At 43.4% G+C, this 72,089-nt stretch overlaps 1 protein-coding gene across 4 annotated transcripts; it reads left to right on the top strand.

The window, feature by feature from the left end:
* Positions 1 to 15,125: 15,125 nt before the first annotated feature.
* LOC147903875 (calcium uptake protein, mitochondrial-like) lies at positions 15,126 to 69,727 on the top strand. Of its 4 annotated transcripts, none has more exons than XM_087401842.1 (8): positions 15,126 to 15,203; positions 26,696 to 26,763; positions 27,540 to 27,763; positions 54,208 to 54,291; positions 54,507 to 54,720; positions 56,302 to 56,478; positions 68,675 to 68,791; positions 68,903 to 69,727. In XM_087401842.1, the coding sequence occupies exons 1-8, from the start codon at positions 15,149 to 15,151 to the stop codon at positions 69,116 to 69,118; spliced, it is 1,155 nt and encodes a 384-aa protein (XP_087257968.1). In that variant the 5' UTR covers positions 15,126 to 15,148; the 3' UTR covers positions 69,119 to 69,727. The 4 variants fall into 4 exon arrangements, with proteins under 4 accessions (XP_087257968.1, XP_087257951.1, XP_087257959.1 ...); XM_087401825.1 differs by lacking the exon at positions 15,126 to 15,203 and adding an exon at positions 15,334 to 16,046; XM_087401833.1 differs by lacking the exons at positions 15,126 to 15,203; positions 54,208 to 54,291 and adding an exon at positions 15,334 to 16,046.
* Positions 69,728 to 72,089: the final 2,362 nt, after the last annotated feature.

Raw genomic sequence — 72,089 nt, 5'->3', positions numbered from 1 at the left:
TGAAGGGGAGTGTAGAACCGAATGTAGCAAAGACTTGTAAACACGAAGCAGTACAAAGAAAGCCCATGCAAAGGGACAATGAAAAGAACCGGTTGTAGAGCTTAGGGAAAACCTTAAAGGAAGATGAAGCCAAGGAGACGAGAGGACAAGGGGAGTACGGCCAAGAGTCGTGAACCGAGATGTCAAGGAATTTGGAGTAGAAGGTGTGAGTCAAGCGGGACTTAGGAGAAGATGGTTGAGATAAGGTGGCTCAAGTAAGGCTAGTAGATGGAAGCCGTGAGTGGAGGGATGCGCAGGGTGATGAATAGAAATAAGGGAACCTAGGGAGCGGTGTGTAACGGTGGTAGTTATAACAACCAAGGGGAGCGCTTAAATAGGTTACGGGGTGGGGTAAGACAAGGAGGAGGGTTAAGGGTGAGTAGTTAAGTTAGGGGGTAGTTTAAGGGGGTTAACTTAAGTTACGTACGAAGGGGTTGGTTTGGTTAGGGTTTACCTAAGTGAGTGTTTACAATTAATAGAAAAAAAGGGGGAATATAAAAGGGAAGATAAAATAGAGGGGTTGGTGGTCAAAGGAAAATTAGAGGGGTTATAATTGGGTATAATAGATATCAAAATTACTAAAGGTACATAAGAGGGACACAAATTAAAAATTGGGGGGATTGGGAAGAAATAAGAAAACTTAAGAGGGAAGAAACAATTTAAAAGCAAATTAAAGTAGAAACAAAGGGACTAGGGGTGATAAATTTTTCCAAATAGACGAGTATAACCTAATATAAATGAAGGGTGAAAACTTTACCAAATTGAAAAAGCTTCAGGTAAGCTATTAAGAGGTTAACAATCATAAGAGAAACTCATAAAAGTATAGTAAGTTTTAACACTAGGCTCATCAATGAACCAATAAGCTTTGGGAGGTTCCAAAACTAAGGGGTAAGTGTAGAAAAGATAATGTGTGTATGTGTGTATGAATGGATTCCCTTTATGGTGATTAACACAATCTATCCAACTTACAACAAAGGGGTGGTTTTGGGATAAGAGTTAGGGAGATGTGTGTGTGTGCATGTGAAAAATGTTTTTGAGAAAAATGTGTGTGTGTGTGTGTGTGTGTGTGTGTGAAGAAATAAATAAATAAAAATATATATATGTATAGGCAAGTCAACCTCAGGTTGATTTCAAAGACAAAGAACATGTGGTGATGAGCATAACAGATCAATTTTTGCATATAGAATGTTTCTTTTCCCTATGTGTGTTGGTTCTCTTGTGTCTTCCTACACGGTTCACAATCTTAGTAGCATGTGCATCTACATCCTTGTTCAAATCTATTGCTTCTTTGTGAGAGTCATTCATCTCATTCCTTAAGGCAACATCCTCAAACAATTTTACTTCTTGGCTATGTAATGTTCTCATCGTTTACTACTATAATTCTTATTCATATTCTTTTGCTAGGCTCACAAAGTGTCGCTACACTAAGGCGGTCATGTAGAGTGGTTTTGATGATCAAAAGAAGGTTTTAATCTTTTATTTGTGTTATGAGATCTCCCAAGTCCATGGATGAATTGTGTTATTGAGCTTGTATTCTACCATCACGGAACATCAACTCATGACCCTCAAATGATTCCAATGATAAATTCTTTACATAGTAAGACTCATGGATTTTCCAAACAATGCCCATAAGGCTCACTATTGACTCTCAAACTACTTTCCTTCTCCTTGGTTATAGACCTTAGATAATTTGGTTTTGATTATCTAGCTGATTTCATGGCCATATATCCAAGATTACATGGAGATGATTTAATCACCCGATGAATTGCAAGATATTGTATGAATCAGATGAAATGTAGTTTTATGGGGGGAGGGGGGAACAAGCACATTTTCCATTATCACTTGGATTAGTGTCAAAACAGAATCACCAAATTCAAAGGTTTGCTTGGAATATGATACTTAGCTACCATTTGGTCCAACAAAATAGTAGTGTATCTGATTAGTCGTCCTTATATGCCCCCAACCCCAAAGGCATGATGGAAATTTCCTATAATCTTTCCATGAGATGAATATAGGCGGTTTTGAATTATACTTTCTGAGTTGGCGATCGAAATCCCCGACTGAGTATTGTATGATGTTGACGATCGTCATGCCAATAGCATTAGCAACACTATGCGTCAGCTATTGCAGATCGAGACTGGGCCATGCAAGGCCTTGTTTTAGGTTTCACATATAATTGAATGACCATATAGAGCTTTGATGAAGCCTCGTTGTGGCCTTTTTTATCAAAGAATTTATAAGTAGATGTAGGTAGGGGTTCTTGGAAGGATCCTCATATTAGAGAGTCAATATATAACTTTGTGGAGGATGAATTAAGGTGCATAATTGAGCACAACATTAGTTTATGAAATCAGAATGACAAAACGGTTTGACACAAACCCGGTAGTGTGCTCTCTAATGGCAATTATTGACAAAAGAGATCACTCATGATGTAAAGAAGAGGAAATGCATGCCTTCAACTTTGTGCCATAACTAATTATAACAATGGGTTTTTCTAAGGACATAGGAGCATAATATTGGAATTGTTAGAACATGAAGTCAAGTTGAGTGTTCTAGTGTGTACTAGGAACTAGTATTTGTGTGAGAGTGCCACGTGTCATATTGGGAATTATCCCATATACACTAGGTACTTTAGTTTGTGTGTGCACTCTATAAGAGTGTTGTACTTCCTTGTGTCAAATCAGAGGAGTCTACATCTACATCAAGCTTTCCATCATGTGAGTACTTTGGGTATCTTTGCTTTGCTCTAGCATTTTCATTATGTCTTTCCATTCCATTCTTGCACCTTCATGTGTAGCATAACTTGGGGAATTCACCAAAGACAAAGGCCAAGAAGCCATTGCCATCTTCAATTCTACCACCCCACTTGTCAAAATCCCACCATCACCTCTTGTGGATCCTGTCCAACCCACCCAACAAGCCACCCAACCTCCCCTCCCTCAGACAACACTGCTTGATTATTCTTCCAATGCCTCTAACACCACCATCACACAGCACGGGACCTCCCCGTCCATCTCCTCTACTGCTCTGATCGACCTTCTTGACGAGGTCTTCAACATGCTGCTCAAAGTAGCCAATTTTGTCTAGGCAACCAAAGAGACAACACTAACAGGCACAGCAAAGTCGGAGCCCATACCCATTGCATATGATGATGCTCCGCCCACTCCTCCTTATTCCCACCAGAGAATGTACAATGGCACCCCGACTTGCAGTCATTTCAAGAGTTGTTCGGTAGTGCGCTTATGCACCATTGGAACTGCCAACTGAAGGGTGCCCACCTCCATCTCTACAAAATCTTAGAGGTGCACCCCCTCACACAATTCATCGCCTAGTCCTTCAATGACTGGCGATGCATTCATCCAAAGCGAACAAGAGGAGGATACAACCTTGCCCCCGATGCTCGAGTCCCAACAATCGATGTAGATGCTAGTCTACAGCCGCACGATGGTGCTTCCCTTCTTAAAGCTGGAGAAATTTTGGCGATACTACCACAATGCCCACATCGATTGTCGAATCCACCCCCGATATAGACCAATGGAACGGCAATGGACATGGGAAAAATTTAGAGAGCTCCATCAAAAGGATCTCAATAAGTTGTACAACTTCCCAAAGAACAACTTCCCTATTTAGAGAGCTCCATTAAAAGGATCTCAATAAGTTGTACAACTTCCCAAAGAAGAACTTCCCTAAAGAGATGACTTAGGAGGGATTTTGTTTCTACCACTAATCATTCAATGACACGTACAACTCAGTTCTCGATCCCGCCATTGTAGTAGCGGTCTGCTTCAACCACCTTCTCCTCTTACTCCTCCATGATCTCCCTACCCACAGTCGATCCATCAATGATTGCCTCCACAATCTGACACAACAAATTGTCTTTAATCCCAACATCGGCCCTATGCAATTTTAGGACCTCCGCCTCTATCTCTGTGTCTGCAATCTCCACGGACACCACATCCGCATGTATGAGGATATGCACGCCACCGACTTTTGGAAGTATTGCTCGTACCTCACTCTGCTTACTCCACAACAACTGGACCGCTATGTAGTCCTACAGATAGTGCACCACACACCTCCTCCAGCACAGCTGACCCAAGGGCAGATCAGCAAAACAGGAAGGGGGGCATGTTAGCATCCACAGAGTACAGTCGTCGAATGTAGGGTAATCAATGATTAGAGGTGATTAGGCTTAATGATTTACTTCAACGGTTATAGCCAGGGAAGGAGTATAGTACAAGCTCACGGAATTTGAGCCCCAAATACCCCAAGGCCAAAGCTTGCAATCAACATGCACATTCATGATTTACTTCAATGGTTACAACCAAGGAAGGAGTACAGTACAAGCTCAAGGATTTTGAGCCCCAAATACCCCAAGGCAAAAGAGTGCAGGCAACATGCACAGAGTGTATGTTCCAGCTACCGAGTTATAGGTTCCAGCTGCCACATTGTATGTTCCAACTACAAGCTACGGTTAAGTGTCTCGCGGGAGTTAAGCCTCGCCACTCCAGGTTTTGAGCCTCATGCATGGGGTTTGAACCACAAATGGCTTAAGGCTTGAGGGCGCTTAGGGAGTTTGAGTCCTAAATTTCCCTGGCCTTGGAGGCATGAGGCTAACACAAGTGCTATTTGGGGCTAGCTAGGAACACCTCCTAATGCCAGGCTTGTCCCAAGTGCTCTTATATGGTTAACACAAGCACTATTTCCGCTAATAGGGAGAGATGGAAAGAATAGCAATATGCCTTGGCACACTATGGGCCCAAGAGCCTTTGATTGTAGAGAAAGGGAGAGTGCTAAAAGGAAAGGGTTGGCCCTCCCTTCAAAAGGTGACAAGTATAAAAGGCCAAAGGGTTTGACTTTGGTCTTCATTGTTGTTTGCACAAGTTTGAATACAAGCTTACTCTTCTCTTCCAAGAGTGTTTTGGGTGTTCTCTTGTTTCCATTATAGTGCCCTTGTCTTTGTTACTCCATCCCCCTTCACTCTCCTCTTTCCTTCTCCTTCTCCTTCCCTTCTCCCTTCCCTTCTCCCCTCTCTTCTCCCCTCTTACCCTTCATTGCAACAATTCAAAGGCTGCTTGAGTGACACTTGCGGACAACTTGTGCCTTGCATTGCTCTCACAAGGAGTAGCTTGGAGTGGAGGCTCCATTCGCATCTCTTCAACATCCCCATGACACGTGAGTCACTGTCGAGACATACACATATGTGCCAAATATTTCCTATATTATCACTACATTACCTGCAGAGGTGTTGTACCTGTATGGCTAATCTTGGCCCTGCTGGTTGTTTCCAACTTTGACAATAAGCGAACCTCTCTCCAAATGGTGCTTCACCTATAGCATACAATCTGGTCCAACCCTATGTCCATTTGTTTCCATGCAATAATTATAGCCTTTGGAGTTCTGCCCCCATCCACTTCTGTTGTGGTTCTAGTTTCTTTACTGGTTGAAGGTTCTTTATTGATTCTAGTTTTTTTATGCATTGGAACTCGAATCAGACCCTATATGAGATTCCCCATCTATATCCTCTATACTGGAACCGGAATCATTGTTGAAATCAATCTCTTTATTTTTCTTTCTCTTGATTTTGTCAATTCTTCCTTTACCTCTCTCAGCTAAATCTATGAGGGAATTGAACCATTTGCACCTACCGATAGGTCTATGCTCCCAATAGGACTTCAAATCTCAGGTTTTAGTTCCTTACAGAATTACTCCACCAACATTCCATTGGTTTGTCTTTCACTCACATCTAATCTTGCATTCAGATTGCAAAGACATTGAGCATAATCTTCCACTGAAAGATTTTTGTGTGCTTGAGGCCCTAAACTTCTTCTAGACGTCATTATGAGTCTTCTCCTTCCTAAAACATGCTAGGAATAATGTCTTTAATTCATCATACTCAATAAAATGTCTGATGCCATATGGGTGAACCAGACCATTGCCTTTCCAGCAAGGGTTCCCAAAAATTGTGTAGTTTCTTTGCATCTCCAAAAAGGGACAAATTTTCTTTTCCTCAAATGGGTTTCAAATTGGGCCACATGAGCACCCAAATCTTCCTTGTCTTTACCCTAGAATTACGTGAACTTACACTTCAAGATTGCTACCTATGGATGTATTGCCATGATTGCCCTCAAATCTATTGTCTATTCCTCTCTAACTCTTTTTTATATCACAAACCAATGATGGCAACTCTTGATTTTGGAAAAGGGACTAAAAGACCCTCTTAGTTTTTGACCCCAAACTCTTCAACTTACAGAGTGTACAATAGGATATCACTCAAGTTTGTGGATGCATGCCTTTTCCTTGGGAACACCTGTAGTAGCAAAGTCTTGGCACTTAGCAATATCTCATAACTCAATGAATTTTAAAGGACATATGGAAAAATTGGGCAATCATCTATGCTATAAAGATGGACAGACTCAAAAAGGAGCTAGAAGAACTAGAGCAACATGCTAGACTTCAAGATACCCAAGCCTAGATGAGACTTGTGGAAAAAAAGAGAGAAATATGACTGCAAGAGTAGATAAAAATCAGTGAAGCTAAAATTTATTTTAGAGATTGTTGGGCACGAAATATTGATAGGCCTCTAGGGAAAACTTTAGACTTATTAGAAGAAAGAGGAATCAAAAGGAAATCCCATTACTTAGTAAAGGAAATGGCATTTTAGCTTCCTTAAATGAGAAAAACTTGGACATCATTTTGCAGCATTCCAGATGCTACTAAGTACAACTTCTGAGCTCAATGATGACATATTGGATGCAAGGAGGCAATGCAATCCTGCTAAACTACATTTCTAGGGTATGATAGGGTGCAATTTCATAATGATTTGACACTTTAGGAGCTAAAGGATGTAGTCTAATCAATGGCTGATGTGCTAAGACACCTTTTGAGGATTGACTTACTTGCAAATTTTATAAATGCTGCTATGAAATTATAGGACCTTGTTTGTTGAAGGTTTGGAATGAAAGCATTGCCTTGGAGCAGCTTCCCTTTCCTTTGAATGGTGGGGTTATTAAGCTCATTCCCAAGGAGGGAGATAAAACTGAGCTCTGGAATTGGAGATCTCTCACAATGCTCAATTGTAGTTACAAGATTTTAGCAAAAGCTTTAGCCTTGAGACTCCAAAACATAATGAAAAAATGGATACGCCCAAAATAGAGGGGACTTATCGAAGGTAGACATCTTCTTGAAGCTATTATCGACATCTGGGAAGGATGTGAATATGCCAAAGAATGCTCTTGATTCTTTCTCATTTTGGTTTAACAAAAATTCTACGCTCTTGCAAAATAATTTTTGAATTACTAATATGTCTACTATCTTGTGAATAGACCAAGCACCTTGTTGATCAACAAATTTGCTACTACAATGAATCATGTACTCATTTGCAGGAAGAGGTTGAGGAACCCGACAATGCCTTCAGCACTTTTGCAAAGGACTCTTTGAGTGTTGGGAAAATCAAGACATCCCCCTCTTTTTCCTTGTTAAAAAGAAGCTCTCTACAAGTTTCAGTCTATTCTCTCTGGCTACCACTCGCAGTTTTTGTTTACAACTACAGATCTTTAGTAAAAGATTCTTTTTTACTTGGCTCTCTATGGAACAAAAAGGTTGTATGTGTATAAATCTCTTGTGAAGAAATTACTTTTTTGCCCAAAAAAAAAGAGTCTGGACGAGTTACTTGTGACCCTCCAAGCTTTTTTCCATTCATTTACTAACAGACTATTCCTTTGTTGCTAAACCAAATCTTCCTCTTCTTTTGAAAATTTTGCTTTTTTAAACTTTTCCATTTATTTTACTTTTTGCTTATTAATATTAGTACCCACTTTATCATTTGAGCCTCCCATTATATTATCATTTTGGACTTAGAGGACATTCCTAGAATCCTAGGTGCCATAAACCTCTTCAACCCTAGTCCTCATTTTAGGAGTTGTATAGTGTATCATTAGACCCCTCTAGATTTGATCACTCGAAAAAATAGAGCTCCAAATCATGCCACAACCTTATTAGGAGCAAAGGAACTTCAAGAAAAAATCCTCAATGAAGTATAATCCATAAAATGGGTTTAGATGAAGCCCCTACATAGACAATAAAAATAATATGTCATACACAACTCTGGACTTACAAATATGGCACAACTCCCACTCAAATCAAATATCGGGTGTAAGGAGGAGCATGATAATACACTGGTACTTACTCCACTAACACTAACACCAATAGGATCTTACATCAACCCCTATTAACACCTTCTTCCTACTAACTTACACCTTAGATTTTTCTATTTCTCATTTTAGGTCTAAAAAATCACAAGTACGTGGCTCCGATTCATCTACCCAACATCTAGCCACTAAAATCTCTCATGCCATGTGGAAGCTGATGCTGGAAGCCACACATCACCAAAAGAACATCCTACTAGCAACAATTTCACAACTCAGAATAAGCTAAAGACCTAATCAATACGGCTTAGGAAGGTTCACACAAAAGGAAGGATCTTCATCTATAACACTCCAACATCCATGACCTTTACACAATCCATGGGACTGGATGAGAGACATAGGAAGGAGGACATGTAAACCACATTGGTTGGCAATGTCATTTGATGGATGGTGGCAAGTTCTTAGAGCTAGGATTGTTCCTTGGAGCTAGATGGGCCAAAGATGATTGTAAGAATGAAGAGAGCAATAGAGAGAGAATGGGGTTGGCCCTCCCTTCAAAAGGTGGCATCTATAAAAGGCCAAGTAGGTGAATTTGGTATTCAGTTGTTGTTTGCTCTCATTGGAATACAAGTTCTCTTCCTTCTCTTGATGTGTGTTCTTGTTTCGTTTGCATGCATTTTGTGAATGCCATGTCCTCTTCTTCATTCCCTTCACCCTGTACACTCTCCTCTCCCTCCCTCTTCTTTTCTTATGGATTCACGATTACAACAAGCTAGGAGTTGTTAGAGTTATACTTGTAAATGACATTTATACGCATTTCTCTTCACCTAGAGTCACTTGGAGGGAGTACCTCATCGGTGTATTGGCTAGATCCCCATGACATGTGAGTCACTACTAGAGACAACACAATTTTGGTGCCATTGTTGAGGATCCATCCACCTAACATCTAGCCACTGCAATCACTCATGGCATGTAGAATGTGATGCTAGAAGCCACGCATCACCAAAAGAAACATCCTACCAGCCACAATTCCACAACTCAAGATACAATGAAGACCTATGCAGCAATATCGCTAAGGAAGGTTCATATAAATGCACAAAAGGAATAATCTTCATTGACAACACTCCAACATCCATGACCTTTGCATGAAACATGGGACTAGATCGCAAATACGAAGGAGGGAATGTTAACCACATTGGTTGGCAATATCATTTGATGGATGGTGACAAGTCCATAGAGCTAGGATTGTGCCTTGAAGCAAGAGGGTCTCAAGATGATTGTAAAGAATGAAGAAAGAGATTGGTAGAGAGAGAATAGGGTTGGCCCTCCATTCAAAAAGTGGCATATATAAAAGGCCACGTAATTGACTTTGGTCTTCACTTGTTGTTTGCTCTCATTGGAATTTTAGAAGCTAGAGTTCCTTGTTGAAACTTATTGTCTTTTGACTTTGCAGCTCTATGCATTTTTCTCTATACTTATGTGGAGGTATAGGCAAGTTGTAGACTCTTGAACCCTTGAGCTACTTTCTTTTGTGTTGGAATTTGATCACCAAGCTTTGGTAGGTAGCTACATTAGCAACCTGGGCTTGACAATTGATTTCTACATTTTTACTCACAAGTTGCTCCTTTGATGCTATACAGTCTTACTTTAATACCTACACTTGATGTTTCCAATCCTTAAGAATCTTTTCCAACTCATTGTTTGTGCCTTTTCTTGCATGTATTCATCATCTTTTTGCATTATGACTTCTTTAATTGCATTATTTCATTTATTAGTTCATCAACTCGTTGTTTGTGTATTTTTGCATCATGACTTCTTTTAATTGCACTATTGTTTTTAAAGTTCATCACAAGCACCTTCTAGCTATAGTAGAGTGAAAGTTGTAGCTCTTCCTTACTATTTAAGGCATCTAAAAGCTGCAGTTGTTTTTGTTGTAGGGGCTACTATGATTTGTATTGCATCCTTCCTACGTTCTTTTAGAGTACTTGTATAAGGATTTATTGTTGCATCTACTCTATCATATTTTATGTGAGCCTTTCAATTTCTATCTCACTTTCTACAAGTTTGTTTGGAGTGAAGGGACCATTTGCCTTTCCATTCCTTGTTGCTCTTTTGATGCCAAACTAGCATTAGTTGAAACAAATTTTGAAATTATTGACTGTGATTTCATTTAATGTAAAATGTGGGATTGTCATGCTTGTATTGAGTATATAATCGGTTCCCATGCACCCATGTGGCATATCCTAAATTTCAACTTGATGTAGAGCTGCACTAGATTTTGTTTTGTAGTCGTGTTAATGGAACAACAAGTCTAGTATCATTGGACTTGTGTTTCTTGTCTAGATGCAGTGTCAATTCCACAAGGGAAGTCTATATCAGACATGGCTACCTCCTACATTTATTTCATCAAGTTAATATACGGTGGCTGTTGTGGTAGTATTTTTATAGCATCTTGTTGTTGTTGCAGAGCTCCTCATTGTGAACTTGAGTAGTTTGTATCTACTCTAATTGATTACCTTCCATTTAATTCTCATTGAGAGTGTGTGGGGGGTCTGTTCCCATACATGAGATAATAACAAGGCATCAAAGTCCTCTATTTCTTGTGGTGGTGAGATTGGTGTAGAGGATTCCTCTTGTTCCTATACAAGAGATAATAACAAGGCATCAAAGTCCTCTATTTCTTGTGGTGAGATTGGTGTAGATGTTTCCTCTTATTGGATCTCAAATCCATTGTGGGTGATTGATGCCGGTTAGCTTAGCAACATGGATACGCGAGTAGCCCAATCCTATACTTTTCACTTATTGAGGAATGTGGCTCTTGCCATTGTGGGTGATTGATGATGGTTAGCTTAGCAATAGGGATACATGAGTAGCCCAATCCAATGCTTTTTTCTCATTGAGGAGTATCAATTTATTAACTCAAAGTCAAAGTCAAATAGATCGCGACCGCTCGGTGGGATATCATTATGGCAACGACTAGCAGGATACTGATAGTGTAAAAGAGAAAAAGAAGGAAGGAGTGGTGTGTGGGGGGGGGCAAAAGGGTGACTGAGCAAAGTGCACTTGTGCGGTGCGATTGTGATAGTGAGGTTAGTGTGCAAGATTATGAACACATGTAAAAAATACAAAAATGGATTCTAATCACTAGGTGCTGACCATGTGTGCACGTACGGTGTGTTTGGTAGAGGGACTAGTGGGCTGCAGATGTGTTAGGTGAGATGCTTAACATACTGATCACCTAGACCTGGACGCGATGAATATGATGAATGCGGTGAAGGCGGGCATCATACTGCGGCATAGCGTGTAAGGAGCCATGTAGAGTATGTGTCCAGTTTGTTTTTTACCTTGGATGCCAAGGGCACATTTATGTCGGCTTTCATTATTGGTGCGTGGTCCATCTTCTTGGGAGAAGAGAGCTTTCGTGTGTCTACTTGTGGGACCGACCCTTGCTTTCGTGAGAAGGATGCTATTATTGGAGGGGGGTACGTTCACCATTACCTTCGAGTGTTCATCCCCAGAGGGAGGTTCTTGTGTAATTGCGGAGTTTCGCGACTAGTTGTGGTGGCGATACTTGTGTTAAGTTCGACCACCTGTGGCACTAGCACGTATTCGGTACCTTGAGGCTAGTCTACTTCGTTGAGTCCATCGACAGGTTCTTGTGGTGCTATATCTTGGGAAGGCACAGGTTCTTGTGGTGCTGCCTTCGACACCTTCAGGGTTTGTACTATCGACTTCTAGACCCAGGCGACTTTCTTGCCTTTGTTGATCGAACTATTGGAGGTGGATGAGGCGGGGGCATAGGTGAGCAGTACGGCTTTCTTCTGGTAGTGGATGGTGGGTTCGGAGGAGGCTTTCTTGGGTGACTCAACTATGCGGTAAGGACCCATATCTTGGTCATTGAGCTTACGTTTGGTATTGCGGATGCTATATAGGACCGCCAAATCTCCTTTTGCCATGTCCTTGTTCTCGAGGTTGCAGTCGAACCACTTTTTACATTGAGCCTTTTCTACCCAGAGAGAGTAGGCTGCATGCAACCATGTCTCTTCTAACTTTTTGAGGTCGACTAGCCGTTCAACTATCGTGCTTTCTATGAGTCTTTCTTTTACGGCAAGACGGAGGCTAGGTACCACATACTCCATTAGCATTATTGCCTCCACCTCAAAGGCTAACTTGAAGGGGGTACAATGTGTTGCCACTTTGTAGGAGGTCCTGTAGGCCCATAACACCGCTATGAGCTTATGCTCCTAGGTCGATACGACTGGCTTCTACTGTACATGTGATGATCTTACAACAAGTTTTGCTAGAGCTCTCGGCCAAGCCATTCACTCTAGGGTAGTATGGCATTCACTTCCTATGAATGATCATAAACTCACTCGTCAGGATTGCTATGGTTTCATTGAGGAAGTGAGTTCCTCGGTTGCTGACTAACTCCAACGGACATCTGAACCGCGTAATGACTTGTTCATATAAGAATTTGGCGGTGGATCTTGCATCAGCTATAACCGTGGCTCTTCCTTCTACCCACTTAGTGAAGTAGTCGGTGGCCAAGATGATGTATCGGACCTCGATCCCCTTAGCTACTGGCTTATGGGACCAATGAAATTGATGCCCCACTTTTTGAAGGGTTGGTCGGCCAAGATTTCGGTCAGGGGCATCATGTCTGCCTTGTGTAGGATTTGGATACGCTGGTAGGGGTCGCATCGTTTGATGAATTTGGTCGCGTCTCCAAAGAGCGTTGGCCACCAGAGACCAGCTTGCATCACTTCACGTGCTATGACATCGGCGGGCAAAATGACCTCCTGCGATTCATGAGTGGGCATCTTCAAGCACCTCAATGTATTCGTATTCGCACACGCATCTTTGCATTATGCCATCCTTGCCCATTCGGTATATTTGGCCTACTATCAGAGCTAATATGGTGTTGCGTCCTTGGGCTCTATCCTTCTTAAGGTCCTGGCCTAGGGGTAGTCCGTTGGCCAAGTAGTGGCCAATTTCTTTACTGTATTCGATCGGTTTGTTGACCAAGTATAGCAATGCTTGATGGTCGATGAAGAAGACAAACTTGTTAGCTAACAAGTAGTACTAGAACTTCTTTACTGCATTCGATCGACCTTCCTGATGAAGCCTTCAACACACTCCTCAAAACAACAAATTTTGTACAAAGTACTAACGCAGCAACTCATGCGGGCACAATGGAGCCGGATCCCATGCCACTTGCAGATGATGATGCTCCACCATCCCCACCAGTTTCTCCCCCTAAAGATGTCCATTGGCGCCCAGACTTACAGTCCTTTCAAGATCTACCAGATAGCACGCTAATGCACCATTGGATGTGCTAGCTCGAGGGCTCACACCTCCACCTCTACGAAATTCTTGAGGTGCACCCCCTCACATAGTTCATCATGCAGTCATTCGATGACAGGTGCCGCGCGCATCCCAAATGCACGAGAGGAGGATACGGCCTCGCCCTCGACGCTCCAATACTCGCAACCGATGCCGATGTGGTCTACAACCAAATTGGTGGCTCCCCTTCTTAAAGCAGGAGAAATTTTGGTGCTATTACCGCAGCGCACCCATTGATTGTCGTGTCCACGCACTCTACATGCCCATGGAACGATGATGGATGTGGGCAACATTCAAAGAGCTCCAGAAGAAGGACCCAAATGTGTTGTACAATTTTCCCAAGTATTACTTCCCCAAAGAAATGACATAGGAGAGAATTTGCTTCCACCTCCAGTGATTCAATGACACGTACGGCTCAGTGCCAGATTTTGCCGTCGTCGTCGCCATCCATTTCAACCGCCTCCTCCTCTTACTCCTCCGTGATCTTCCCACCCACAATTGCCCCATTGACAACCACATCCATAATCTGAACAACTAGATTGTCTTCAACCCCAACATTAGTTCGACTCAATTCCAAGACCTCCGCCTCTACCTTCGCGTCCACAATCTCCATGGGCATCACCTCCGCACTTACAAGGATATGCATGCCACACATTTTCGAAACTATCGCGCATACCTCACTCACCTCACGTCATGATAGCTAGGCCGCTATGCCATCCTATAGTTCGTCCTCACCACCAACCTCCTCCAAGGCGGCTGACGGATCAACAACAAGAAAGGGTGCATGTTAACATCCACAGAGTACAACCACCGAATGCAGGGTAATCAATGATTAAAGGTGACCAGGCCGAATGATCTACTTCAATGGACAAGCTCAAGGGAGTTTGATCCCCAAATACCTCAAGGTCAGTGATTACAAGCAATGTGCACACGAAAGAAGTATAGCTCAAACTCAGGGAGTTTGATCCCCATGTACCCAAAGTCCAAGGATTTAAGGATTCCAGGCACAGGTTGTGTGCTCCAGCTACCACCAGGAACAAGGAGATGCACACTTCAGGTCCACGTCCACGGAAGTACAAGGAGCGCAAGCAACGTGCACTTTTCAGCTCCACATCCACGGAAATAGCCATGCCAAGGAAAATAGCCATGAAAGGAGTACAACTCAAACTCAGGGAGTTTAATCCCCAAATATCCCGAGACAGGTGCACGGAAAGTAAGTAAACATCCTAAGAGGTCTACTTGAAGCTGGCATAGAGCATCATGGGGAAAACAACTCATGAGCTGGCATGGTGATTGTTTCATGCATTCTTGCATAACAACATCAAAGTCATAGCTTGATGGAGGGCAAATCATAGCCATTTGATTAACCCTTTTCCAAACTCCAAAGAAAATAGAAAGATCCATCCCTTTCGCTAGCAGACCTCCCAACCATTTTCTAAATGTGGAATAGTGATGTGGTGGCCTCTTTGTGCCTTTGACACTTGAAAGTGTCCTCCTATAGATTGATCTTGTAGTGTTAGATCCTTCACTTTTCAGATCCTTGACTTTAAGGATGAAGTAGTTTCAAACCTTTGCTTTAAGGGTGAAGAAGTTTCAAACCTTTGCTTTAAGGAGGCACTTCTATGAAGAATCTTCCAAGTCACTGGGTGTTGAATCTCAAAATCTATGGGTTTGTTGGTGTGTATACCTTACCCGAAATCTTAGGAGGGTGGAAGAATTTCTCAATTTCAGCAATGTTGACTTTGAAAGTGGATAAGCGAAAGGTGAATAAAAGGAAAATGGATAAGAGAGACTTGATAAGAGAAAGTTGAATAAAAGAAAATGTTTTCAAGTTCAAACTTGTGAGGCTTGTCGTGAGTGAAGCCAAATGGCTTGTGTCGTTTTCTGTTAGGGTTGTGATGTCCTGTCCTCATCAGGATGTAGAATTTTGCTGTTGCTTCACCGACAGATCCTTCGCTTGTCGGCAGCAATCTCCAATGGCTATGGCACGCCACAATTCTCGCCATGGATCTCTCCTCTTATAGCCTTTTTCCCATAGAATTCGCCTGTTTCTCCGGTCAGCTCCAAGCTTCTCGCTTCATCCCAGCTCTTCCCTCGCTTCTTTCCTCATCCCATCGGAACTTTTTCCTTCACAGATCCAGCACTTTGCTTCGCCCATGAACATGCCGCTCAAAATTGGGTTGCATCATTCACGCAGTGCACACAATCTTATCTGGAAATCTCTTCTGCATTCAGATGCCGCCCTTCCATTACATGCCTCTCCTAGTCCCCTCCTTAAAATTGTGTCAGTGCCGCTGCTCGAAGATGAAAAGACGGCCAGGGGTTTAGGATCGCCGAAGATGCTTGGCTTAGCGTTGGCCGGTTGTGCGGTAGGAGCAGGGTTATTGGCCTTTCAAGCAGACAATTATGTTTTAAAAGACGCACATTGCGAAGGAGCATCGTTGGCAGTTCAAAATCAGTTGCCGTCTACTGGGTTGGATTCGCCACCGCAGTTTTTAAAAACGGTTCGGCATTTCTCAGGTTCGAAAGCATGCAAGTGCATTTCTTGGCAACCACTTTATCTTTCCCACTTTGGTCTGAAATCCTCTAATATCGAATATTGCATGGGCCACTCACCGCAATGATGCAATATCTCAATGTTTGTTGCCGATGATTTCTGACAATTTAAGAAGACATGTAAGAAATAATAGCGCAATGCTTGCACGAATGCAACGGAGAACGACGTTGGGATTATAGAGATGGCGAGAGTTTAAGAGAGAGAGAGAGAGAGAGAGAGAGAGATGGATTAACAAGGCCTCGCGGGCCTATGAGACAAAGTACAATCACAGGTGACTCATACAAGCCGCTATGGGCTGACGCAAGGGGATAGCTAAGATTCCTGCAGAGTATTAAGGAAACTAAAAAAAAATCAAGCTCAGAATCAATACATATGGAGACTCAGATACTCAAAAGGCGTATCTAGGTGCCATGGTAGCTCTCTTGTGAGATGCGCTGTTTTGCTGGAGAATCCTGAGCACACTACTGCTGACCGAGTTTTTATGACGGTCCCAATTATTTTGTTTTATGTGTTCTAAGGACGACATGCTCAAAATGCAAGTCAAGATGAGACAGTATAGGAAAGAGATGTATTGAACCAGCCCGTTTTGAACGTCTTCGCTTAATTGTGGGCAAGCTGTTAGATGGCGAACAAAGGGTGGTGAATTCAAGATCCATGTATGGCGTTGTTTGAATGATTGACCGGTTAAGGAATATTGGATGCTTATGGTGGGAGCACAAAGAGAGTTAGAGTAATAGTTGAAAATGTATGTGTCACAGGCCTATGAGACAAGATACAATAATAGAAGTAACTCATGCAAGCCACTTTGGGCCGAGGCGGGGCTTGAGGCAAGGATACACTAGCTAGGACTCAAAACTGAGAGATCCTAAGAGAGACCAGGTGGTGTGATCAACTATGAACTATGATCCTAGTGCCATGGTAGTCCTTTGGTGGATATGAAGATATCTCATCTCTGTCTTTGCTGGGTTGTCAATCGCTGTGGTGGGGACGTGGTCTCCATGATCTCTGTATTCATGAGTGACACCTCGGCTTTGACCTCCATGGTCTCTGTATTTGATAGGCACATCAAGAGTGACACCTCGGCTTTGACGTCCCCTTTGAGTAGGGTCGCGATAGGTAGGACCTACTATCCTGCTCTAATCAACCTTTGCCCTATGCGGTGTCCTTGTATCTGCTTCAGAACTCCATGTCGTCTCTTCCCACTAATCCACTTTGTCCTCATATCAGCTAACTTCTACTCCTCCACTCCATTGTGTTGTGGGGTTGACTTGAGAGAGAGAAAGAAAGAAAGATGTATTAACGTTTGTGGGAGGCCTCACATTCCTATGGGACAATGTGCACAAAAAGAAAACTTATACAAGCCTCAATGGGCAGGGCCCTTGCTGTATACTAATCTATACCGATCTAATGAGCTCAAGAGCTCAAGCAAAGTAAAAAACAAATACAGACAGGAGGAAACTAAGACTTGGGACTCAGAAAGCAGCACCGTGGTGGCTCTCCAAAGAGCTGTGAAGATATCTCGGATCTGCGTCTGTCGAGCTATCTCACGCTATGGCGGGGGGGCGTGGTGTCCTTGATCTTTGAACCCACTAAGCTATGTCCAGAGTGACCCCTCCTCTCTATCAGTCTCCCCTGAGGAAAGCTGTCAGCCGAACCTGAAGCTCACATGTGGTCTTTGCGTCCCTCTCTTGGTGGCACCGTGTCGGCTTTCTCTGCTGACACAAGCTGCTCTCTTATCAGTTAGCTCTTGCTCCTCTATTCTGCTGTGTCTTGGAGTATGCTCAAATGCATAGAAGTCTATGACGCGTCATTGTGCTCGGTCAACCTCTGTCTCCTATGGCTTGGTTGCCTCCTGCTACTCTCTGATATGTCATAATAGTGTCTCCCTATGTTGGTGCATCTTCATCAGATAGAGCCCAATGTAGACATGATCATGGAAGTGGAAGTCGTGAGAGTGGATCGAAGCCAATCCCCTCTAGGGAAAGACATTGATAGCGTCCCTAGATCTCATGGTAGGCTCGGCAGGCACAAAGGAAATGCTTCTTTATCTCAACCAACCCCTAATGTGCATAATATGTAGATCCGCTGCTCTCTGGGTATACCTGCAGCTCTCCCCACTTCAATCCTCATCTAATGGGACGAAACCCGCATCTATTCAATGGTGATTTTCAGGCCGTGTGAAACTCCCCTGTCCTCAAGACATTGGGGTCTGATGATGAATCCCTCCTCTGATACTCAGGAAGTGGTCGTGATAGAACAGGATTGTGGTGGGGAGCTCCTGGTCCCCCCTCCTACCCCCCCTCCTAATTCTGAGATGTGGAGGAGATCTAACCGTATGATATGGTTGATCTCATCTCGTGGGATCGACTTAGGTGGTGCGTCCATGTTGTATTGAAAGGGGGGAAGCCTGTCCATTTGGATGCCGTGCATGGCTAACCATGTGGATATATGTGCATACCATGTGTCAGCTCCGCCCTCTACTAGTCATTTGATGACTCTAGGGCCAACCTCGGTAGTCTTCAGTGAGTAAGTCCCAAACTCCGTGGATGAATACCATGTGTGCATACCATGTGTCAGCTCTGCCCTCTGCTAGTCGTTTGGATGTCTCTAGGGCCAGCCTCGGTAGTCTCCAGTGAGTAACTCCCAAACTCGGTGGATGAATGTCATTGTCTGAAAGATTGTGTCAACCTGGAGAGGTGTCATGGCAAACTCTGACCATACTATCTCATGTGGGACTGAGGGCTTACTTCGAATCATCCTAGATCCCATAGTCACCTGTAGCTGCTCAAATCTCCTCCACTCTATCATTGGGAGATCACTCCCCCAGAAGGGTGCTGCATACATGGCAGTCGGCTACATGAAAGTGTCGAAGAGCCAACCCTTCGTCGGTGGAAATGTGCCTGGAAGCATTGGGGCCAAAGCACTCTGCCCTTGAGAAAGAAAGAAAGAAAGTTCTTCGGTCTATGAGACTATGAAAAAACTTGATACAAATCCTACTAGAGGGGTGGAGCTACTAACCGAGCATCCACACCCATACAAAAAATAGAAACTGTATCATACATAGTCATATCAAACAATAGTAGTAATCATCTACAACAAAACCATCCTCCACTACCGTCGTAAGATAGAACAAAGTGTGCTCCAGGACAATGTGGCACCTCCCCTCGTCAAGAGTGAGGGAGTAATAGCTTGAAATCAGATATGGAGTGCTGGCTGTCCCTAGTGGGTGTAGTCCTACGCTGTACCCTGGTCATAACTTTGCGTCTAACAAGGGTGACCGTCACACCTATTGGTTTGGCTCCCACTCTAAATATGGAGGGAATGTCCCCAAGTGTAATCTGTGCATCAACCCTATGTCTGAGCTGTCGTGTCACTAGCGTCATGGAGGAGGACAATGCTAACCATGGTAGTCTGTTGCGGCTAGAGGTATGATCTCCATATGCCCTGACTCGATATAAGTAGGTAATGACCAAGAAAGCTGCATCAAGCTGCAATGGTGAAGATCCAAACTCAGCCTGAATGATCTGGTGAGGGACACTCCGAATCATCCGTGATAGCATAAGCACATGTAGCCGCTCTATACAAGCCCATTCCGTAACTTATAGGTTTGCCCCCCAACAAGGGCTGCCGTACATCCCTGCGGGTCGAACCAAGGAGTCGAATAGAAGACATTTGGTCTGTAGGTCCTGGAAATGTGAACGGAAGCACTGTCTCTCCAACGTGGCTAACGAGGCATACCCTCTGCTTAGGTGCATTGCCGGTCTCATGGTGAAAATGGGTCCAGAAAAGATAACCCCTAGGTATGTATATGATGGAACAATCTCTACTAGTGACCCGTCAAAGGTAAAACTCTCCCGATGCATCACGACCTGAGATGTATTGAAGATCATAACCTTGGTTTTACCAAGGTTGACCTTCAAATCATGCAACTCACAAAAAGATTGTAGTGCATTGAGATGTCTTTGGAGCCCCTTTGCTAAGGACGATAGAAATACCACATCCTCTGCATACAACAATATCTGAATCAGAGTGTTAGCAAGAGAGCATCCTGTCTCCCCTAATGTCTGCATGACCTTGCGTGAGACTCTCATAAAGTGCGATAACTGCCCAAACGACCTCCTGATCATAACCCAAGTTCTGCAAGCGTTTGATGAGGCGGGCCCTGGGAATGGTGTGAAAGGCTTTGCGAAAATCCACAAAGCAACAATAAACCCTCTGTCTCTATGCTCTCGCCTCCTCAATGATACATCTGAGCATGAGAATGTGATCCATGGTCCCATGATCATGTCGGAACCTAGCCTGTCCATATGCTCTAAGCCCTCGCATATCTGCAAATCGGCTGACCTCAAAATCAAGCACGGATGCATAGATCTTGGACATGAGTCATGACATGCCCAATCATAATGGTCATGTAGTTCCTTGGGTTCATGGGATCCCCTGCCTTGTGGATAGTGCCCCCTCCATGAGGGAAGCATGTAAAACCACCCGAGGATGGCCATCTGTCAAGACCATTATAATTAACGAGGTCGTGCATCCTGCACCGAGACCAAGCAAAAGCAATGCTTGACCATAAGATGTGACTGGGGCTCGCCCATCTGCTGAGACTCACAACAAGCTTGCATCCGAGAGAGAGAGAGAGAGAGAGAGAGCATTGTTGGTTCCGTACTCGTATGGTTGGCTGAACCATATGCGTATGAAATAATTATTCCGTACACGTATAGTATGACTAATCATAGTTGGCTTTTTTGAGGAGGAAAAATTTGGTTCCCAGACCTTTAGCTTCTTGTCTTTAAATTTAATACAGGTTTGATTTTGAAGTTTTAAGTTGAAAGTTTTGTAGCTCTGTGTCAATTAAATGTGTACAACATATATTTTCCTGTTTTTTTTTAAAAAAAATAAAGGTCACGTATGACTCAGTCCAGGGGCTGATCCATACTCCAATCATACTTCCGTACCGGTATACCGTATGCGTATGGAAAAAACTATGAGAGAGAGAGAGAGAGAGAGGAAAAAACTATGAGAGAGAGAGAGAGAGAGAGAGAGAGAATCTGTCCCAAAAACCCTTTTAGAACAACCAGCTAAACAGCTGGGGGACCACCTAAGGGAAGTTTTGGGACACAGTCCTCGGGCTAGCACACAAGCTAGCTAGGCAAATATCATCTCATCCTGTGTGTGTGTTGTAGATCCTTTCACATGGATTGCATCCTTCACAAGTGATGAATGCCTCTTCATGCATACACCCTCTTAAGAGAGACTTAAAATTGCTCTCTCCCCCCCCCCCCCTTCCCTAAGGGGCTAGATTTTGCAAGTGCATGTGCGCACATATAGCGAGTCCATGTTCTTTAAGGAGGTTTGTTAAAGAAACGGTTAGCTTCGAGTAATCCCTCATTGACTTCTTAAGAAAGACCATGAATCATAGAAATGCTCAACTTTTCCTTTTATCTGAGGAACAAGCTAATCTATAACCTTTTGTGATTAATGCTCCTGCCCTTTCGGGAAATCTTGTGTCCAAGGTATGTAATTTCTTTACAAAAGAACTCATGCTTAGACTCCTTTGCACTTAGTTTCTCAGGGCTTAATATGTCCATTACCACACAGAGATTACACGCGCGCCCCCCCCCCTCTTTGTAAGACTAGAATACATATTTAATTGTGCAAATTCAGATTTTGTTGTTCTAAATCTGAAATTCTACCTACAACAGTATGAGAGTTGCAATCTAAGGCCACATACATGGATCCAACTACTTTATGTGGATTTTTTTTAAATGGGTTGGTGGAAAAACATAAACTTCAAGTTAACAGTAGCAAAAAACTCAAGGATGCAATTCGATATGGAAAGATCTATGATGATACTATGGCCAAAGGGGCTTCTTCACAAATACCTCATTCAACTACAAGGACCGAGCAAAAGAACTTTAGACGAAAGAGACCATTCCATCCCACTAGGTCTATACAGATTGAAGCGTCGAGTTCATCACAGACTTCTAGTGAAGCGACTGCAAAGCGCATTAAGAAAGAGAAGCAAACCCTTCAGTTTGGGAAGGAGGTAGCTACTTCATATGTGGACAAAAAGGACACATGTGGATGCATTGTCCACGATTAAAGACTAAGTCAAAAGGTGCTATTAAAGCAAAAGAACGACGAAAGTTGGAGGATATGCATAAATTATAAGAACCCAATTAAGGTTACGATCAAGAATCGATTTGATAGGCTGCAAGCCCGGCATGCTCATCGAGAGTACGAGTGTGTACCACCACAAACTTTCCTAGATAATCTCAATCATTTGCTGAAATGTCGCAAGAGCATTTGTTACAAAAGGGAGTACAAGGAACTCGTAATGGCCCTATCTAGTTGGAATCTTGTCTTAAAGACTTCTTCCTTAGTTATGTTTATCTGGTGATAGCAAGTATGAAGGTCAATCTTTGTAAGCTAGGCAACTACTTGCAGCCTATCAAATCGATTCTCGATCGTAACCTTAATTGGGTTCTTATAATTTATGCATATCCTCCATAACTAAGGAAGAAGAGCTCCTTGTACTCCCTTTTGTAAAAAATGCTCTTGCGACATTTCAGCAAATGATTGAGATTATCTAGGAAAGTTTGTGGTGGTACACACTTGTACTCTCGATGAGCATGCCGGGCTATATATATACACACACACGCATCAAACTATAGGTGAGTAGTGAACTTAGAGGTGGGGTTATACTCATCCTTAGGTTGAAGGAATTCTCCCTTAAATACTTGTTCAAACTTTGACCAAATCTTCTCTTTCAACTTTTGCCACCTAGTCAAAGCCTTTTATTTCGAGCTATTTGAATCTTGAGAATCCTAAGTGCATCAGAGAAAGGATGGAATCAGAAGTGTACCTGCTATCAGTTCAACCATGTCTTCTCACCTGCAAAAGCCTCCGGTGTAAAGGATGGTGGCTCGGCTGCACTCCTTGCTGCCAAGCTCGTAACTGCGGCTTGCAACACTGCAATGATTTGCGTTTGTGCTTTGAGGCACGGCTCTTGGGTCATGAACATGTCCTTGAACTCCTTTGGCTGCCTTTGGTATGTTTTCAGTTCAGTGTGTTACTTCTTGGTGACAAGATTACCCTCACCAAAATGCATGTCATCTCCCTCTTCATCACAAAGCTCCTAATGGGGAGGCATGCTTGCGGTAGTTGCTGCAGCTTCTTCACCAAGCATGTGACTCACTTCAGCCATTGAGTATGAAGAGGAGTGCTGAGGTAGGGAAGGGAGGGAAGAACTGCGAGTAGGTGAGCGGAGAGGAGAATGTAGGAGCTGGAATGACAAAGAAACAAAGCGTCTAGAGAGATGGAATTAGGCAAAACTGATGTAGAGCTGATTCACACTGATTGTGGGATATCTGGGAGCCTATGGACTGCTAAATAGAAGGGAGTGGGCCGCCCAAAATCTGGGTACTTTGCTCTAGAAAAGCCATCATTGGAAAAGTAATATTAAAGCAGGAAAAACCACCTCTTTTTTGGAAGGCCTTCCCAAAAAAGCAAGCTTCTCTGCCTTCTAGTTTGCATGGGTTTCCCAAAGCAATCAGCCAGGGAATAACAGCACTGAATAACAGCAGCATGCAAGAGTCATGTCTCTTTTGAAGTGGTATCCCTTTTTCTTTGTGCAAAGAATTGAGTGTAGTGCTCAAATCTTTTGCGGTGGTCTGCATGCTCCCACGACCCTAACAAACATCTCTGCAAGAAGGCCTCAACAACTTGTTTGTCTTCTATCAAAGACACCAATAACGCTTCTGGACTCCATCATTTGACCCATTGCTTTGTGTCTTCCTTCCAACCTGACACTAGAATTTTACTCTCGTTAGTTTTTTGTAACTTTGAACTTGCTTCCCATGACAGACATGGGTGTCTTTTCTCAGGCAGTTTGGTGACCTTAACAAGTATTGTGACATTCTCTCCATTGCCGAGAGGTGCTGCCAGCCTCCAAGAGTAGGATGGAGTAGGGAACAGTGTCATGCTTCTGGATTTTCTCCACCACATTCCAGGCTGACTTGGATAAGGTTCCTGCCCCACCTCATTCCTGAGAGAGAAAGAAAGTTCATTAAAAGCTTTCGGAAGACCAAAGGGTCTATGAGACCAAAATAAACCTAATATAATGATCTGGGGGGTGGAGCCACTAAGCAGGCATCAACATCCATGATGAAGACGAAAAGAAGAGTCCATAATCATGATCATGACGGCACCATTACATACAGAGAGAAATTTCTCCGAGAAGAATGTTGGAGATCACGGCCGCATCTGTGAGCCTCCATATGAGAATCAGGGTGCAGTAGACTTGGGTAGATTTGGTTAGGAGAAATGGGGACAGACAGCTGTGTATGCCCTCATCAAGGGGCTGTTTGTAGGCACCTGTGGCTGCCATATGGCAGCACCTTTTCAGCCAGCATGTGTAGGGGGCCAGATCTGGGCGGGTAAGACCCCAAATCTAACCTGACCTGGGTAGGGAGCCAGACCTGGGTGGGTAGACCCTAAATCTAACCTGGTCGGTTGTCTGGTCAGCCAGATCTGCCCTTACGATCAAATCAAACTTATCCTAGGTCATGGGTTGGCCCTAATCCTGGTCTGGTCGGCCATTTGAGACTCCCTTCAGCCTATATAAGTAGAGCCTTTGTTCTTTCGATTCCATCCCACAGAAGCCCTTTCCAATGGCAGCACAGTAGGAATGATGAGCCATCTTTGTGCCCTCAAGCAGTCCAGTGAGCAGCCCGCTTTGTCTGTAGGTTTTCCATCCCTTTGGTGGATGCTTGTAGATCACTTTAAGCAGGTTTTCCCATGTGTTGTCACCATAGTTACCAGGGAACGGCGTTCCGACATCCGGAACGTCTGGAACGCCATTCCAGGAAGCAAGCCGGAACCAAACGGCCCCAGAACGTCCCCCCCCCCCTCAAACAAAAAAAAGGCTCTTTGAAAGTTTCAAATGGGTATTTAAGAGCTTATATAGAAAATTTAAAGCTGTAAAATGTTAGTTTCTAATGTAGTTTTATGTCATATGATGACATGTCGTATATGACGTGGTGTTCCAGTTCCCGTTCCCCCTTCCCAGAATGTTCCCCTTCTGACACCCGAATTTCTGGAACGTTCCCGTTTCCTGGTAACTATGGTTGACACACATATACTTCTCTCTGCTTTAATTTCCAGATTTGTGGGTTCATTGTTCCACACTCTACAAGAGATCTGAGAGCTTTTGAGAGATCCTTCCACTGTGCAGGGAAGATGCAGCAAGCAGACTGTTATTCTAACAGATGGAGCCCTCGTAGTGCAAAAAGAGATTTCTCCCATTAAAAAACATTGCAATGCTGTTCTGTCATGAGATTACACATTATCCAAAACTTTAAGCGAAAAGCATTGCACTACATTACTCAGGATCCCTTTGATTGAGTCTTGGCTTGAGACTGCCAGGTCTCGGAGATAAGTTTTACTAGCGACCACATGATGTCCCAACTTCAGGGATCCAATGGAAAGCTTGCTTGTTGCACTTATATAGTAGGGACAGAGCACATCTCCCCCTCAGCGTAGGCCAAATCAAGACTAACCGTGAACCGGATCCTTTGTTATCTTCCAACAAAAAATGCAAATTTTTGTGATTGGAAATATTCTAGTCTTACAAAGGTATTCCTTTGTTACCTTCCAACAAGCCATCCGACCTGGCAGGTTGTTATAACACTAGCACTCTAGATGCCTCTTCCAATCACTCCCGAAATCTTTCTAGCAATGGGGCAGGCTAAGAACAGGCGTAACAAGCAGCATGTATCCTACTATCCTCAACCGCATTCAGATATGCACTTTTCCATAAATCCCACTAAAACCCCACTTAATAGGTCTTTTATCCCTATGTTACATAGATTCTCAGTTCTTAGCCTTGCAAACTCCTTCAACTTCATGGTAGAGATGTTTTCATATGTTGAAACCTCTTACACGGGTGCAGAAGCCCCAATAGTTAATTAGATCTTTGGACTTTAGAACTACAAAAATGTGAATTTGTATGACTGGATATATTCTAGTCTTACAAAGGTATATTTTCCTATCACCTGCAAATTCTTGAATTTTCGTCCAAGTGGTGATCAGCTGTTCAACTCTATCAAAATATGTTACATGGTGTAGAAGCCCCATACAGCTAAAAATTTCAATGTAGATTTTTGGACTTAATAACAACAACAATGTGAGTTGGTAAGATTGGATTTATTCTAGTCTTACAAAGATATATTGTTCTCATATATAGAAAGGTTTGTTTAGAGAAAATTCCAAAGAGTATTTTTCTAGAAAAAATGGGGGACACGTGGCTTTAATCTGAAACGTTTTAAGATCTTTCCCATCATTCCAGAAAGTAGATGAGTTGCTGTTGTGGCAGCAAATGATGAAGTTGAGTAGTTAATGCTAGTGGGACCCATTCAGGAGATATTACTCTATCATTGTTCGCTTTTAGCTCTCTGCTTCCGACAAGCATTTTTTAAACAATGGGTGACTGTATGGCTCGTTTTCCTTTCTGTTAAGGTTTTTGAGGTGAAGCCCTTGATCTAGTGATGGTCTATATATATGACTTTGACCTGATTTAGGTTTTCTGATTTCACAAGAGATGTCTTTGCAGAATGGATAAGGCGACGGATTTTTTTTACATACGAAAGGAGGATTAGAGCCTACAGTTCTCCTCAAAAGGTGCTTATTGTCAAATATAGCAAGCAATATGGATTACAATCATTGCAGTAGTGTCTATGAGTTTCAAGGTGGGCATGAACAATACACGTAATGATATTTTGTTTGTTAAAGAGTTAGTGAAGAAAATGATAAGAGTGAAAAGCCACAAGGACTCATGGGCTGGAGTAGCATTAAAGGTGGGTTGCAATGGATATGGGATAGCCTTTAACATGGCTGATTCTGCCATTCCGTTTGGAGGAGCGAGACAGTTTCAGCAATTTATAGTCTGTTTATCCGCATGAAAATAAGACTACTTGTAAACTGAGCACGATGGGTGTGTTAAAAATCATTTCCATGGACAGAAATATAAAAGATGCAATTGTGACTACTGCTACCTCATGAAGAGCATGATGTTGTGACAAGTTCTACACTTTTGGAAGCTTAGGGCTGATGCTTCATATATCTGTTTTAATAGAATATCTTGATGTGAATTGGAATAGGGAATTATCCTCCATGAAGTTGTGGCAGAAGCCTTTGGACGTGCTTTCATGATAAAGCTTAATCCGTAATGGCACTATTTGTATTACTATCAATAGAAGCTCACCTGCATGCTCATCAGAAATTGTACTTTCATTATCACTTCTTATTTTGTGTTTTGAATTCAATGGTTGCTTTGCTTCCTTGCATTTTCTGCCTCTTGTAGTGCTTTTCATATGGAATTTAATAACTCTGATAGTGTTGGTTTGATTTGAATTCATGCGTTTTACCGATTGCCTTCCCTTTTCTTGATTGTCCAGGTTTTTGAGTATTTTGCTTCCATCAAGGATTCTACAAAGCAGTATTTCATGACCCCTGGAGATTTAATGCGTGCAATAATTCCTGTCTTACCACCCTCTGAGTCCTCAGTCATTAGGGGAGGATATCTTGTCGGTGAAAGGCAGCCTGGGGAGTTACACTGTTCTCCATCGAAGTTTTTCATGTTATTTGATACAAATGCAGATGGAAGGATCTCTTTTGAAGAGTAAGTTCCTTGAATGTCAAATCAAATGTGCCATGGCTATGCTATGCTATATTTTCACATAGAAGAAATTGACAAAATTGAATGGTAGCAAGAGGGAAAGATTTTATATATGTGACTGGCAACATGCAAATGGGGTATGCAACCTTTTTGAATGGAACAAAGTGTCCAATTTTGATATGGATGTGAGAGAGAAGATTTGAACTTTGCGAAGGTATTAATTTCACTACTGGAAGTAGATGCTTGGGCATCTACATGTTTGATCACAGAAAGCAGTCAAGGAGGGCGTGAGTCAAACAACTTGGTGTGCTATAAGCAAGGATTCCTCCAGCAAACTCCTATACTTGGTTGTTAAAGAGCTAGTTTTAATATATATCATGTCTCGTTGCGTGAGTTATGTTTGCCGAAGATTAAGAGCCTCTAGGCAATAAGCACAAATGGTTTTATCATTCTTTGTTCAAGGAAACCGATGACCTTGCCTAGGATTGGAACATATCTTATATGCTTAGTTTCATTATGTGGCAGTAAGCAGGGCATAGTTGCATATTGCAAGAGTTCTGTACGTACGGAACCATATTGAACGTCCCATACGGAATGCAGGACCAGACGTATGGATTCCAATTCATTAGAAACATACCCGACGCCTAGTGGCATGCATCATGTTTTGAATTTTGAGACTTGATTCCACTATTATAATGTTACATGTGTCATGTAATATGTATAATAAATAGACTTCAAATTTAAAGTTTGGTTATAACTATCATATGGATTATGGATCAGCTAGCATGGTTTAAAGTCTTAAATCTTGCCTTTTGCTGTTCATTAAGTTAGGGTGTTGAATGGACGTATGAAGTTGCAAGTAACATGTTACATCCTATGATGTGTTGTCCTCATATGTGAGCCTTAACTATAGTCTAGGTTTAAGCAATTGCTAACAAATGTGACCATGATCCATATATGATTATGGGTGTTGTTGGCATATGATATATAACATCTTCCCTCCTGCTCTTCCTTAATACCACAAACTTTGCAAAGAGGATGTTGCAATCAACTTTGACATTTGTCATGTACGAAACTCATTCCATATGTATGTCCCTAATGTTCCGAACCACTCTGAAGTAGGGCAATTGATTTCGTTTCCATAAATTGTTAGCATGTTTCTTTTTTACAGTAACAGTAATTTACGATGGTGGGAGAGTGAGAACTCTATTCATGGCCTCTGCAATATCAATACACAACCATGGGGGTGGTCTATAATCCCAAGTGGAGTAACGTGAAAAAACAATGGACAATCCTAGGTCCGCATGAAGGCTATTGATCTTTCTTGAGCGGCTGGAGAGGTCCCAGTACATCTCTCCCATTGACTCCGAATAATGGAAATGAGATCAGCGCCAATATAGCAGCAATAGACAAAAGGGGCATATGGTGATGACAATGACAACGACCTCATTGCTGAGCTCAACCAATGCGACACGTAGAGCCTTGTGTACACGAATCCTTTTCTTGACCTGACTGAGGTGCCTTAAGTATAGATGCAAGTAGATAGTAGATCTTTATACTTCACTTACCATTCTATTTGCTTTTGTCATTTCTTTTGCACCTCCATTGGAGTATTTAGGGACTCGTCTTGTAGCTACCTAGCTACACACTGACATCAAAAGATGCACCTTGATGGTGAGTCTTTGGCCGACAATGATGCATAGATGGAGGTTGCTTTCCATGAGCAAGTGATTGTGGCATCTACTAGTGGCACATAAATACCTTCTCGTCCGATGTCCCTTGCATCATTAGATGCACACGTCCAATGTTTTAGGCACTATCCTTGATGCTACAAGGCACTCTTCTACAGATGGACAGCAGCTTGGTGAGCGTATCAGCCAACAATTGGGCTTATTCGTGTGGAGATTGGGGAGTAGATCTTCCAATAGCTTTAGGTAACCATTGCACTTTAGCACAAGGGTAGAAAGCCTACACTATACCATGGGGATCATTTTAAGAAAGAAAGAAAGTTTATTAAAGTCCCTCAGCCCCTCTCCTTTCAGCCCTCTGCCTCACTCCTCCCCGCAGCCCCTCTCCCTCAGCCCTCAGCCTCTCTCCTCCCCTTCTCCCTCAACCCCTCTCCTTTCAGCCCTCCCCCCCCGGCCCCCCTTTTTCCTAGCCTCTTCTACTCTCTCTTAGCTTCACCCTCTGCCTTCATCCTCTTCTCTCTCCTAACAGTTTTCTTAGTCGGACGGAGCTCAACAGTGTTAGAGTTAGCCTTTCCATCCCGATTGACGATGGCTTTGCCTTCGGCCAATCCTCGCCCACTTCCACCGGCTGCGAAAACCACCGTCCACACCAATGCAAATGCAAAAAATGCAGAATTTTAGTTTTAAATCCTAAGTACAACATAGTCATGTCATGTCGGTAGTCGACTATCTCATGATCATGATCATCATCATCATCACAATCAAGACATCATGGTGGATGAGGCAATGGGGGCATGAAATCAGCGATAGAGTGCTGTCGGCCACTCAAAAGTGCATCCCTGGCATGTCTCTTGGTCATGGCTCTGCGTCTAACTAGGGCTACTGTGACCCTCGTCGGTCGAGACCCGACTCTAAACATGGAGGAGATGTCCCCAAGTGTGATGTGTGCGTCAACCCTCTGTTTGAGTTGTCGGGTCACAGGATCCGGGTCACGGTCATGTTGAGGCCTCATCTCGTGGGTGTCCATGTGATCTGGCTGGATAAACTGCGTGATGGAGCTTTGAGAGGGATCAGCCAAGAAAAAAGGTCCGCTCCTGTCTCCGTGCTTGAAGTATCCTCTCGCAGTGTCTGAGTGCCTTATGAACGAAACCTGCCAAACATTGATGGTCTGGGTAGGAGATGAATGAGGCCAAAAACCCATAGCTGTCTGTGAAGAGGCAGTGGAAACGTTCGCGGATCTCATAGTAAACAGGACACCTAAAGATGAAGTGCTCCTCTGTCTCAACCTCCTGCATGTCACACAAAGTGCATAGCCGCCTCTCCCTGGGTAGTCGCTCTGCTCTGCCGCTCTCGATACGAAGTCTATGTGAAGAGACCCGAAACTGCCCAAGTGAGATCTTGAGTGAGTGGGGCAAGTAAATCTGAGTGTACCCTAGTGGGTCAATGAAACTCTCCACTGTGATATGTAAGAAGTGATCTTTGTAGAAGCCCAGCTTCATTGGAAGATCACTCGGGCCCAACCAGGTCCGGAATGTGTGTAGCTGTAATAGATCCTCACGAATAACCTGGTTGACCTTGTGTGATAGGAGGGGAGAAAACGGAGCATCCATGCTGTATTGGAATGGAGGTAGTTTGCTGTCCATGTGGAGCGACGGATTTTTTGTATCAAGAGATGGTCGGCCTACTGGCACACATCTTTCCTTGAGCATGCTGATGGGTTTGCCCATGAGCACTATTACTCGCTAGTAATGATGCTTGCTGAGGTGATAGATTCATGCGGTAATTAGTAGAGTGGGAGAGAGCCTATTCCTCCCAACCTTTTGACTACCAATTTCCTCAACATCGTGTCTTTGGTAGGACCACACAACCAAGAATTCATGCCCCTATCTCACAACATTGGGCACTGTCACGATTTGTGACGTATTCCTTTCTCTATATCTAGACTTATGGATGGTTTGATGAATGGACACTTGTGGAAGGGTATGCCCTTTCGACGGGACACTTCCTATGAGGCACAACCCTTCACAAGAGACATTCTATGGAAGAGACACTTCTATTGTAATGTACCCTCTCATCAAGGGTCACACCCTTCACAAGGGGTACACACCTCTTCATGCACATACACTTTGGAGTACACACCTTTTCATGTGTGACTCTTCACTCTCTATATAAGAGAGGCCCAATTGTATGGATGACACACTACAGCTACGTTACAGACACTCAAGCAATACAATTATTCCTTGTTAAATACAAATATTCCTTGTTCTCTGCTATTTCAGTCTCCTTTCAGTTCCTTATCACATTTCTAAACATAGTAAATCTAGGATTTCTTACAGTGGTATCATAGCAATATTCGCTTCTGCCTATAGGAAATGCCCTCCACCTTCTAGTGCCTATCTGATACATCTCTTTCCGCTAGAAGGATATCTGTGCACATTGTGCTTGGAAGAGATGGAGAGAATGAGCGTAAAAATTTTTAGCGCCAACCCTGCCTAAAGTCATCAATGGCCTCTCCATCTCCCACACATCACGAGTTGATGTGAATGGACACGACAAAAATCGTGTCTTTTCATGTGCTTGGGCTGTCCCAAAACCAAGGGACGCACCTTTTCCACCATCGGACACACCTTTTGATGAAGAGTTTTGACTCCTCACCCAAGGGACACACCCCATCGTGGAAAAAAGGACACACCTCTTCATGTGGGGACACCCCTTTTAAAAACAGGGACACACCCCTTCATGAAAAGGTACACTTATTCCAAGGGTCACACCCCTTCGAATAGGCACACCTTTTGGCACCAAGCACCTTATAAAAAGGGTACCTAGAGGGGCTAAAAAGGAAAACCCAGCCCCATACCTTAGGTCTTATCCTAGACTACCCACGGGTTAATTAAACCCACATTAATTTTTGGCAACCACCCAACCTAGGCAGCCACAAACAAAAAAGGGACGATCCATTTTGACGCCCGTACGGATTTCTGACACGCAGGCTCACCTCCCTTGACCGTACGGATTCTGGTCACGCAGGATCCGCCATGTCTCCACGCCATATGCAGCCCCCCCCTCGCCAGTTTGCTGCTCTAGGTTCCTGCCAGTCCCTGCTAGCCTGCCAGCGCTAGATCAGCGCCAGTTTCCATGCCCATGCTGCCGCGAATCAGCCCTTGGAAGCCTGCAGCCTGTTTCGCCAGCCCTCTATCGTGATCCAGCCTGCAGCCTTGGAAGCCTCTATCGTGATCCACCATTGGTAGCTGCAGCATACGCAGCCTGCCCCCCCCTTTTTTCGCCACCATACCTGCCTTTGCTCAGCAGCGGTTCAGCCCTCTATCGCGATGCAGACAGCGTGTGAAAAGCGCCCTATTGCTACCTTCCAATCCTGACCAGCCAGGCCGACATCTGCTCCTCGCACCCCACAGGCACTTTTTCTCTGAAATCAACGCAGGAAATCTGCCTTTTCTGCACCCAGCCTCTGCCAACGCCTCTGTTTGTCTCAAAAGTCTACCCGGCACCTATTTCTGGTGCACACATCCACGTGGACTTGCAAGGACAGCAAGCAAGGACAGCAACATGGACCTCCGGACAGAGATCTGCAGGCCTTTTCTACGCAACAAGTTGGCAGATTAAATCAATGCCAGGTGGATTCTTTCCATTCTACTTCTAAGGATTCTCTTTCATATTGTCATTTGACGCTTATTATCAAATTACAGCAAATGAAAGACGCTTCCTTAAAGCATGGAAACCCCTGGTAATTCACCCGTCCCTTCAAGGACACCTCAGGCATCATCTACCACACAATATCGTGTTCAGATTGCACAACCAGCCCATTTCGGAGCTTTGGCATCGTGGGTCTTTTGTGTCACATGCCCTCCTAGTGATTTGGACCACATCCTATACCTTCTGCGTGAGGCACCTCAGTTACATTACTTCCTCAGCACAGTCCAGGTTGTGTTCCACGAGACACGAAGATACCTAGAACCCGATATTCCTCACGAGTTTGCTGTCCATCTTTGGAGAGACTGTTACCCCTCAGCTTCAGCATTTCCAGGGTAGTCTCCACCTCCTTCAGCTCCCAGATATCCTCCTATACAGGTTGTACCTTCCCCAAGACAGTGTTTACACTCTGAAGGCAATCCTCCTCCTGGATATCCTCCACTTCCGATAGCAGCTCCTTATCCCTTCTCAGATCCGTGGACTCTGCAACCTACTCTTGTACTCTCACGAGCGGTAACACCCATTTCGGCATCACCAGTGTTACCTCAGACAGAACCTCCTTTACCAGATTTCCACGGGTGGTTCCATCTTGCCTCGCCTGCCCCCTCCAACATGAGCAACCTCAGGGAGCAGCCCGAATCTTCTTCCAGGAATGGTACAAACTAGAGCGCAAGTTCATGTTTTTCTCATGGGGACCTCAGATATGTCGCAATGCTTGCGTGCAGCCTCTCCAGAGATCAGCGACTCAAGTCCAAAAAGACCCCTGAAGTCAACATACAAGGCGAAACAGTATTGCAACTTTAAATTTCCCAGCTTCAGAACAGCATCTCCGACTTGGTCCAGAAAGTTCAACAACTCCAAGTATTACGCTCACTTTTCTATCCTTACTGTTCCGTCGAATTACAAGCAATATAATATCACAGGCGATGGCATCATAAATTTCCTCCTGGGCTCTCTTGTAGATTGCATGCACACAAAGATACGTAACTTTATTTCCTTCATGCCTATCCACAAGCCCTCAGTTCCCTAGATGGTTTCCCCTGCCACATGCCATCATTTTAGACCGTTAGCTTGGTACACCATTTACCCCTCTCTTGGGACACAATTAAAACATTTGCCCCTTGGCATTTTTACACATTTAGGTGCACCTAGGCCTTAGCACTCAGAACCACCTAGTCGATGCCAATACACCCTCACCTAGGACCTTGGCAGTTACTTCCCTTGACCATTTTATTTACGCATATAAAATATTACAAAAGTCGGTCATCTAAGAGAAAATGCCCACCGATCTTTCCGAGGTCATGCTATCTCGGCTAGAGCATAAGCATCAGCGTCCTCGATGATGAAATCTGGGAAGACTCTCCGTAACTGATATACGGATTCCCAGGTAGCTTCTGATAGAGGTAGACCATGCCATGCAACCAACACTGTGGGTATCTCCCGATTGCGTACTTGCATTGTTCCTCGGTCCAGGATTCTTGTTGGTTTGCGTCTTGCATTATCCTCTATCTCCTGAAACAAAACAACACCTACACTGGGTGCACCTTACACCCCGGTGGCAATTCTAATTTATAGGCTACCTTATCTATTCTTTTTAGAATTAACCATGGCCCGCAATATCGAGGTGATAACTTAGCACACTCTCCTACAGTCAAAGACTTAAAGTGCGAAGGAACTCTGAGAAAAACTTTTTCTTCTTCTTAAATTCTCTAGTGGATCAGTTTACATCCGCATACGCCTTAGCTCTATCCATAGCTTGGTGGATGTTTGCTCTTGCAAGTGCTAGCATCTCCCACATCTGAACCACAAAGTTTGCGGCACTAGGCACTTTCTGAGGTAGTCCAACTATAGCTGGATTCGCTGGTCTATAACCATAGTTCAGCTCAAACAGAGTGAACCCTGTAGAAGAATGTTTTCTATCATTGTAGGCAAACTCCAACAATGGCAACCACTTGTCTCATGTATGTTGCCTCAATGACACATATGCTCTAAGCATATCCTCTAAAATTTGGTTGATTCTTACCATCTGACCATTCGTTTCTGGATGATCCTCACTACTCATTCCCAACTCAGTCCTTAGTGTCTCAAATACCGCAGTCCAAAAATGACCGGTAAATTTGACATCTCTGTCTAACACTATGGATTTGGGTAATCCATGCAGACGAAATATATGTCTAATAAACAAATCTGCCACTTGTGGGACACTAAGACATTCTCTAGTTGGAATGAAGTGAGCCATCTTGGTAAGACGATCAATCACCACAAGGATAGAATCATATCCACCTTGTGTCGTAGGCATCCCTACAATAAAGTCCATGGAAATGCTCTCCCACTCACTCAGTGGTATCTCCAAGGGCTATAAAAGGCCGGATGGCTTCACCCGCTCTACCTTACTTACTCGACACGAAAAACAACGTGTCACATATTCATGAATATGCTTTTTCATCTTTGGCCAAAAGAAATCTCGCTTCACGAGATCATATGTCTTCTCGACTCCTGGATGTTCCGCACATGGGCTATCATGGCACTGTCGAATGACTCTTTGCCTGAGATCATTCTGATTAGGTACTACTACCTTGCCATTTCTTTTTAGCATACCATCCCTTATGGCATATCTTGCATAAGTTTGGCCTTTTTGGGATGCCAGGTCATCCTTTTTTCCGGGTTTTAACATACGAGCCTTAGGCCATAGGCTCTGGACGAACTCGTCCACCTTTTGAGTTTCTCTAATCTCGGTCATTAGAGTACTCTCTAACACCGTGAAACTCATGTTATGCATAATGCGTGACAACGCATCAACAACTTTATTATCCTTCCCTCTTTGGTACCGAATCGTCAAATTAAACTCCTGCATGAGTTCTACTCACCTAGCTTGGCGGCCTCTCAAGTCAAGTTGTTTAAAAAAATGTTTCAGAGTATCATGATCAACATCCACATAAAACTCTGATCCATACAAATAATGTCTCCATGTTTTCAAAGCATGGACAACAACATATAACTCTAATTCATGAGTTGGCCAATTTCGTTGAGAGGGAGAAAGCTTCTTGCCACTTGCATCGGTTTCAAGGAACAACGGTTTCTGGGGATCAACTATTTTTAACACCGGTCCTGTGACCACAGCTTGTTTTATGGTGTTAAAACTTTCCTGTTGATTCTGTCTCCATATAAAAGGTACTTTATGTGAGGTCAGATCAGTCAATGGTGATACTATTTCGGAATATCCTTTGATATGCCTTCGATAAAATTGAACAAATCCCAAGAATGATCGCAAAGCGGTCAAACTTTGAGGGATTGGCCAGGTCAGTATCGCAGCCGCTTTCTTTGGATCCATTTCTATCCCCTCTGGAGTAATTATGAATCCTAAATATTCAAGCCTAACTATACACATTATAGTTTTCTTCTTATTTACATAAAGACTGGCTTTCCTCAAAGTACTGAACACTATTCTTAAGTGTTCGTGATGCTCAGTAATACTTTTACTGAATACCAGAATATCGTCAATAAAATGTACTACAAACTTTCTAATATACGGACGTTGTAAATCATTCATAAGCATGACGAATGTAGCTGGAGCATTGGTAAGTTCAAAGGGCATTACCAAAAACTGATAATGACGAAACCTGCTTCTGAAAGCGGTTTTATGCACATCCTCGGCTCTAATACGGATCTGATGGTAGCCACACTTAAGATCTATCTTACTGAAAATTACGGCCCCATGCAATGCATCTGGCAAATCATCGATCCGAGGCATCGGATACCTGTGCTTAATAGTGATATTATTCAATGCTCTGTAATCTATACAGAGGCGAAAAGTATCATCTTTCTTCCTCTTTAATATCACTGGCGAAGCAAAAGGTGAAAAACTGGGTTGAATCTGCCTCAGCTTGAGGTATTCTTCCAGTTGTCTTCGCACCTCAGCTTCTTTTGTAAAGCTTAATCTAAAGGGAGGTCTATTTATAGGTTTTGCCCCCGGGATAAGCTCAATTTTATGTTGAACATTCCGCTCTGGAGGTAACCCATAAGGTAACTCATTCCTAAAACAATCAGAGAACTTCTCCGATATCTCTTTAGCCAACTCGGCCATTTTCCCATCTTGGGTAGCCTCAGTGCTAGCCGATGCATCATCAATCGACTCTACTGGTGCTATACACAGACATAGAAACTCTTTCAGAGTCTTTCGAATTTCCATGGCTGAAATCAATGGTCCTCGAGGTAAATCCTTTTCACCTCGCAAAACATATTCTATCCCGTTCATCTTGAACTGGTAAATATGCTTTTTTCAATCAATGGCTGGATTTTTTAAAAAATGCCAAGCCATGCCTAGGGCTATATCTGCGTGAACAAGCCTGGTCAACTCAAAGTCCAGCTTCTCAACGTAGTCCTGAATTTGAAGTTCCAACTGGGTGACTCTTTGGTCCCATACTTCAGTTGAACTTCCGTCCGCCATCCTGACCGTATAAGCATAGTCAAATGGACTAGTTTTCAACTTGAGCCTCTTAATAAGCTTCGAGTTAATTACATTGTGCGTTAACGCTGAGTCAAACAATACAATCACATCATGATTGGCTACTTGTCCTTTCATTTTAATCAACTCGGGCTCATCGAAAACCATATACCCTGTTGCTGCGGGCCTTGAAAGGATGTTATCGGGTGCACCGCTTACTAACCTAGTAACAGACACACTTAATAACACAGGTACTAACCTCTGAGAAGGTCCCGCCAATCGCATCTGCATATGTTCCACATTGGGACTCTCCTGCATTTTCGCGTCGCATTCAGATATCATCATATTGGCCGTGCGATGGTCTTTGTTTAGTGGACAATCTTTCCACTGATGTTGCTGAAGGTAGCCGAAGCACAATCCTTCTTTTCTAGCTTTCTCTTTTTGCTCAGGGGTCAACGAGGACTTTGACCATGCTCGGGCTGCCATTGGAGTTACTTTTCTTTTCACCCCAATGGTGGTACTTGTCTTTGCTTGTCCCTCAACCGGCTTCACCTACTTGGTTTAGCCACTTGGCTGCGAGACACTTGTCTTTGAAGTCCATTTCCTCTGAAATCCCCCTCTTCTCGGGTACTCATGCTGAGTCCCTGCCTGCACAAACCCACTAGGTCTGCCTCTGGCATTCTCGTAGTTCAGGGCTACTGCAATAGATTCATCTAATGTAGTCACATATTTAGCCCGAACTGTTATAATTATTGCTATAATTTAGCAGTGACCAATGTAATGTAATAAGTAGGTTAGGGGCACTTTTCCCTCACTTTTTCCCTGGACCACAGTTAGTTCACTAACTATGGTTAGTGAAGTGATAAGGTTTTGTCACTTAGACAAAACCCATCACTCTATTTAGTTGTATTACACTCATCTATTTGCAATTAAGCTTTCAGCTCTTACGCTCTTACTCTTGTTCTCTCATTTGCTCTCTATCTCCAATTCTCACATTTGGTATCAGAGCGGGTTCTTCTTGCTCTTGCTCCTGCTGCACATTCGCCTCCAGCTCCAGCCCAATAGTTCCCTGCTCCAATCGCTCGTTGTCTGTACAGATCGTCCATACGATCTATACAGACTGATTTCGTACAGTCCCGCATTGTACATGCGTTGCCTTCCGTATTGTCCCGTACAGCTCACACGTGCGCCGTTACAGCTCCCAGCTCGTCGACAGTGTCGTACAGATCCCGGATTGTACGTACAAACGGTCGTATAGCTTTGTACACAGGCGTCGTATAGCTTACATCCTCGTACGTACTTGCATCTACGTACTTGCATCGTACTATTTGTTCTGTTGGTGGTATCTTTGCGGTACAGTTTCGTACCCGTACCAGCTTGTCGATAGCCCCGTACAGATCTGTACTATCAGCCTGCATCAGCCGTACACTTCGTCGTTGTCGCCAGCCGTACATCGTCGACTGTACCGCACGTGTGGCACCGTACACCTGCAGTTAGCTTCAAGCATCTTCCGTACACTTCTGTACAAACTGCCGTACAGTTTGAAGGTGGGCTTGGAAATTCGCATTTATGCAGGACTTTTGAGCAGGGTTCTACTTGCAAGGTTCATTTGTAGGCGCATTCTTTGCATATAGCCATTGTTTGGCTCAGTTTTGTGGGAGCATAGTTGGATTTTTTGGGCAAACATTGCAGTAAATCTGCAAGTGTTGAAGAAATTTGGGGCTTTTGTAAAAATTTTGGCACACATTGCAAGCAAATTGCAAAGATTGGCCAAGAAATTGGGGCTTTTGCAGGAGATTAACTATTTGGGTGAAATTTGGCTCAATTTCAACTCCAAATTTGGGGCTTTTGTTCAAAAATTGCAGATTTGGGGCTTTAAGTAAATTTGCCCCTTTCTGGTTGCAATTTCAAGCCACAAAGCGGGGCTTTTGTGTTGGGAGAGCAATTTGACAGATTTCAGTTCACACTGCCTTTTTTGTGAGTGCTTTGAAGCGCTTTTGGCAGGTTTTGGGAGAGATTGGATGCTCTGGCAGATTTTTGACAGAGACATTACGGAGATTTGAGTTGCATTTTTAGCCAGTGTTTGGCTGTGTTTTTTGGGATTTGTGCACTCCATTCCCAGCAAGGGAATTCAGATTTGCATTTGCTGTATTTTCTTTCTCAGACATGGCCCAGCAAAATCAGAATGATTTCGGTTTCAGTGGTCACAAGAGGACAAGCTGGATGGTACCAACTACTCCCTTTGGAGTTTTATGGTACGCAATATTCTAATTTCTCGTAATTTATGGGACTATGTAAGTGGGGATGAGTTCCGGCCAGCAAATGTGGCACCTAATACCCCTCCCCAACAAGGAGGCGGCAGAGGTCGTGCACAGGGTACAGCTGCAGCACAAGTTATTGGTGCAGTTATACCTACCACTCCAGAGCAGAAGAGATGGGATTCACGTGATGCTTTAGCTTTGTCGTGTATTTCTCTTTCAGTGAAAAGATTCATCATTCCGCATATCCGGTCGTGTAAGACCTCAAAGGTAGCATGGGATATTTTGGAGAGCATGTATGCAGCTCGGAATGATGCCAGGGTGTCTTTTGTGAAAAGAGAATTGTCTCGTACACATATGGAAGAGGGTGATTCCATGTCAGTGCACCTCACAAAGCTACAGGATTTACGAGAGCAGTTGCTGAATATTGATGAGATCATTCCTGATTCAGAGATGATTACCACTACTCTGAATTCTTTTCCTGAGTCTTCTCTCAGCTTTCATACCTCGCTGAATTTGTCGATGAGGGGGGGTGCAAATCCTCTCACTTTTCACGAGTTGATAGGACTTCTGCTGCAGGAAGAGCAGACCAGGAAAAACATGGCTTCACGAGCAGGTGAACATGCCATGCTCTCAAAATTCAAGCCTAAAGCAAAGGGACAGGCAAAGACTTCAGCAAATCAGCCTTCCAGTGGTTTAGGACAACCTTCTCAAAAGGCTAAAGGTGATGCAGGTAAACCCAAGAAGAAGGGAATATGTCATTACTGCAAAAAGCTAGGTCACTACATTGGAGAATGCAAGAAAAGGCTTGCAAAAGAAAAGAAAAACAGCTCTGGTATGGCTGTCTCAGATTCAGCTCCCCATGCATCTGACAATGAGCAAGCTACAGCCAACTTTGTGGAGCACAACTATGCCTTCTTGTCTTGTATTTCAGACTCTCAGTTGGCTGCTTGGGATAGTACAGCCACTTGTAATGATGACACTTATGCCTTTTTGACATGTAGTTATGATTCTTCCAACGATGAGTCAACGAGACACATAATACATGGTATTTTGACAGCGGTGCCTCAAAGCATAACACTTCTAGGAAGTGTCTCTTCACATCTCTGCATCCACCACCTGTTGGTAAAAAGGTCACATGTGCCAACAACAACTCCTATTCAGTTCGTGGTACAGGAGAAGTTGAACTTACAGCCATTGATGGCTCAACATTCAGAATTTTTGATGTCTTGGATGTGCCCGGTATCACAAAAAATCTACTTTCAGTGTCCACTCTTAACAGAGCTGGATTTCAGGTCATTTTTAAAGATGACAAGTGTGCAGTCCATGATAGAGAGCATGACTATGCCTTGAGATTGTCTGGCACTTTGTTGCGTGGTCTTTTTCAGCTTGACATGTATGAGAAAAGACCAGCACATGCTCTTGCAGTTTCCACTCCTACTGCGGCTATGCAGAATGCGGAGTTATGGCACACGAGATATGGACACATGCATTATGGCAGCTTGATGACGCTTCAAAAACATGCCATGGTTGATGCATTGCCACCTTTTGAAACACCTCCTCCACATGCCTGTGAAGGGTGCATTCTTGGTAAAATGCACAGATCTCCTTTAAAGAAGGATGGATCAGTCAAGCTGTTCGAAAATTACAGCTTATACATAGTGATGTCTGTGGTCCCATGAGGACTCCATTGGGTGGTCATCTTTACTTTGTCACTTTTATAAATGACTACTCCAACTACACTTGGGTTTATGGGCTGAAATGCAAATCAGAAGTGTTTATGGTCTTCAAACACTTTGCAGCCATGGTTGAAAATGAATTCGGACTCAAGATACAGACATTACGCACAGATAGAGGAGGGGAGTACTTGTCTGCAGATTTTGATGCTTTTTTGAAAGACAAGGGCATTGTACACCAGCTTACAGTGAGGCTAACTCCTCAGCAAAATGGGAAAGTTGAGAGAAAAAATCGTACTCTTATGGAGATGGATAGATGTATGCTTAAAAGCAAAAAATTGCCTCACAAATTTTGGCTTGAAGGTCTCATGTGTGCCAATTATGTTTTGAATCGGGCGCACCCACAAAAGCTTTGAGGACCAGGACTCCCTATGAAGTGTGGCAAGGGAGAAAGCCTTCTGTGGATCGTTTCCGTGTCTTTGGATGCCTTGCTTATGCTCATGTGCCTGTTGAATTTGGGCATAAGTTGTCTGATAAGGCAATCAAATGTATTTTTGTTGGGTACAGTGCAGAGAGCAAGGGCTACCGTCTCTACAATCCTGCCACACGCAAGATCATTGTCTGTAGAGATGTAATATTTTCAGAGAATTCAGCTCACACTCAAGCTGAATTTGATATGCCTTCTTCTTCCGGTGATGTCTTTGAGGGGTTACTACCCATTGCCTTGGGTTCCCCTGCTGATATCTCTGATGAAAATCAGAATTTTCAGATACCTCCACATGCTCCGATTCAGCCACAGGATGTCATACCACCTCCACAAGCCGTGGAAGAGGTTGTTCAGCAAGAAATTGCAGATATACATGCAGCAAAATCGGCTGCTACAGACTCTTTGGGAGAGTAAAATTGATGCTTCATTACCTGGCAGAACTCGGAGTGCAGTAAGGCATGGGGGAGGTGCTCTTTCAGTTGAATCAGCTTATGTAGGTACTCTTCTTGATGAGGAGGACCCTAAGACATTTAAAGAGGCACAGGATAATGTGCATTGGATGAATGCCATGCACGATGAGTTACAATCCATTCAGAAAAATCAGACATGGGAAGTTGTCGATTTGCCACCAGGTAAACATGCCATAGGTACACGGTGGGTTTTCAAAGTTAAAAGAAAGCCCGATGGCACCATTGACAGGTACAAGGCAAGGCTGGTCGCAAAAGGATATGCTCAGAAAAAGGGCATAGACTATGAGGAGACTTTTGCTCCTACATCCAGAATGACAACCATCCGGTCAGTTATTGCAATGGCTGCAAATTTTTAGTGGAATGTTCATCAGTTGGACATAAAAACAGCCTTCCTTAATGGAGACTTGTTGGAAGAGGTTTATGTCAAACAACCTCCAGGCTTTGAAATTTCAGGAAATGCACTTCAAGTATGCAAGCTGAATAAAGCTTTGTATGGGCTGAAACAGGCGCCACGTGCATGGTATGCAAAGATTCATGCCTTTCTGACCAGCAAGGGGCTGCACAACAGTCCAACTGAAAGCACCCTCTACATCAAGAAGGATGGGGGGGATATTTTAGTCATCATTCTTTATGTAGATGACTCACTGCTCATAGGGTCAAATGAAGATAATATTGCAGATTTTAAAGCTGAATTGCAGACCACTTTTGACATGTTAGATTTGGGGTTGCTACACTTTTATTTGGGGATCCAGTTCACTCAAGAGCAAAGTGGCATCGGTATGTCTCTAAGTATGTGCAAAAACTCTTGGACAGATTCAACATGCAGGATTGTAAGCCCATAGTTACTCCCATGGAGCCGGGGCTGAAGCTTACAATGCATGAAGCAGGTGAATCATTTGATGTCACACTCTACAATCAGGCTGTTGGATGCCTCATTTATCTCTGCAATACACGACCTGACATTCAGTTTGCAGTTTCTCAGGTGAGCAGATATATGCACAGCCCAAAGACTATGCATTGGCAGGCTGTAAATCGCATTTTCCGTTATTTGCGAGGTACCAAGTCGTTTGGCTTGATGTTTCCCAGGGGGGGTGACTTGCAGATGCATGCCTACAGTGACTCAGATTGGGCTGGAGATTATGACACTAGGCAGGCCACAAGTGGCAATCGTTTCTTTTTGGGGAAAGCTTGTATTTCTTGGTTGAGCAAGAAATAATCTATAGTGGCTACCTCTTCGCGTGAAGCTGAGTACAGGGCAGCTTTCACAACGACAGTTGAATGTGTTTAGCTGCGTCGTTTATTTGCTGATCTTCATCTTTCATTGGAGGGTCCTTCTCCAATTCTCACTGATAGTCAGAGTGCTACTGCAGTGGCAAAGAATCCTGTGTTTCATGCTCGCACGAAGCACATTGAGGTTCACTATCATTACGTCAGAGAGAAGTTGCATGCAGGAGAGATCAGCATGATCATTGTGTCAATACATGACAATGTTGCAGACATTTTCACCAAAGCACTTCCACGTGAAAAGTTTGAGGCATTTCGCAGTGCCTTGAACTTATCTCCTTTTGGTGATTGATCTTTTCCTTGTACATGACATTGGCACTGCAGGGGGTGTTAGAATTATTGCTATAATTTAGCAGTGACCAATGTAATGTAATAAGTAGGTTAGGGGCACTTTTCCCTCACTTAGAGGTTTTTTCCCCTAACCACAGTTAGTTCACTGACTATGGTTAGTGAAGTGATAAGGTTTTGTCACTTAGACAAAACCCATCACTCTATTTAGTTGTATTACACTCATCTATTTGCAACTAAGCTTTCAGCTCTTACGCTTGTGCTCTTGTTCTCTCATTTGCTCTCTATCTCCAATTCTCACACGAACTTCCATTTTAATCTTGTCGTTCAGTCCATAGATATAGTCTTTCAACTGAACCGACATAGGGAGAGGGTCTGCTATTTTCATAACACATTCCCTGAACTTGTCAGTGTACTCTGCCACCGACAAATTCCTTTGGCGAAGGTTTCTATAAGCATCCCAAGCTCGGGACTCTTCGTCAAGTGGAAGAAAGTGTTTCTTAAATTCAGCCTTAAACCCTTCCCAAGTGGTAGGGGCAACCCGATCTTTCTGTTGTTTGATCCACCACCTATCCGCTGCCTCAATAAACAGGTGAGTGGTCTCGCGGATTTTCTTTAGATCAGATCTGATTTCACAAATGGCGAAGGCTTCTTCCCACTTGTGTAACCAAACCTCGATCACATCAGAACTGCGCTCGGTCATCTGACCAACGTACTTTTTCGGTCTATAGTTGGTAATATTAGGTACCTTGACCTTCGCACGTTTGGACGAGTGTATACTGGGCTCTGGCTCTGCTGGAGCTTTGCCCTTTTCATTTCTAGATGGTCTAGCCGACAAGGCTTGCACCATCTCTCTAATTTCATTTTGACCAGCGTTCACTTGAAGCTGCTGGTTCATGATCTGTTGTAAAGCATCTTCTAGTACAGAAATCCTACCCACCAGAGTAGGTGTTGTGTGATGGGACATTTCTTGCGTAGATTGCGCTCTAGATGCACCAAGATTTACCCTGGAATCCTGTCCCTCTGCCTCCATTGTTTCAAAAGGCAAAATATATATATATTTTTCACTTCAGATTCCCCTTTTGCTGTACAGAAATAATAAACTGCAAATTGAAAAGTTGTATAGAAGGAAAAAGATGATGCTCCTTGGAATAAATCGTCGGAGACTATGCTGAGACCCAAAAAATCACCCGTCACCCCTCCTGATGAACCGAGGGCTTGTTGACGCGCAAGGCTTCGAGCTAGGCAGCTGCCAGCCTCGAGTGATTACCTCTGCCGATCAAATTTTTCTGTGCAGCCCAACGTTAAGGATCCCTTACGAACCCAAAAAAAAAAAGGAGATCGTTTATCGCGTCGAAGGACCTCCTCGTAACGTAATTGTCTATCGCCTCTGTCCACGTCGTCTTAGGAATTCCGTCAACGGCTCAGCCGCTCCATTAACAGAAGCAGCTCTCTGCACACCTCAATGTAGATGTTATTGCCTCAACGATCTACTAGATGGAAGGAAGACGTCGTCACCTGTTCACGGGAACCCGACGCTCCTGCGACAGAATCAGCCCGCTCTATTCCGCCCAGGGCAGCCTTTATTACATTAGAACGGGCGCAGCCACCCGGCATAGATGGCGAAGGTGACGGCGATCCTCCCCTTGCGGCACCTCTTCCTCCGTCTCCAGATGTAGTCAGCACTCGAATAGTGATATCGCTTCGGATCCCTCCGCCGCGTCCGGCTTCTTACGTCTTTCGATGGCCGTCCGTGCCACCCTGCGCTTCCTTCAGGCCACACAGCATCGCTGTTTCCACCCTTTCCTGATCTCTTTCTGTCGCTTTGATACCAAATATTACGCTCACTTTTCTATCCTTACTGTTCCGTCGAATTACAGGCAATATAATATCATAGGCGATGGCATCATAAATTTCCTCCCAGCCTCTCTTGTGGATTGCATGCGCACAAAGATACGTAACTTTATTTCCTTCATGCCTATCCACAAGCCCTCAGTTCCCTAGATGGTTTCCCTTGCCACATGTCATCATTTTAGACCTTTAGCTTGGTACACCATTTACCCCTCTCTTGGGGCACAATTAAAACATTTGCCCCTTGGCATTTTTACACATTTAGGTGCACCTAGGCCTTAGCACTCAGAACCACCTAGTCGATGCCAATACACCCTCACCTAGGACCTTGGCAGTTACTTCCCTTGACCATTTTATTTACGCACATAAAATATTACAAAAGTCGGTCATCTAAGAGAAAATGCCCACCGATCTTTTCGAGGTCATGCTATCTCGGCTAGAGCATAACACCAAGATTCTCGTAGTACCACACATACATAGGATGACGTGACACAACTAGATGACTATGCAGATTCATTCCCACCAGAGGTAGAAAACACTGAACTCTGTGCCCTCTTCCGTTTACTCCAAGCTTCCAAAACTAAAAGACTTGACATTAAACTTTCGGAAGCCTACATTGGTTAACGAAATCGCCGAACAATTGACCAATGGCTCGCAAAATTGCGCATGTACTTTGATACTGTTGACCTCACTGAAGGCAAAAAGATTGCCTTGGTAGCCTCCCTCCTCAAGGATACAGCTTTCCTATGGTGACAAAGACGCTTAAAAAACGGTAAAAGTGTGTTAACTTGGGAACGTTTTGAACACGTGCTCTGTAAGCCATTCATACCTACCGATGCGGACTTCCAAGTACGTTCAAAACTTCGACAGTTGGAGCAAACAGGCTCCCTGTCTTTCTACATCTCTCAGTTCACCACATTGGTGCTGGAGATTGATGGTTTAACTGATGATGATCGCCTTCATGCTTTCATCTCAGTCCTAAATCCCTCGTTACGCATGATGTGCTTAAAGCAAACATCACCACCACAGTTGGTGCTATTGCATACGCAGAGCGCATAACAGATTTTCAAAACACAGGGAAGCAGAGTGCTAATCGAACACAGAACTCTACTATGGCCTCTTGAATACCTCAACCAACCTTCTTTCCAGCCCTACCTGGATATTTTTCCACAAGAATTGCCAAAGCAGTTACTACCTCGACGACCAGTGGATCACCCAATCGAACTTATTCCCGGCAGTAATCCACCGTCGAAACCTCCTTATCGGGTTTCTTACACTCAAAATGAAGAAATCCAAAGACAGGTCACCGAACTACTCGACAAAGGTCACATTCGGCCCAGTCGCAGCCCTCTCAGATCTCCTGTACTACTTGTGGAAAAAAAGAATAAGTCAATGCGTCTTTGCATCGACTACCGAGCCCTCAACAAGCTCACTATAAAAAACAAGTATCCATTGCCTTGCATCGATGACCTCTTCGATCAACTTCTACACGCAACACAATTCTCAAAGATTGATCTTCGTTCAGGTTATCTGTGCTCCCTTATTGAGATCAGCCCTCTTTCTCTTCTCATTGAACCAGCCATCGTGGCTAGTCGTGGTCCCCATCCGCCTATGAGTCTCAATGAGTTGAGTAGTATAGCCCAACAGGTTCATGTTCATGAAGGTAACCATACTGATTTCCCATGAACCAGGGCCTCCACCCGAAGGAAGATGCTATGCAAACCTTCAAGTTTCTGTAAGTAACGGTAAGTCACCTAGTGTCTCTCCATCAAGAGGAAGAAAACGACATCGCAGCCCATCCCCTTTGAGGCATAAGAGGAAGAGACGACCAGCTGAATCAAGAATCAAGCTTGGAGATAAGCTGTTCAAGCTCAACAAATACAAAGGCGAAGATCAGCCTGAAGTTTTGTGAAACATAGCTTCTACTAAGGCTGCTAACAGTGACTAGTTTTAGGGAAACTATGAAACTGTATAGCAGAAATGGCAGCATAGGGAAGTGGAGGGAAAAGGATAGGTCACTCTTTAGTGAAAGAGGGCACGGAATTTAGCAGCTCCCATATGGCCGGCTAGCTTGGAAATTGGAGCCCTTCTTGAAGTTCTTGCATGTGTAGCGAATAGGTTGATGCTTAGAAAGTACCAACATTCATAGAATGAAATGTGATTGCATCAGTGTTGAATGCCCTAAAAGTACAGCTGAGGCACCTTTAGATGACTACTATCCTACTATTACAATCCCCTCCTACTTTTAAAAGATTTTGTCCGATACAAGTAATACATTGGCCATGTTGAGCCCTCCTCTGATAAGCCTTTCCACTTGATGCAGTAGTCGACCAAACCCTTATTTCTGAGAATTTTGTCTCTATAGCCCAATATCTTTTCTTGTATGTACTCTATTTACCCAGATTCATCCATAGGAGACAATTCTGCTGCAATTGGAATATCTGCTCCCACATGCTTTTTAAGCAAGGATGCATGGAATACATCATGAATCTGGATGTCTTTTTTAGAGTTTTGTAAGGGCCGTTAAATATGTGAGCCATATTGGTATTGGTGTTCCGTTTCAGTGGGGCATACTTATACGTGTGCAATCTGAGATATAACCACTTTCCCTCCTTAAATTCACCAAGCCTTCTTTTCTGGTCAATTGGAATATCTGCTCCCACATGCTTTTTAAGCAAGGATGCATGGAATACATCATGAATCTGGATGTCTTTTTTAGAGTTTTGTAAGGGCCGTTAAATATGTGAGCCATATTGGTATTGGTGTTCCGTTTCAGTGGGGCATACCTATACGTGTGCAATCTGAGATATAACCACTTTCCCTCCTTAAATTCACCAAGCCTTCTTTTCTGGTCAGCATACTCCTTCATTTGAGATTGTGCCTTGACAAGATTATCTTTGGCAAACTGTAAAATGGCTTGTATTCTGTCCACTTCATCTCATGCATGTTGATTAAGAAGTCTCGAATTGTAGAAGGTAACTGAACCTGACATCCATAAGAAGCCTCAAATGTAGAGTTAAAACAGAATTCTGCCAGGCACAACCATCTATCCCAGGACTTCTGTGTTTTAAAGCAAAAGCGTTTCAAATACTCTTTCTTCCACGAACCACTCTTTAACTTTGCATCCCTGTCACTTACTATCTCCTGTGGGAGACCATGCTACCTGAATATGCTCTCCATGAATTGGTTGGCCACTTGTGAGGAGGTATAATTGGTTTAGGTAGGAATAAAGTGGCCTGTCTTGGTCATCCTTTCCACAACCACAAAAATGCTTTCCAGTAATGAAATTCATGCTGATGTGTGTCCACTTACCCTGAGGAATAGTAAGGGGTGTAAGAGACCTGCGGGATGAATGTTTTCAGTTCTGTTTTGCTGACAATGCTCACAGCTCTTGACATAATTCACTACATCCTTCTTTAAGCCTTTCCAATAGAAAGTCTTTTTCACCTTCTCATAACTCTTTCCCAGCCCCTGCCATTTCTTAAAGGAGGAATGAGGAACCAAATAAACTCTATCCAACTACCATATGAGTCTATTCTTCAAGACACACTATGGGTAACATGTGGGTCCTGAAGGGCCATAAAAATAGCAGCAGACTCATGATGTTCCCAATACTCTTCTTGGATATCATGAATCCAATCCTTAATAGATAGTGGAGACTGCATGGCATTGACATGACTACAATCTAGATAGAGCATCAGCTACCAGATTCTCTTTCTTTCTTTTCTATTATTCAATATTAAAGTCATAGCCTTGTTCAAATTCCAAGCACCTTTGTCTAGGAGTGAGAGTACTTTGCGATAAGAAATACCTCAATGACCTATGGTCTGTCCTTACCTTAAAGTGGCTACTATACAAGTAGTGATGCCATTTCTTGATAGCATGTATGAGAGCAAGCATCTCCTTATCATGGGTTGGGAATATATACTCCTTATCACTCAATCTCCTGCTCTCATAAGCAATTACTCCATGGCCTGTCTCTATTAGAAATGGTCTTGAAAATTTTGGACATGTCAAGATTGGGGCTGTCTTAAGGGCTTTCTTGAGATCATTGAAGGCTGATTGAGCAAAAGGGTCCCATACAAAAGCTCCTTTCTTGAGCAAATGAGCAAGTGGAGCTGCTCTTTTCTCATAATGGTTGATGCGTCTTCTGTAAAAATGATGTCAAACCAAGAAATTCTCTTAACTGAGTGAGTGTTGAAGGGATTGGCCACTGTTGAATCACTTGTACTTTGGAAGGATCCAGTGAAATACCTTCAGGAGTGATAACGTGGCCTAGGTACACCACCTTTTGCACCATAAAAGAACACTTGGAGGGCTTGGCATAAAGTTAAGAACCTCCAATACTTTGGCTATGTGCTGCAGATGCTCCTCTGTCCTGTATACGAGGATATCATCAAAGAATACCAACACAAACTTGGAGAGGTTAAGGCCCAAGGATTAAGTTCATCAAATATTGGAAGGTAGCAGAGGCATTAGTGAGCCCAAAAGGCATAACTTTGAACTCATAATGCTCTCTTTCTGTCCTATTCATCACCATCACCCTCCTTAATTCTTATTTGGTGGTGCCCTGACTTGAGGTCTATCTTAGAGTAGTATTTAGGTCCCTTCGGTTCATCCAACATCCACCCTAGGGATTGAGCTCCCTATAGTGAATGCATAATCTGAAAGTAACATCTTTCTTTTTCTCTAACAAAACAAAGAGGCAAATGGAGATTGACTGTGGGTGATGAAGCCCTTATCCAACAACTCCTGAACCTGATTAGCAATCTCTTCTTTTTCTGCTTTTGATAACCTATAAGGAGCCTTCTTGATAGGTCTAGTTCCTTCCTCCAAATAAATGGCATGATCTACTTCTGTCTTATGGGGAAGACCAGGAGGAGTTTCCTGATATTGCTGTAACAGTCCCAGCATGTCACCTTCTTCTACTTTGAAGTCCTTACCAAATTTCTGATTGCTTCCAGCCTCAAGATTTAAACCAAATAAACTAACCTCTCTCTTGAGAAGCCTCGTGAATTGTTTGGCTGTTACCAACTGCAATTTCTTAGATTGAATACCAGATAAGCAAACTTCCTTGCCCATGTCTTCGAAACTCATTGTCATGGCCTGTAATTCATAGTAAACTTACCTAGTCTTTTGAGCCAGCGGCAGCCAAGATGATATCAATAGGACCAAGATCCAAAGCAAATAGATCCATGGTACAGGAATACTTCGAGGAAAGGTTAATGACAGCACCATTACAGATTCTCTGGCTGATGGTGAAAGTAGCATTAGCCACTTCAAACGTCAAGCTGCGAGGAAGATCATCCACTGCTAGCTTCAATGCGTGGATAGACTTAGAATTTACAAAGCTGTTGTGGGTGCTTCCACTATCCACCAAAACATGGGCATCTTTGCCCATTACTTGCCCTTTGATCGTGAAAGTGGTGGGGCTACTTACACCCTTTAAAGCATTGGTAGATATTGTGTACAACTCTCGCCTGGTATCCCAGAAATTTCTTCATCACTCACAGCCCCACCTTGCAGGGTTCACAATGATCAAAGGAATTCTCAAGATGGTAGCAGCTTTGCCTACCCACTTCTGTGAATGGACTGTTTACCAGCTATGTAGAGAAAGGTAATAAATTCCAGGTCCTAGAGCCATTCATAGCTATCAGCTCACTTGGGTTCTAGGCTCTTGGATTGAACACATAATTCTCATCATCCACCTCATCATCCCTTAGAACCTCATGCCACAGTTATGAAACTCTTCTGCATTTTCTGTGGTGGACAATTTATCCTCAGATTCAAATATCTCTATAATCATACTTAGTTTGCCTTGATTGATTTAGCTTTGCATTCCTTGTTTTGATCCACGCTCCATTTCTCTCCACATCTAAAACAGAGACTTTTCTTTCTCCTCTCATCCATTAGGGATTGAGATACGTGTCTGTGTGCCTCTTTCTTTTCCTTATCATTGTCTTGATGTTAGAACTCTTGCCAAAAGTATTAGACCCTGAAACCTTAACAGTGGGATACTTAGGCATTATCTTACCTTGTGCCCCATAAGTTGGTTGAGAAGGCTTAACCCAAATGAAATTTTTGTTCACCAATGGGCTTTTTCCAATCATGATCCACAGTAGATGACTTCTGAAAAGTCCCAATTCCAATAGATTTTTCCTTGGAGTTGTATTTGGACTCATATAATTCTTCTAGCTGCATAGCCTCATCCAAAGACTTGGGTCTAGATGCCATTACATCTGAAGTAATAGATGATCGTAACCCATGTATAAACCTGATCATTCTCTTGCTGTTGTCACGGGCATCCTGAGCCCGTGGCATGGTGGGCTCCTACGTGGACTGCCCAGTCAGCACGCAGCCATAGCAACAGCCACGTGGACTACCACACAGGGAGCCATATCATGTTGACTGCCACGCAAGTAGCAGCCAGTAAATGCAGGTGCCATCTCAGCAGGGCGCCACATCAGCAGGTGACGTCGGTATCAGGCGGCACCAGGTCAACAGCCACATGGCAGGTTGGTACATCCAGTAGGTCTGCCAGCAGTTTGGCAGGTCGGTGGGTAGCAGGAAGCTGGTCGGTCAGTTCTAGGATCCCAGGGGCCTATAAAAAGTAGGCCCCCCTTGGCCCTCATTCTCTATCTCACAGTTGGGCACTTCAGCCCACAGAATAGCAGCAGCCAGGCATCCCCGCAGCAGACCAGTAGGGTAGCCTCAGCCTCTTCAAGGATGTAGTGAGGATTCACCTCCTCCAGTTAGTCTGGTTTATACAGTTTTGCAGTTTGGAGGCCCACTACATTCTCTCCCTCTGATTCTCTCACTCACATCCGCAGCACCACTTTGTGTATTCAGTGCATCATCTTGCAGTTTGCAGTTAGTATTGAACAAGAGAGAGAGTGAGGATAATCTATCTGCCACTACAGCTGTTCATCAACTCCTTTCACAAACAAGGAGAGCTTCCAAAATTGCCTTATCACAGTGCATGACTGAACCATTCTGTGACAAATCATACCATTGGCACACACATTGATCCGCAATCAAAGGTGAGAGATAGGTAACAACCATCTCATGTCCAAACTCCTCATGTAGCCAAAGCTGGTCTGAGTCCATTGTCAACTTCTTGAAAGGTAATGCCTCCACCAGTGTGAGCATATTCCTCTAGATGTAACAAATGGTCCAATTCAGGCATGAGCAGGATAGAGTAGAGTAGGAATTGCAATTAGGAAATAGAAGCCCCAAATTCCTTGTTCTGTAGGTAGAGAAGCCCTAAATTGTGCCACCCGGAAACAGATTTACAGGCAGAAAGAGGGGCAAATGAGCTTTGATCAGAGTCAAACCTGGTATAGATATTCCAGCAGCTGAGGCGACTCCCTGTATGTGAGCAAATCAGCTTTTGGATCAGCAAATCTCCAGATCGCTGCAGAAATCGGATTCTGCCTGCACCACTGATACGCGAGCAATTCTGGCTCAAAATTTTGGAATTTCACTGAAATTCTTTAGGGCTTCTGATCAGGCGGTTAGTTTGATCACAACGGTGTCACAAAAATCGGAGCAATCAGAGGCTGACACGTGTCAATGTGGGTATAGAAACACCTGTCCGCAACAGAGTTTTGCAGGGAGGTAGACCCAAGGCTCAAGAGCTGGTGCTCCAAATTTTAGAGTGAGATGGTAAAGATTTAACCACAAAATCCCATGAAAAGGGCTCTGATACCAACTGAAACATAGCTTCTACTAAGGCTGCAACAGTGACTAGTTTTAGAGAAACTATGAAATTGCATAGCAGAAATGGCAGAAAAGGGACGTAGAGGGAAAAACATAGGTCACTCTTACTGGAAGAAGGCATGGGATTTAGCAGCTCCCACGTTGCCGGCTAGCTTGGAGCTAGGCGCACTCCTCCTTGCATGTGCAGCCAATAGGCTGATGCTTAGAAAATACCAACACTCATAGAATAAAATGTGATTGCATCAGTACTTACCTTGATGAGCTAGCCGACATCTTGTGGCTTAGAGATTGTGGAAATCCCTCTGGGCTGGTTGCAGGTTTTCTAGAGGATTGCAATACTGAACCGGGTAGTCAGAAAACAAATACCCAAATGATTTCGTTTGCCATCAGTAGAAAGGCAAGCCATATCATGGTTTTTCCTATGGAAAGGCTCACTTCTATTTCACTTCTATTACGCATGTTGGTCATTTATTAAATGTGTAATTTAGGTTTTTGTTCAGTAAAAAAATAAGTGTGTAAGCACAGCATGCTTCATTCATCCCTGATTATAGGAAACTCATTTGGTAATGCTCAGGTATAAATTTATTAAGGCACTGCTAACAGTATCACTGGAAAGCTTCACTGCAACATTCAAGATGTTTGATAGAGATGGCGATGGGTACGTGTCTGGGTCTGAACTCTTCATTTTTTAATCTAGTAAGGGTGTTGTAGATTACTATAATGTATCTTTATGAAATTGATTTGCTCCTTATTATCTCAGTGTTCTTATGACAGCACATCCCAAATTTCATTGCTACTTGCTATTTGCATGTTATTTCTTTCCTTTTTTATGAGTGCAGTGCTTATTCCTTGCAAAAACCTTTGTCCCTTCAGCTTCATAGATTTGCATGAGTTCAAGAAAGTTATGCACTTGATGAGAAAAAGAGGCAAGGAGGGCAATACTGAACACAGTACTATTTATTCCACAAGACGTTCTGAAAATGCAACAGAAGGTATTAAACTGCTGAAGTTTCTTTTTGGGGAGAACGGTGAGAAAGTATTGCCATATGAGGAGTTTATTCTATTTTTGGAACAGCTACATGAAGAGGTGAGCCTACATCCCAGACTCTTATTCCTACTATATTCCTATTAAGGCCAATAATCGTTTTGTCGCTTATGCCTAATTCAAAGTTACAGTGCATGTTTTGTAACCGTCATGAGCTGTTACAAAACATTACTTAGGTGGCCAAGTGGTGACATTGCAGCAGATGAGAAAATGAATTTTGTCTTCAAAATCATACCATTTCATTAGGCGTCAGAAGTAATACAAAGCGTGGAGATTCTGTCCCTGTCAACTTCTGTAGAAACCTGAAGCCTCTGCTTGGGATACATACATCTAGCAATAAAAAATAGCCAAATATCAATATCCAAAAATTGCTGCTCAAACTGGCAATTCAATTGATCGAGGGAGGACTGCAAGGAAGATTATGCTTTTGGAATAATCCTAGTCTCTGTCCCAACATGCCTTTAAGGATGCATCTGAGTTACATTCATAATTGTGTATTTGTTTCCAGGTGGAATGTATTATGTCTCCTGCTTTTCAAGTGTGTCAACTTCACATGTAGAGTCTTGTGGGGTTGTGATACCTGCTAAGTCTCAATCGAATTCCTACTATGCATTGTTGTTTAAGTATCTATCCCCTAGAGGCTGGACATTGTGATTGCTGCATTTTGTGGGAGTACCTCATACAAGAGTGAAGGCCAATCTTTGCAAACCAAGAATCCACTGCTCCTTAAGCAATTCTGATGAGTACCTTTAGTCAGAACTCGTCTCTGTACGGTATCATGACCTTTGAACTCTGTTCTGAAAATTAGATTTGCCCACCACAATGTTTTTGCTATGATGATGTCAGTGGGAATGCCTTATTTTTTCAAGTTCAAAGTTGTTATGCAGTTTGTGGCTTGCTCATGTTTTGTAGTTCTCTATATAGAAGTGTTAAATGCCCTATCAGCTTGCCTTTGAAATCCTTGTTGCTTAACACTATTTGTTTGGGAGGGATCGAAATGAATCTATCTTTCTTTTCCGAACAGTTGTAGCTTGGATGAAGGGAGTGTGGACTACTTTCTGATTAGCCTGCTCCTTAGCACTAGCCTTTTAAAATTCATCAGGATCCTTGTTATTATTTTGTCATAGGCTGGTGTATGTTGTGTCGAAAGGGGTTTTGGGACTTTTAAGGTAGGGATCAGGGTATATTCACGTTTTGTTTCATCTCATGAGTTATATGGAGAACTAAAGACAATTTCATAGTAGCTGAGTCAGATAAAGTGATGGTTTTTGAACTTGTGGGTGTGATTATCATGCAAAACTTGTGTTGCTTGTTTTGTTTAGACTTTTAGGTTGGGCATATTCTTGGACATGGGCATGACAGAGGCAATGATTTGTAGTTTTGTGAGTGTGCTATTGTGAAACGAAGATACCTATGCTTCATTTGAAGATGTGTGATGCTGACTTCAGGAGTAAAATAGACCTTCTACCAAAATAGATAAAGAAATTTTAAGAAGTGATTGTTTAGCGGTGGCAGGTGCGAGAGTTGTCAGCAGAGCTTTGAGTGGGAAGCACTAATTTCAAAACATTCTTTTAAGAATTGGATGGTTGCCACTGAACCCTTGGCATGAATGGTGCTTTGCAGATCCTTCTGTTGGAGTTTTCTCACTATGATTGTAAGCACCGCCGAAGCATACCAGCTCAAGACTTTGGATCCTCAATGGTTGCAGCGGCTTCCTTGTCTAATATAAACAAATATTTGGATCGAGTAGACAGTCTTGGTACTGATCCAAACTTCAAAGGTATCTACATTCCGTATGAGGTGAGACCCTCACATTAGACTCTACATGTTTGTCAAATAAAGCAAGTTTTAATGGTTCTGTCTAGCTGACCAAGTAACTTTCCTACTTCTGAGTGGCATGAAGTGGAACACTCATTCTGTCATTGAATTGACCTGTTTGTGTTAGTGAATCTGCATATCTCTGAAGCCTTCTATTCTAAACATTTTCTCCTGTATTGTGCTTATGTTGTGAATCCCATCAGTGGATAGGACTATTTGGGTCCAGATTACAGGCTTTCAGGTCTGGGTAAGCGCGGACACCATAAAGTCTGTGGATGATTCAAATAATTCAAACTTTTAGGAGCAGTATGAGACACACTGCAAAACGTGTTTTGAGCTGTAGAAACTTTTATAAATGTTTCCGCCGGAAACGTTTTGTCAAAACAACCTGCCTGCCTTTTTTTTTTTGGCGAAACCTACAATTAGGGTTTCTGTGTAAAGCACATATGCCGCCTTTTTTCATTCTCTGCTCCTCAGTGTGGTCTGCGCATCCTGCTCTGCCGCTCCACTATGGTCTTCTAGCCTCTCCATCCCCCATCCTTCATACCCGTAAGCCCTCACATTCTTTTCTTTTGATCTTCTCTTGCAGGCTGGTCACTGCAGCCTGGGCTGGCTGCTCCAGCTGAGAGCTCTCCTCTCTTTTGCAGCTTGCTTCACCTTGCAAGTTGCCATTCCCTCATCCCTCTCCATCCCATTCCCTCATCCCTTTGCTTCACCTTCAAAGAATACAATTTGCAAGTGTTGCGCGGAGACATTAGGTGGATCAGTCCCTTAAGTTTGAGCTCACTTCTTGTTGCAGGGAGGCCATAGTACGAGGAATTGCCATGCAATTCGAAAGGCTGAGAGCTCTCCTCTCCTCTGCAGCTTGCTTCACCTTGCAAGTTGCCTCTCTATCCCATTCCCTCATCCCTTGCTTCACCTTCAAAGAATACAATTTGCAAGTGTTGCGCAGAGACATTGAGTGGATCAATGCCTTAAGATTGAGTTCACTTTTTGTTGGAGGGAGGCCGTAGGACAAGGAGTCGCCATGCAATTCGAGAGGTGGTATTCATGTCCTGCAGAGGGACCTTAGAGGGATGCAAATATTCGATCCCTTCTTCATCATAGAGTGACTAAGGAAGTCATACAGGCAAAGTGTTGCTAGAGAAGCAAAAAGAGGGCACTGAGGATACATCATCGTATACTAGAGATGTTGAGGGCATCGATGCGATTCATGGGAGCTAGGTATACACCATATCTTCTACACAAGTACATGAGACTTCATCTAACTAGCCTACCCCTGATCAGTCCCTACTTTCTCAATGTGTCCACTGCATCCATATCTGTGGGGCTTTCTGCTGCAACGATAGCTCCTCCACAACCTCCTACCAAGAGGCATGTGGTAATACTACTTCTATGAGGCCCACTTCTCTATAGGTTGCTTGGGCAGCATGCTTGACAGACGATGCAAAGGCTTAAATTTTTGTTTTCTTGCAATCTCTCTTTTAAAGAGTCAAGGACTCCTACATATAAGAAATTCTATAATGCACTTGGAGTTGCAACTAAAGCAGGAGCTCCTCTCACACCTGTTGGTCGAAGACTCTCCGCACCACACGCTTGAGGAAAGGTGTGTGTCGATCAAGAAAGATTTGGAAGGCTTCGGCTCAGTATGGATGCACCATTGCCTCCAATGGATGGAATGACATGAAGAGGAGGCATATGATCAACATTTTGATGAAGTATTGTGTTGTTGCATTGCATACTGGCCTCCATATTACATGAGAGTGAATTTGGAACCACATTGAGGCAGCCATAAAAGAGACAACAGAGATAACATGGTGCAATTTATTACTGATAATGGCTTGAATTGTAAAAGGATGGGAGCTCTCCTTGTGTAAAAGTATCTGAAGATTGTGTGTACCCCTTGTGCCTCACATTCTCTTGATCTTTCGATGGACGGCATTGGAAACCTACCATGGGTGTCTTGTGTGGTTGAGCGGGCGATACAAATAGTTACTTTCATTACTCGCAAACCACATGCACTTGCTCTCTTCAAGAAGAGTGTCAATGGGAGCTTGTGAAGCCATCAAAGACATGGTTTGGCGACACTTTCTTGGTACGCAGCAAGTAACCATTTAGTTACATGCTTTAAAATTCAAATTGTTTAATATTCTAATACATTGTGAGTTGTGCATATGTGAGTTCTTAAAATTGCAGGTTTGCAATTGGAACTTGCAAGTGCAATCTACTAAGTATCCTTTACTACTCAATCCTCTTAGGTTGGTGAAGACAAAAGGAAGCTTGCGTCGCATAATAAATAGTGGTGATTGGCTGAATTGGAATGTCTCAAAGAAACCAAAGGCATGCTTTTTGGCAAGAAGGCCTATATATTCAGGTTGCCTTGGAGCCCTTGTACTTCATACCTCACCTCTTTGATAAAGAGGTTGCTTGATGAGCCTTTTATACGAGTTCATACAGAACCTATTTGATCTAGTGTCATATATAATTGTATTAAAATTTTAGCTCCAGATTCATTGAGTTTGCTTTCCTTCGATGATTCAAATTTGTGTTTGAGTTTTAATGTTGCCTTCTCACTTCTCAAGAAGGATGATATCTTGAGGATTTGAAGGAAGAGGTGGAATTGACTCCATAGGCCAATTTACATTGTTGCGCACATGCTTCATCCGTTGTGGAACAATCCTATGAAATGAATGATTCCATGCTTATTTACTGGTTGGACAAGTTACCTTGAGCAATGAGCATTGAGTCTTTAATCTTCACATTTGAATTTTGATATTAGTGTGAAGGAAAGAGAGGAGAGTGGAACGTTAGGAGAGGGAGACACAAGAAGTGTGGGTGTGTTAAAAAATGTGTTGAGCCACACCACAAACTCAAAGGTTTTATTAGGATTAGGGATTCACCCTATGATTGTCTTAAGACAGTCATAGGGGTCATAACTTTTAAAGGGTGGCAATGTGCCTTTACCCCAACAACCTCCCACCTAAAGGCCAATGTGCCTAAAGGGGAGAAAAGAATAAAAATTACAGCAATATACAGTTACTGTATACAAGACCATAAAATAAGAATGGTCTCATCCTAATCCCATGATGTGGCGACAATGTGCAAACCGCTCTGTAGGCAAGCTCTTAGTGAGCAAATCTGCAGGATTATCATCAGTATGCACCTTCACAAGCTCAAGCCGCTTGTCTTCCAGTACCTCCCTGATGAAATGGTATTTCACATCTATGTGCTTGGTCTTCTGATGAAAGACCGGATTCTTTGCCAACATGATAGCACTTTGACTATCACAATGCAAAACTGGCATATCTCCTGTAATGCCCAAATCTCCCACCAGCCGAGTAAGCCATATTGCTTCCTTGCAAGCCTCAGTGGCTGCAACATATTCAGCTTCAGTGGTTGACAGTGCAATGCATTTCTGCAACCGAGACACCCATGATATAGCACCTCCTGCAAATGTGAAAATATAACCGGTAGTAGACTTCCACTTATCTGCATTCCCTGCATAGTCTGAATCTGTAAAACCATGCACCAATGCATCCTGCCTACCATAGCATATGCACAAGTCTTTGGTACCCTTGAGATACCTCAAGACTCCTTTCACTGCTTCCCAGTGCCGCTTGCCTGGATTTGCCATATACCTGCTGATGACTCCCACCGCAAAAGCAATATCCGGACGAGTGGCAACCATGGCATACATCAAAGAACCAACTGCAGATGCATACGGAACCTTGGCTATCTCAGCCTTATCATCATCTGATCTGGGGCTGTCCTTACTGCTGAGTTTTAAATGAGGAGGCAACGGGGTACTAATAGACTTCCCCCCCTCCATGTTAAACCTCTGCAATACCTTGCCAATGTACTCTTCCTGTGACAGAAACAAAAGTCCCTTAGACCTGTCACGAGTAATCCGCATACCTAGTATGTGATTTGCATCACCCAAGTCTTTCATGTCAAAAGACTTATGTAGTTGCTTCTTCAAAGCAATAATCTCCTGCTGAGATTTGCTGGCAATCAGCATGTCATCCACATATAGAGTGAGTAGCATCAAACTGCCATCCTTTGCCCGTTTGGTGTACAAGCAGTGATCGGTCTCACACCTATGATACCCTTGGGACTGCATGAAGGCATCAAACTTCTTGTACCATTCTCTTGGCGCCTGCTTGAGTCCATACAAGCTCCTCTTGAGCTTACACACAAGCTGCTCTTTCCCTTTAACAGCATATCCCGCTGACTCATGTAGATCTCATCATGGAGATCTCCGTGAAGAAAAGCAGTCTTCACATCCATCTGACATAAATCCATGTCCTCATGAGCAACAAGAGCTAACACTGCTCTCAAAGTAGTCATCTTGACTACAGGGGAAAAGATCTCATCAAAGTCAATGCCCTTCTCCTGCTTAAATCCCTTGGCAACCAATCTGGCCTTATACCTCGGTAAAGCATTTGAATCCACTTTGACTTTGTAAACCCACTTGCATGGCAAAACCTTTCTGCCTGCAGGTAGTTGCACCAAGTCCCATGTATCATTTTGAAGTAGGGAGTCCATTTTTGACTGCATGGCTTTCTCCCACTTCCTTTTCTCTGTTCTTTCCATAGCTTCCTTGAAGCTGGAAGGCTCACCACAATCTGTCAGCATGATAAATCAGCCACATTATTGGCTCCTGGAACAAACCTGTCAGGAGGCCGTTGTACACGGGTGCTCCTCCTAACAAAATGTTCCGTAATAGGCTGCTGTCTAGCCTGTTCGTCATGCATGACGGGTGGCTGTACCACCATATTTGGCTATTCTATAGCGCCATTTGCTGGCATATCCAGTGGTGCATCATTGGCAAAATCGTCTGGCTGATTTTCAGCCTGTATACCCTCTTGAACAGGGTTATTTACAGCAGCCTGCTGCTGCATATTAATGGGCATTCTTTGCTGTTCGACATCATCATAAACAACCCTCCTGTATTCCGCAGGTTGCACGGGTTCTCTGTGTACACAATCCTCTTTAAAGATGACGTCATTGCTGCGTATAATCTTCCATTTGACAGGATCCCATAACCGGTACCCCATTTCACCTTCGTCACCGTAACCCATGAAGATGCATCTGAAAGACTTTGGCTCCAGTTTGGTGCGCAATTCTTTGAATACATGAGCAAAGCACTCGTAGCCAAACACACGTAAGTGCTTATATGAAGGTGGCTTGCCAGACCACACCTCCTCTGGCACTTTCAATTCCAAAGCCTTGTTCGGCGACCTGTTAATTAGGTGAACTGCTGTTTGCACGGCTTCTGCCCAAAAGCCATGGGGCAATGCAGCATAAGACAACATACATCGAACTTTCTCGTGAATAGTTCGATTCATCCGCTCACTCACACCATTTTGAGATGCATTATGAGGGGCTGTGAGTTCCTGTTTAATGCCCTTAGCTTCGCATAACTGTACAAAAGCATGTGACACATACTCACCCCCATTATCGGATCTGAGGCATTTCAGCCTGCGTCCTGTCCGATTCTCAACCTGAGCGACAAACTTCTTGAAAGCATCTAAGGCATCGCTCTTATGCTTTAAGAAATAGACCCACACTTTGCGTGTGGCATCATCAATAAAAGTAATGAAATACTTTGCACCCCCTAGTGATAGCTGTGGCATCTCACACAAATCAGTGTGCACTAGATCAAGCGGTGCTCTATTCTGGGGAGTTCTCCTCTTATGAGGAGTCATAGAATGCTTTCCAAAAATGCAATGATCACAAGTAGGCAAATCTGAAAATGAAAGAGACGGCAGATAACCCAAACGTGACAGTTCTTGCATTCCTTTAACGGACATGTGTCCCAACCGGCTATGCCACAATGAAACCTTCGGCAGCTCGGTTATGGCAACAACATGATTACCTGCACTGGAAACATAAAGAGGGTACAAGGTATCACTTTTATAACCCTCAGCCACTACAACCTGGCCATCAGTAATCACCCATTTGGAATCCCCAAATGTGGTGTGGTAACCACTGTCATCCAACAAGCCAGTGCTAATCAGATTTTTCTTGATTTGCGGCACATGGCGAACACCATCAAGCATAAATATGCGTCCATAAGGGAATACTATTTGTATACTGCCAATCCCTGCAATCTGACATGCATAGTTGTTCCCAAGGTGAACAACTCCATGAGTACGTGTGTAGGAAGTAAACCACTCCCTATGAGGCGTAACATGAAAAGAAGCACCTGAATCCAAGAGCCAGGTGTGCATGTCATGGCCATCAACAACCAATGTATGTGCAATTACAGCAGAAGAGCATAAAACATCATGCCTGTCACTGTCACTGTCCTCTGCTGCAACATTCACTGCATCAGTGTCATCTCCCTTGGCCTTGCCTTTGCCTTTGCTTCCACTGCCTGCATCCTTTGCCTCAGCCTTCTTGGCTTTCTGATCCCGTATAAACTTGAAGCACTTAGACTTCACATGTCCCTTCTTGCCATAGTAAAAGCATTCAATATCCTTTTTGCCACGGGATTTGGACTTGCCAGCAGATCTCCCCTTCTGCTGAGTCCTACCTCTTTCCTGTACCTGCAAAGCATTGGAAGACTTGCTGCCCATATTATTCTTCCTGCTCATCTCCTCCATAAGGAGAGAGCTCTCCACATCAGCATACATAAGAGTGACATTTGAATTTGACAGAGTGGTCTTGAAAGTGTCCCAACTCTCAGGGAGGGTACACAACAAGAAAGTAGCCTTGAACTCCTCATCAAGGTTCAATCCCTGTGCAATAAGCTGTGTAAAGATGGCATTGAACTCACTCAAGTGTGAGGTCATAGCTGTACCTTCCTTCATGCGAAGGTTGACAAGCTTCTTCAACCAATAAACCTTACTGGCTGAACTCTTTTGGGCATACAACTCTTCTAGCCTCTGCCATAGGCCATAAGAGGTCTTTTCTGCCTGAACATTGAACACAAGAGAATCAGTGAGAGTAAGCATGATAGCCGCCCTTGCGGACAAATCAAGCTCCTCCCACTCATCATCTGCCATCCCAGATGGCTTGACACCCTTCACCCTTATGGGCTTAGAAATCTTCTTCAGCAGAAGTACATTCAAACACTGTTCTGCCCATAATGCATAATTGTGTGCCCCTTCCAATTTCTTTATGTTCAGTATTGAAGATTCACTTCCCCCTGATGCCATATCAGATAAGGAAAGTGCCTGACTCCCTGTAAGTAAAAAAAAAAAAGACTAAATAAAATTCTGATTTCTCAGAAAACCTGCTCTATCAAGAGCCAGGAGCACTCACAATAGTGCTGTTTTTTACTGTAAAAAAATCTGCAGCAAAACAGAAAATTTTCCCTCCAGCCACTGTACCTTCTGACACACTGTACCGTGCTCAAATAGGCATAAAACAGTAACTACAGAATGCTGCAGCTGTTCCACAAGTGCTTTACAAGTGCATCATCATCTGACGAAACACAAAACACTGATGTTCTGATCACTTCTCCCACCTCAGATGAGGTATTGCACTGATTTTATATGCATAAACCACTTGTCATACACTGTTTTGTCCACTGAAAAAGACTCCAAACACCTCAGCCTGTCACAAAACCTGCAACAAAGTATGGGACAAATCCCAAACAATCACCCTTCTGCCAAGGGGATAAAAGGCATCTGAAGATCTCAAACAGTAACTCAAGTGCTCACAAGCAAAATCCGGGCAAAAGCCCCTTGATTTGACACCTGTACCAAGTGAAAAAACACCTCAACACTGAGGTAGCATACAAAATACAGCGCTCTCCTGGCACTTTCACTTGACAAAGTAATTCATAAACTGCCTGTGTGCACAGTGGCAACACAGATCCCAACGTACAAACACCGAAAAGAAGATCTTTTGAGCACTGTCAACGATGGACAGTTAGGGACCGAGTAAACTCGATGCGCCCTGGCCAAGCGTGGCTCAACTAAGATTTTCAAAGTGTCGTACACAAATTGTGACCTGCAAAGAAATGTCACTGATACATTGCGGAAAACGAGACCAATGTGGGCACCCTGGCTCCACACTGCCTCAAGGCATACACTGCATACACTTCCAGGCAAAAGCCCTATGAAATTGTCACCCGAAAACTGAGATTTGCACTCAGCAAAAGCATAAAAGCCCTCTGCAAATTAAGGCATCTGACCTTCCCGAAAAAATAACTGTGCAACCACCACACACTGTGGCACTAGTCACCTCAAGCACGAGGGACACGAGTGTACTTGATGTACCTCAAACACACAGTTTTAAAACTGGAAAAATTCGGAAATGCGTCAAGAAAAAAAACCTCGTACTTCTGTACCTGCGTGTACTTGCAAGTACCACGCAAAAGGGTAGAGTGCTCTCACTTTTTCCTTCTTCCCCCAAAAATTTTTTTCTGTGCCTGCTGTACCTTCTGTACCTGCGCAGGGTACCTGCTGTACCCTGTACCTGTGAGGTCACGGATCCCCAAAAAAAAATTTCGAAAGTCTGGCTGAGGGTACAGCCGGTATGGCTGGCTGTCGCCGCGTCCGTACAGCCGCATCCGTACAGCCGGTACGGCTGGCTGCAGCCGCTGACTGCGGCCGCCTTGTAGCTGGTAGCAGCTAGCAGCAGCTAGCTGCTTCTGTAGCTATAGCTGCTCGCGCAAATGCTGCGCGCAGCTGCTCCTGCGCGCTGTGCACGCTGGCTGCGTCCTGCTCGCGAGCTGCTGCGCTGCTCGCTGCTGCCGCGCCCTGCTCGCTGCTGAGGGCACGAGGCCCGAGAGGAGAGGGAGGGGTAGACCGGAGTGAGAGGGAGAGGAAGGCTCTGATACCACTTGTGAAGGAAAGAGAGGAGAGTGGAACGTTAGGAGAGGGAGACACAAGAAGTGTGGGTGTGTTAAAAAATGTGTTGAGCCACACCACAAACTCAAAGGTTTTATTAGGATTAGGGATTCACCCTATGACTGTCTTAAGACAGTCATAGGGGTCATAACTTTTAAAGGGTGGCAATGTGCCTTTACCCCAACAATTAGTATGTCAATATTTACACATGCAAGTCTTCACTCTTTACGTTTGAATTTTGATATTAGCGTGTCTTAACTCTTCATGTTTGAATTTTGATATTAATTAGGCAATATTTACTATTTACACATGCACCATGATCCATCATCCCAGCTTGGCTGTAATTTTTTATGACTTATGAGTCATATGTTATGACTTATAATTTATGCAATTGTCAACAGAAGGACATCATTGAGTTTCGGAATGATATGGGTCATTTTTCTCGAGCTATTGCCAAGGAAAGAGACAATAGGCTCCTTGCTCTTACTAGTTTGCAATAAATCCACAAACTCGTGTTGTAGCAATCATAGCACATGCGTATGTGGTGTATTGTGGTGGTATGGAATGCCATGATTCATCAAATGCTGTGGGGTTATGTGAGAGTATCGGGATTTATTTAGGGCTCAACGCCTACAAACACATGACTATCTTTGCCTTTTTAGGGGGATAGGTTACTTACACAGACAATTATGAGATGCTAGCTTAAATCATAATAATGCATGTTGAAATATTGGTTGTTGATACTCAAAACTTCTTGATACTCTTTAGGACAGTCGTCGCTACTCAAAACTTCTTGATACTCTTTAGGACAGTCGTCACTTACCTTGGATATTGGTAGCATGTGCCTACCTTAGGTATTGGTAGCATTGTCAGAGTAGAGTTGCCAGTTGGTTCATTTGACAAAGATGTTGCTTTTGACCAGGACTTCATGCTCATCCGATGCTTTTGAGTAGGTGGATCTTTTGGTAGGATTGTCGGTTTGGACCAATAGTGAGTTGTTTCTAGCAAGTTGACTACTTTTGAGTTTTTGTGAGCTTAGGAGTGAGGTGTTTGGAGAGGGGAGTATGTCGTGTGCACGCTAGGGACAGGTAGGTAGATGATGGGCTAGAGTGTTATCCTTGGGAACATGGGTCAGCAGGATTGCTTTTTCGCTTTTCTTGGCGCTTGTGTGCTTTTCTTGGATTTTCTAGGCGAGCACTCTTGCCTGAGGCTATAAAGGGAGGAATAGGTCCATAGTAGCACACGCGGGCCAGCGAGGGAGCAGAGCTAGGAGCTACCAATGCAGTTGTTCACCAGGCGGTATGGGATGCCAAGGGTGAGGTTTGGCTTGCAAGGCTGGTAGTTTCCAGGAGGCTCTCTTAGTGGGGCTGATCGAGTCCGGATCAGCATGGTTGGGTGGCGAGTTGCCTGCATACTATCCTTTTGTTCTAGACCGTGGTTTCGATAGGGTTAGCTCATGTGAGGGCGTGACAATTACCCTCTTGATGCCCTCGTTCCATTCCTCGGTTTGCATCTCTGTCTTCATTAATGAAGATTGGGGTTCCTTTCGGGTTTGCTCTCTTCATGAGCATGTCTTGTATTGCTTTGGCATGTTTAAACTAGATGATCAGTGGCTTGTTGCATGTCTCATCCCTTCCCACTCTCCATGCATTCTTAATGTGAGTTTGATCCACCCCAACCTTGTCATGCATGGATCTCCTAGGGCTGACTGCATGCTCTCTTGCACTCACCATCTTGAGGTTGACGGATCATTTTCACTGCCTGCTTTTCTCGTCAACAGTCTCTTGGATGACTCTCATTGATAGTCAGTGTGTTATGGCTGTAGCAAGGAAATCCAGTTTTTCATGCCCATATGTGCCTGCCTCCGTTCAACTCAACATCACAGGGGCTTGGATGTCCCCCACTCATATTCATTCCCTCACACAATACTGGCTCATGTCTTTTGTAAAAGAGGAAGTTGCTAGTAAAGCTCCCTAAGAGATTGGGATTCTTCTTACTTGGTGTGCAGGTCATCATACTAGAGGAATCAAACTGCATTGTTTGTTTCAAAGTAGATTCAAGGATGCTGAGATGGAGTCTGATTATATCAATAATGGCCATCATATTGTTTTGTCAAAAGATGTGCCTACCCTTTTTATTAGGCATTTTATCCTTGATAATCCATCATAAGATGCACTACTGCAAAATTATATGTCAATCATGCATGAAGGAAAAATCTTATCATTTAGTTAAAGCATTAATATATTTAGTGTGGCAGTTAGATGAAGGATAGCTTGAGGGGCCTTGGGGACAAGATCCAAGAACCCATAGGGTTGCCTATATACATATAGACGTTTTGGTTGTTTCAAAATAAACTAATTTGATGTTTTGGTTAGTTTTAAAATAATGTAATTGTCGTGATAAGTAGCATCTCTTCCACCTTATTCTCATCAACTTTCAAGATTTACTAATTCTTTTGGAAGCTCTTGTAAACTATTTGCATATAAAAGGGGTTTTTTAATTGACAAAATTGTAACTTTGAAGTTTCCATAAAGGGAAAGTAATGTACTACCCATATGTAATTTGGGGTCTAGCTATTACCCCTTGAACGCACATTGTATGCAGGCTTTTTGAGTGGTGCACCCCTTAGGGGCCCTTTTAGTGCATGCGAGCTTAGGTCTTTATAGAGTCATATAGTCCCATATAGGACCTTGTGTTGATGGAAAGGAGGACAGTGTGGGGAGACAGGTGAGTGCATGAGATTGTGGGAGACTGAACATCGACAATTTCTGACTATACATTACCTTGATAATGAGCAAAAGGGTGAATGTATACAAAACCCCTCGGGATTCCATATAGGGTTAGGCTCAAATCCTTGCTTCGAACACACACCGCACCACCACAACGCGCTTGCGGGCACACACATTTTCTTTACCAACCATAAGAGACAGTCAATCCATATATGTTGTAAAGCTGTATCACGGTCTTTTCTTGTCTCTGGGCTGCAGTAGACCCTTTTATTGCCTATTGCATATGTTTTTGTCTCCTTAGAAATGGTGCTCTCTTTTGTTTCCATGCCTCTATATTGTTTGATAGAGTTTTATAGGTGTGGTTACCGAATAAGCACCAGGTGTGCCAAAAGATGTTTGTGTCCTTACAGCCTAGACAGTAGTAGCAGCTCCTGGTTGGACATTCATCGAACATTGGTGCTTTGCATTTTATATTTTATTTGACCTGTTTATCTCAGGATGAGCTTTGGCACAGCTTTTATCGCTGTATGTACATGATAGGTTTCCTCCAGTTCCATACTCGCAATCTCATTTAGAAAAACTCTTCCTTAATTAATGTAAATGCACAAGCTGAATAGGAGTACTCTTCAATATTATTTCCTTCAGGATTTCCAACAGTTTGCTGAGCTGCGTAGAAAGCGAAGGCTTTTGGCAATAACAGCTTATGCTGCTGGAGGCATTCGTGGTGTTTCAAAAGAGGATTTTCAATGGGCTGCTTCTCAGGTAACCTTGTGTGACAGCTGAAGACATTGGATAACGCATAAAAGTTTTGTTATGTTATGAATGTCTCTTATCAATGTATATACTGCAATCTAACATGTAGTGCATGCTCAGGTCTGTCAAGTTTCTCTGTCAAATGCAGCAGTGGATGTTATCTTTCATGTATTTGATAGTGACGGCGATGGAAAACTCAGTTTGAGTGAATTTTTAGGGGTGCAAGATTTGCGTGAAGTAGGCCTTGAAGATCCTCTGCAGCCAGGCATAGTCCGTACTGTAAGATGTATATGGAACTGTGCTAAGAACAATTGCAACTCTGGATTATCATGGTGAATCTTCCATGATAAACCTTCATGTGATCTCTTCTGCATGCATTCTTTCTATCTGGCCTAATCAAGTTCCATCAAGCTGTTCTCAAAGAAAATGGTGGCTGTATAGCTGTGTACTTGTGAAATGTAAACCTGATGCAGAATCTTCTGTGATTCAGACAAGCTCCACCATGCTGGGTAGGTACTGTATGGATCTCAGTATGTGCTCTGCAAACAGCTTGTGAGTTAATGGCCCTATGAGAGAGACTGTTGTAAGTCATATAAGCTGCAGTTTTCATGACACCTTTGTAATGTAAACATTCGGGGTTTAAGCTATTTCAGATTTCCCAGTTAAATTTATGCACTTTTTTATCCTTGCTGGGTTCAATAAATCTGGCATGACATGAGATCAAGGAACAAGCAGCAACAGAAGCTTTTTAAGCATGACATTTCCTCTGACAAATGATGAGAGAATGTACTGAAGTTCTCCCACTTTGTGTCCTCACATGAGACATGTCAGTCCGCTCTTGCAAGTTTCAAAGGGCAGTGTGTGTTGGAATGTGCAATGGCCAAGTCATCGTGCAATCAAAGCATGAGCTCTGCTATGTAAGGTTTTAGAAACACCGAAGTTTGATGAGGAGGAGATTGGTTTTCTTTTTATTTCAGTGCTTTGAAAATATTAATCTTGAGGTTTTAAAACTGTTCTACATATGCACGTCTGTGACTAACGTCTTTTAGATCACATCTAGGACATAGGGATTCATAAGGATTTTAGTCATGTAGAAATTTTACTTCGTCTACGAAATCCTTTTATTAGTTCCAAGTGTCTAGGGGAGATACACAAGATCCTCCATTGGTCTGTGTGTCTCGTATTTGCGTACTCTTGTTGTGAAGGGGGGGCTTGGTCTTCGTGATCTTTGTATCTGGAGGATCAGATCAAGAGTGAATCCTCGGCTCGGGCAGTCTTCTCGGAATAGATCAGTGATGGGTTGGACCTCTTATCATATGTGCTTTGGTCAGCCTTTTCATCGTGCGTGGTGGCTCCACCTGCTCCATATCGTCTCTTCTTGCTGATCCATGGTGCCCTCATGTCAACTATCTCCTGCTCTACCCCACTGTGTCCTCCAGTTGACTTGAAGGCATAGAAGCTTGTGATGTGTTCATGTGCTCGATCTCTCTCCTATGGCATTGTCACCTAGTAAGGTCTCTCGTGTCACATCATCTCCATCAAATAGAGGCCAACGTAGACATGGTCATGGAAGTGGGTTAGTCGAGAGAGTGGTTAGAACCCATGTCCCTCTTGAAAGAGACAGTGGCACCGTCCTCAGAGGGACACGGGTTGCTAGTAAGTGAGGCACGCACGCACACATGTATGCACGAACACACACACACACACACACACACACACACATATATATATATATATGGAGAGAGAGAGAGAGAGAGAGAGAGAGAGAGAGAGAGATTCCATCTACACACACACACACACACACACACACACACACATTTTTTCTTGGGGTGAAATCTTTGATTGATTATATTATATGAGTAGCAACCTCAAAACAAGGTGCTACAATTACATCAACTGAAAATTTTAGTATATGCCAAAAAGACCTCATGATCTATGCAGTGGGTTTGCAAGCAATCAAAGAAAGATTGTTGCAAAGAACGCCTGCCTAAAAAAGCCAAACAAAGAGAAAGTAGGATCACCAAAGACTTTACAATTCCTATATGTCCATTAAGTCCATAGTGCCCAGTAGCGAACCCAAACGAAGAAAAGATGAAACTCCGGTTTGGATGGATGAAACCCACACACACACACAATCCTAACAATGCAGTGTAAAATGGATGCTCATCTAAAGGCAAGAGATGAGTTGAATGACAAAGTGGCTTATATCTTTTTACATTAATTCGTGGAAAGGTCACTTAAAGGATGGTAGAAAGATCAAGATTGGGTAAATGCAAGAATTTAACACTTGCTTTTGGAGTGGGCACTATGAATGTTTCCATTAAAGATACAAGCAGATACAAGCAGTTTGAATGGTATAGTCTTTTATATCATTCCCTTATTACAAAAAATAATCGATGGAAGTGGGACGGGTTATCTTGGGAAGCCCATAAGTTAAGCTAATGAAACGATTTGAGAACGAAGGAGATGATAAGATTTTGAGAATTTTGAAAGGCAAGTAAATGAATCACCATGCAGCCCCACTATATATACCGCGTTTGAGCAGTGCAGAGGATACAAGTTTGAAGGGATTTACATCATCATTGTGGCTAACCTCTCTTTTTCAAGAGAGTACAACAGCGTTCAAGGTATGTTCTCATGCATAACTAAATGCCTCGCTCAGACTACTTCCATACAGGCTGAGTCAATGGCTCCTCTTTTTCTTACTTGTAAGCTACGTAGGAGTGCTTCTGAGGCTCACATATCGTAGGTGGCGCTCACTACCCCTATTGCATCGCCATTCACTTGTGGCCTCACGTTAATAATGAAATCCCATAAGTACACATATGGGTCTAGTGATCTCTATAAGGTGGTGTTTGCTCCTAATGTGTCGCTAGTGGCATGTAAGTCATTTGCTACCGCACGAACCTCCTCATACGAGCATACGAACAATTGATGGCCTACACAGTATCAACTTAGGCTATACGGTTGACCTTTCTTGCTTATGTAACCGCACGAAGAGAGTCCTCAGCAAGTATGCCATGTGGTCTTTTATACTAAGGCGCCACGTGGTCTTTTATACGTCACATAATCTTTCATACTATGGAGCCATTGAATGCCATAGTGGACCATCATCTTTTAAGCATCCGGCCGAGGGGGTGCAGTAGGCTAGCTGCGCGCGGGGGCGGGGGGGGTAGGCTAGCGGCATGAGGTGTGTGGAGGCCAGGCCGGGAGGAGAGGCGGGGAGCAGCAGCAGGAGGCAACAGCAGTGGAGGGTGCAGCAGGGGCGGAGGGTGCTACAGCGGGAGGAAGGCAGCGGAGCTGCAGG

The sequence above is a fragment of the Dipteris shenzhenensis genome, chromosome 3 (genome assembly GCF_047967505.1).
Source record: "Dipteris shenzhenensis isolate YYH24624 ecotype China chromosome 3, Dip_SZ_1.0, whole genome shotgun sequence".
Taxonomy (NCBI): domain Eukaryota; kingdom Viridiplantae; phylum Streptophyta; class Polypodiopsida; order Gleicheniales; family Dipteridaceae; genus Dipteris; species Dipteris shenzhenensis.
This window is presented reverse-complemented; position numbering and strand designations above follow the sequence as displayed.

Excerpts from the sequence above, each read along its gene's own strand:
- LOC147903875 (XM_087401825.1), top strand. The coding sequence starts at position 15,683 with ATGAACATGCCGCTCAAAATTGGGTTGCATCATTCACGCAGTGCACAC. Across the intron at positions 16,047-26,695 it reads AACGGTTCGGCATTTCTCAG|AATGGATAAGGCGACGGATT; the intron begins GTTCGAAAGCAT and ends ATGTCTTTGCAG. Across the intron at positions 54,292-54,506 it reads TTTGATAGAGATGGCGATGG|CTTCATAGATTTGCATGAGT; the intron begins GTACGTGTCTGG and ends TTGTCCCTTCAG.